The sequence below is a fragment of the Ranitomeya variabilis genome, chromosome 4 (assembly GCF_051348905.1).
Source record: "Ranitomeya variabilis isolate aRanVar5 chromosome 4, aRanVar5.hap1, whole genome shotgun sequence".
Lineage (NCBI taxonomy): Eukaryota > Metazoa > Chordata > Amphibia > Anura > Dendrobatidae > Ranitomeya > Ranitomeya variabilis.
Genome location: NC_135235.1, coordinates 770,582,763 through 770,654,851, shown reverse-complemented (window position 1 = coordinate 770,654,851; position 72,089 = coordinate 770,582,763). Strand labels below are relative to the sequence as shown.

Sequence of the window (72,089 nt, the reverse complement as noted above, 5' to 3'; positions counted from 1 at the left end):
ATAGTGCCTGTGCCGGCTCCTTCTCACTTGCAAGCAATACAGCCAAGGCTCACAGGTTAAAACCCAGCGTTGGCGCCGGCACTTGGGAGCGGAGCGTGCAGCTCCATGTAATGCCGTGCGGCCGCACGCTCCGCTCTGGAGTGCCGGTGCCAGAGCTCAGAGCACCGGCACTCCAGAGCGGAGCGTACGGCCGCACAGCATTACATGGAGCTGCACGCTCCGCTCCCAAGTGCCGGCGCCAGCGCTGGGTTTTAACCTCGGCCGTATTTCTTTGCAAGTGAGAAGGAGCCCTTACGGACAGATCTGGAGCGGAGGGATGTGGAGGCCGCGGGAGCAGCCTCCCATAGGGTATGGGGCTGTAATGTTGTCCATCAGACAACAACATCAGACAACATACAAAAACACGCAGCCTCAGTGCCCTCATGTGCAGCAGCTGGTGGCCCCTCTGATTGGCCCAGCGGCTCCTGCATGAGGAAGAAGCCACACCTCTACCCAGCACCGCAGAGGAATTGATCGCCATTACGGTACCAAGTAAGCAATTCATACCGTAAAATGCACCTGTTACCCCTACCGTATGTATCCCATACAGCCTCCCATAGGGTAACAGCCCCATACAGTATCCCATACAGCCTCCCATAGGGTATGGGGCTGTTACCCTATGGCAGGCTGTGTGGGATACTGTATGGGGCTGTTACAGTATCCCATACAGCCTCCCATAGGATAACAGCCCCATACAGTATCCCATACAGCCTCCCATAGGGTAACAGCCCCATACAGTATCCCATACAGCCCCCATAGGGTAACAGCCCCATACAGTATCCCATACAGCCTCCCATAGGGTATGGGGCTGTAACCCTATGGGAGACTGTGATACAGAACCATAAGCAGTGCTTATACGCTATATTTTTGCCCCTAGACATGAGCGCTTCTGGTTCCAGTGGTAAAAGGAAGAGCTACACCGTGGAATATAAAAAAGCGATTGTCGAAGAATCTTGGGGCAAAAATGTAGTGGAGTTCTGCAAGGAGAAAATGTTGGATCACCGACTGGTCCAAAAATGGCGTGCAGACTACACTAACCTGAGTGAAAAAGTGGAGAGCGGAATGGCTAAAAAGCGCAAGATTGGATGTGGTCGGCAACCAATGTATACAGGGCTGGAAAGCCTGGTCTCTGAGTGGGTTGCAGACAGGAGAGCAAAGACATTGGTGGTGACCAGGGCTCTGATTCAGGAGTATGCCCTTGCAGTGGCACCACAGTTTAACATTTCCCCTGAACAATTCAAAGCATCACAGCACTGGGTGGATAGCTTTCTTGAACGCAATGACCTGTCTTTGAGAAGATCCACAACCCTCTTTGGGCTGGAAGATGCTGAGATTGTTAAACGTGCATTTGCCTACAAGAAGTTTGTGGATGACATTGACTTCTCTAAATACAGTCTTTGCAACATGATCGCCATGGATGAAACTGCCGTGTTCATGGGCCAAGCAGCTCAAACCACCATTGATCAACGAGGTGCCTCCTCAGTGTACGTTCCCTCCACCGCTTATGAAAGTGCACGTGTCACCTGCATTTTGGCGATTCGCCTGGATGGCACTAAAGTAACACCGCTACTCATTGCAAAGGGCAAGAAGGACAAGATTGAGCGGGTTTCTGGCATTTATGTGCTGGAAACTGAAAAAGCCTGGGCCACACAAACTGTTATTAGGAAGTGGCTTGATTTAATGCTGCCGCTTGTTATGCGAGGGAACAAAAGAGGGATGCTGATCTGGGATGCTGATCTGGGATGCAGCCAGCACACACCGTGCCAAAACCATGAAAAACTTCCTTCATGAGCGGAGAATCGACCAAATCATGATTCCTGCAGGGATGACGGCTTATCTCCAGACTCTGGATATCGCCATTAACAAGCCGTTCAAGGACTATCTGCGTACGGAAATCCATGACTACATTGAAAACCGAATGGAGAGAAATGTACGTGGGAACTTTGTGAAGCCCAGACTGCCAGAGATTGTGAACTGGGTTAAGAATTCATGGGGTAAGATCACTGACACCTGCGTTGCAAATGCACTACGAGCTGGCTACCTGGACAAGACCTGCTCATTTCAGGACAGTGCCGTTGCTACCCATGAGAGATATGGGCCAATGATTCAACAGCAAATGGAGTCCCGAGAGTCGCAAGAAAATCCACAGGAACCTCAGAGTGTGGATGTTTATGATGATGTTCCTGAAGTTGATGACATGGTTGACATGGAATAAATCTGTTTTATCTTCCAGTATAACATATTCAGACTGTTTGTTCTTACCGTTTTTCATTGTTTTACATGTTATACATGGAAATACCGTCATGATACGGTTGTAACAAGACATTCATGGCATTTGCTTTTATAAAACTGTTTTGTGGTGAATACCATACTGTTCAGGTTGTTAATAAATGTTAATTTTATGGTAAAAACAAAAAACAAACCTTTTTTTCCTAATGTAAGACACCCACCCCGAAAGTAAGACATAGTGGGACTTTTGAGTGGTAAAAGAAAGTAGGACGCTGTCTTACTATCGGGGAAACACGGTAGTTGGACAAGCCCTTCTCATTCCTCATGTTTGGTCCTGCTAAAATATAAACACTTATTCAAACCTCCCATGGTGGCGCCGTTTCAGTGGTGTTGGCGCTTGTGTTCTTGGGGCTCTTTTGAGGTTTTTACATCATGTGAGCCCTGTGCCTAATCAGTGCTGACGTCACTGTCCCCACCTTCGGACAAATCAAGCATCATGAGGCAGAGAGCAGCCGCGGCCCTGGCTTCCTGCTCATGGTCAATACGTCCGAAGGAAGGAGCAGTGAAGCTGCCGCTGATCGGGTGCAGGGCTCGTGTGATGTAACAACCTCACATAAGCCCCGGGACAGTGAGTCTCGACACCGCTGAAGTGGAGCCGGCCGCCAGCGGAGTGTGAGTGTTTTTATTTTAATGAGGCCAAACATGAGGAATGAGTTCACTGAGAAAAAAAAAAGATATATATACCGTATTTTTTGGATTATAAAATGCACCTAGGTTTTAGAGTAGGACATTAGGAAGAGAAATTGAAACAACAAATGTGGTCAATTCTGTACTTAATATCCCCTATCCTGGTATGCATGTTCCCCTCATCCCTACCATGGCAGGAATGATCGCCTTCATCCCTATACTAGTATGCATGGCCACATCCTTTTCCTGGTGTGCAGGGCCCCATTTTGTCCTGGTATGATTGGCCCTATCCCGATCATGGTATGCATGGCCCAATCCTTATAATTGGCCCCCACCCCCAACCTGGTATGCATGGCCTCATCGGAAAACATTAAAAAAAAACATTACACTTACCTACCCGGCGCTCCCTCACAGCGTTCTGCTCTGGTGCCAGCAGCCGCTTTATGCTTGTAAGCCGCACATGGCAGAGCACAGCTGCCGGAGTACTCGTCTGGATTGTGCGCACAGAGAGCAGTGAGTATTCATTGCACTTCAGTAGTGCGCAGTGTCAGCCACCGGCTTCCTGCTGCTGCCGGAGGTCATGTGTGCTACTTAAAAGAAATGAATATTCATTGGATTCATTCATCAGGAGACTATTTAATATTGAACTATATTCAAGCAGGACTAGACGAAGAAAACCCTAACATCAGGTATCATGTTATCCGAAACAGTCAGAAAACTTTCCACATATTTGGCAGACCCCAGACCTCAAACTATATACTTAGTAAGTTTATAAGCCACTCCAGTGTCAGGAATAGATAGTATGTGACAATACAGTATATACCGCTCAGGGAACACTTAACTTTCAGAGATAATCTCCATATTCATACTAAATAATGGCACAGATCTTCCAGACATTATGATTGTACAATTTGTCTGCACTATTAATTAACAGCTGTTACAATACCAAACTAGGGCAGTCCCTATAGGAGGAAAACACAAGAATTATACTGTATTGTCACATACTATCTATTCCTGACACTGGAGTGGCTTATAAACTTACAAAGTATATAGTTTGAGGTCTGGGATCTGCCAATATGTGGCTGGTTTTCTGACTGTTTCGGATAACATGATACATGATTTTAGTTTTTTTTGTCTAGTCCCGCTTGAATATAGGTCAATATTAAATAGTCTCCTAATGAGTCGCCTTTGGTGAGGACTATGAAACCCGTAGAAATGAGAGGCTTGGAGAGTGAGTGTATATACGTCACCTCACCCTATATACTGAACTGTGGGGTACATGTTTTTTCTATTAGTCACCTACTGACTAACCTCCAGAGGGTAAATTATGGGTATAGTTTTACATTTGGAATTAATAAAGTTTAGTTTTATCCTTTTTTTCAGCAAACATGAGGAATGACAAGACACAACCCATTTAAGAAGATTACATTTTGGTTAAAACTATTACAACATTATGAACAAAAAAAAAAAGGCTTCTTCCCTATGTGACGTCTCTGATGTTTATTAACAGTTGATTTCCAAGTAAAATATTTTCCACATTAAGAAAATCAAAAGGGCTTCTCCTCTGTGTGACTGCTCTGATGTCTAACAAGAAACGCTTTCCATTTAAAACATTTCCCACATTCTGAACAGGAAAAAGGCTTCTCCCCTGTGTGAGTTCTACGGTGATTAACCAAATCTGATTTCTGGTTAAAACATTTCCCACATTCTGAACATGAAAAAAATTTCTCCCCTGTGTGAGTTCTCTGGTGACTAACAAGATTCCCTTTCTGGCTAAAACATTTCCCACATTCTGAACATGAAAAAGGCTTCTCCCCCGTGTGAGTTCTTTGGTGTCTAACCAAATGTGATTTAATTGCAAAACATTTCCCACATTCTGAACAGGAATCAGGCTTCTTTCCTCTGTGGGTTCTGTGGGTTATTTGGTGTTTATCAAGATTCCCTTTCTGGCTAAAACATTTCCCACATTCTGAACATGAAAAAGGCTTCTCCCCCGTGTGAGTTCTTTGGTGTCTAACCAAATGTGATTTAATTGCAAAACATTTCTCACATTCTGAACAGGAAAATGGCTTCTCCCCTGTGTGATTTCTTTGGTGTGTAACAAGTTTCACTTTGTGGGTAAAACATTTCCCACATTCTGAAAAGGAAAACTTCTTCTTCCCTGTGCGAGTTCTCTGGTGACTAACAAGACTCCCTTGGTAGGTAAAACATTTCCCACATCCTGAACATGAAAAAGGCTTCTCCCCTGTGTGAGTTCTATGGTGTCTAACAAGATTCTCTTTGAGGGTAAAACATTTCCCACATTCTGTACAGGAAAAAGGCTTCTCTCCTGTGTGAATTCTTTGGTGTGTAACAAAATGTGATTTGTTGTTAAAACATTTCCCACATTCTGAACATGAAAATGACTTTTTTGCTTTAGGAGCAGTTTGTTTTTTAATGCCTCTTTTGTGACTTTGATTTTCCTTAGTATTCAGTAATGAATCAGAAGACAGGACCTGTTTCATAGGATCAGATGACAGATCTTTGCTGTGAATGGATGATGATATATCTGGAGTAACAGCAATCACTTCAGTTGTATCTTGTAGGATCTCAAGATCATCAGATTTAAAAATTGAAGATGTCAACTGTCCCTCTGATTTCCTGGTACAGTCATCTGCTAAGATAAAAAAATATGTTTTAATAAAATATCCTTGAGTTTTATATTTTTGAACATTTCTACTTAAACTGTCCATCAAAATGGCAAGCTATGTAAAAAAACTTTAATTACACTATGTGACAATTTTTTTTCCTGGGTAGAAAGTGTGTTTTTCTAACTCGTTATGCCTAAAACAAATAGAAAATAGATGTTGTTCACCAAAACTTTGCTTCTGTGATCTGGACAATGAAAATGTCTGTTTTTGGTAAAAATCTCGATTCACATTCAATACTGAATAGTCTTCTAGAATATTCTTAAACTTGCTAGGATTGTGTAGAAGCTTCTACACTTTTTCAGAATTAGCTAGAAGTTTCTAGAACATTCTTTGACTGTTCAATAGTAGTCACACAAGTATAAAAGCACAGGTGACTCGAACCAACATTTCGGTTTATGTTATTGCTGAGTAAGAGAATAACAGATCGTAGTTAAAGAGCAATTATTTTTTTAGATGACAACAAGAGGTTGTTTCCGTCCAGTAGATGCATTTTGCTACATGTGGGAACAATTTATAATGACACGAGCGAGTAAGCGTTCCATGAAAGCAGTTGTAAGATGTGCGAGGCCTGCAAGGCATATTTTGGCATTCCTGTCGGGGATCAAGACAAGTCCACCTCATTTCACATGTGAATATTGGAAGAAAACTATTGAAGGTAAGGTGAACAATTGCTGCTCATTTAGATGGCAGTGCTTTTTTTTTTTTAGAATTTCAATGATTTAGATCTAGCACAGCTTAAGGAGTTTCAATTGACAACATTTTCACATATGTCAATGCACTATAGTAAAATATGTATTAAGTAATGTATAAAATTTCATGCTTTTAAATTTATATAATTATATGCTATGTTACAGGTTGGTACAGGGGAGAAAAGAGAGCCATAAAGTTTGCTATCCCGCGAATTTGGCAGCAACCGACCGACCACTCAAGAAACTTCTACTTCTGCATGGTGGATCCTGCCAAACGTCGCACAGGCAAGAATGTGCCTCAAATCGTTTATCCAGACATTCCTTCTTCCATTGCCCCAGTACCACACTTCCCCGAGATGCCTATTGCAACTCCCCCGAAGAGGGATCAGTCATATTCAGGAAAAAGCAGCAAGTCGGACAGCGAGGAAGATATTGGAGATCAAGGTTACATTTTCACAGATGAGGTTGAGGAGAGAAGGCCATAACTAACCAAAAAGAGGTCAACGATCTGATCAGAGACCTTCGTCTTACCAAGTCCAATGCTGAGCTTCTGACATCCAGCCTCAAGCAGTGGAACTTGTTGGATGAAAGCGTGCAATCCACAGATCAAAGAAAGCATCACCAAACATTTTCCAACTTCTTCTGTTGAGAAGATGGGTTGTGCTTCTGCAACAATGTGGCCGGTCTTTTTGAGGCTATAGGTATCACCTGTAACCTGATTGACTGGCTCCTATTCATAGACAGTTCATCCTGGAGCCTCAAAGATGTGCTGCTTCACAACGGAAACAACTACCCGTCTCTCCCTATGGCTCACTCTGTGTACCTTAAAGAGGACGACACCAGTATCAAAATGTTGCTGAATGACTTGAAGTAAGACAACTATGGATGGGAGGTCATCGGAGACTTCAAAATGGTGTCATTCCTGATGGGTCTTCAAGATGGATTCGCAAAATTTCCTTTGCCTCTGGGACAGCCGTGACACTAAGGCGCACTATCACAGAAATTACCCCCCAAAAATATTCAAAGCCAGACTTCATAAAATATATATTAATTTTATTTAAAATAATAATACCAGACCACAGTTACACACACATATTTTTTATCAGAAATATATTAAATATCAAATAAAAAAATATAAAATTGATAGACAAGAAAACATTATTTTACATTTAATATACACAATAATTAAAATCAAAACCAAATGTGGCAGGGGACAGGGAATGACAGACTGCAAGGTACTGGGATCTGTGTGTACAAAATCCTGTTATCAGAATGTGCAAATGCACCGGCAGTAAAACAATGCTATAGCTGAATATTAGCATTCAAATACATACACACATGTGTATATACACCCATATGCACACACATGTAAGCATGTACATAAATATAAATAAGTGAAAAGCAAAGTGCTACCAAGGTATAAAAAACTGATGCAGAAAAATATATGATTGAACTGATATGTGAAATAATTAATTTATTAACAAAGCAAATCCCAGTGAATAAAATGAATAATGTGCAAAATCTATAATAAATCTTCAGATATATGTGCAAAAAGTATTCCCAATTAATAGGGCTGCGATATATATGAAAAAAATCCAAACCAGTGCACAGGAAGATCAATCTAAAGTGAAGTCAAACAACTGAAGTGCACAAAAAATGGAAAATTGCTACTGCCGTTTGTAATAAAAGTAGATTTGTACCAACCAGTCTGAAATTAGAACTGTCCCCCGCACACACCACTCCAACGCGCGTTTCGCTGCCGCTTCGTCAGGGAAGCACTATCACAGAAAGTCTGCTGTGGCCAGTCCTGAGTTCTCTGTGGGGAAGAGCAAAGTCAAGTGGGAGCCACTCATAGAATCTCTGAAGGTGCTGATGCCATCACTGCACATCAAGTTAGGCCTCATTAAGCAAATTGTCACGGCCCTTGACAAGGAGTTAGCAGCTTTCAAGTACCTCCAAGGTCCCTTTCCAAAGCTGTCTGAGGCAAAGATCAAGTCTGGTATCTTCGTCCGACTGCAAATCGAAATATCACAGAATGGGACGAGTTCGCCAAGCTGCTGAACAGGATGGAGAAAACGGCTTGGAACAGTTCGTTGCAGTGGTTCATGGCTTCCTGGGTAATCACAAGGCTGAAAACTATGTGTAGTTGGTTCAGACTCTCAAAGAATTACACCATAGTGGGATGTAGAATGTCTCTCAAAGTCCATATCCTTGATGCTCATCTTCACAACGTCCAGGAGAACATGAGAACTCAGAGGAGCAAGGTGAGCGCATTTATCAAGATATATTGGAATTTGAACGTCATTACCAAGGACAGTATAGCGAAAACATGATGGGGACTACATTTGGAGGCTTCTTTGAGAAAGCGATTTGCAGTACACTCGCAGATCTAGAACACCTACTCATTTCTGAACCTTTTTGAGAGATTTTTGACTGTCTTTGTCTATTTACCATGCAAGTGTTGTTTTCTATCAGAACGCATGACCAAAAATATAATTTCCTTTTTATGTCAAAATAAATACGCAATTTTTCTGGGCTGTGGTCATAAAATCTAAGTTTGTGCTGAATGTAGTCGTTTTCCATAGTCTTTAAACATAAGCAGTTGAAATATTACACTTGGAAGCCAGGAACAAAAATTGTGTTACATGGTGACTGTTCACAGTCTAATAGAAACCCTTGTTGGATGAACCAGTAGTGTGTGGTGTTCAACTGTTTGTTCATTCTGCCTCCCAAATATCGAATAAAAAGAAATAAATCAATGTTATGTAAGCGAAAATAATGCTAATTCTCATCTCACAAAAAACAAGTCCCCACTCAGGTCCATCATCTGTCAATGGAAAAACAGAGGTTCCCACAGTACTAGTGGCTCAAAGGCTGTAGCAGTTTCTATAAACCAATCCTGCAAAATCCGCTCACTTCTGAGTCTTGCAGTGTGCTCAAACAACATTTAAGATCCCTGTATTTACCAATATTATAGTGAGAAGAATCCACTTAATCTGCGGTGTGTGTCTCCTGGAGCACAATCTGGGCACTATGTGCTGGGTAATAAAATGGCAAATGTGTAATTTTCTCTCTACAACATTCACTGCATGTTAATTTCCGGAAAGTGGCTGTGGAGTCAAAATATTCATTCGTCATATACACATGGTCAAAATTGTTGGTACCCCTTGTTTAATGACAGAAAAACCCACAATGGTCTCAGAAATAACTTGAATCTGACAAAAGTAATAAGAAATAAATAATCTATGAAAATGAACAAATGAAAGTCAGACATTGCTTTTCAACCATACTTCTACAGAATTTTTTAAAAATAAAACTCATGAAATAGGCCTGGACAGAAATGATGGAATCCTTCACTTAAGAAATGATGGAATCCTTCACTTAATATTTTACTGCACATCCTTTTGAGGCAATCACTGCAAACAAACAATTCCTGTAACTGTCAATGAGACTTCTGCAACTCTCGACAGGTATTTTGGCCCACTCCAGTTGTCTCGTGTCTGAAGGTTGCCTTTTCCAGAATGCATGTTTTAGCTCTTTCCAAAGATGCTCAATAGGATTTAGGTCAGGGCTCATGGAAGGACACTTCAGAATAGTCCAATGTTTTCCTCTTAGCCATTCTTGGGTGCTTTTAGCTGCGTGTTTTGGGTCATTATCCTGTTGCACGACACATGATCTGCGACTGAGACCAAGCTTTCTGACACTGGGCAACACATTTCTCTTTAGAATTCCTTGATAGTCTTGAGATTTCATTGTACCCTGCACAGATTCTAGACACACTGTGCCAGATGCAGCAAAGCACTCCCGAAACATAACAGAGCCTCCTCCATGTTTCACAGTAGGAACAATGTTCTTTTCTTGATATGCTTCATTTTTCCATCTGTGAACATAGAGCTGATGTGCCTTGCCAAAAAGTTCAAATTTTGTCTCATCTGTCCACAGGACATTATCCCAGAAGCTTTGGGGCTTGTCAACATGTAGCTTGGCAAATTCCAGTCTGGCTTTTTAAAGATTTTTTTTTCAACAATGGTGTCCTCCTAGGTCATCTCCCTTGAAGTCCACTTTGGCTCATACAACGACGGATGGTGCGATTTGACACTGATGTTCCTTGAGCTTGAAGTTCACGTTTAATCTGTTTAGAAGTATTTCTGGGCTCTTTTGTTACCATTTGTATTATCCGTCTCTTTGATTTGCCATCTATTTTCCTCCTGCGGCCATGTCAACGGAGGTTGCTACAGTCCCATGGATATTACATTTCTGAATAATATGTGCAACTGTAGTCACAGGAACATCAAGCTGCTTGGAGAAGTTCTTATAACTTTTACCTTTAACAGGTTTGTCTATAATTTTCTTTCTAATCTCCTGAGACAACTCTTTCCTTCCCTAAAGGTACCTTCACACTCAGCAACTTTACAACGAGAACGACAACGATCCGTGACGTTGCAGCGTCCTGGATAGCGATCTCATTGTGTTTGACACGCAGCAGCGAAATGGATCCCGCTGTGATATCGCTGGTCGGAGCTAGAAGTCCAGAACTTTATTTGGTCGTCAGGTCGGCATGTATCGTCGTGTTTGACAGCAAAAGCAACGATGCCAGCGATGTTTTACATGGAGCTAACGACCTGTGAGAACAATAAGTGAGTCACCGTTACATCACAGGATCGCTCCTGCATCGTTCTGGAGCTGCTGTGTTTGACATCTCTACAACGACCTAAACAGCAACGCTGCAGTGATCGGCTCGTTGTCTATATCGCTGCAGCGTCGCGGAGTGTGATGGTACCTTAACTCTGGTTTATGTTGAGTGTGATAAACACCATGTCACCAAACAGCACAGTGAGTATCTGAGAACAAAAACCACTGATACATACTATTTAAACGAGTCTGGTTACATACCTTTTCAAGGGACTAGATCAATATGATCAAGGACACTCCAAACTAAAAAATTCCTGCACAAAAACACGGAGTAAATGTCCAAAAAGAATTAATTCATAAAAATAAGAAAATTTATTGAAAACATATTACAAGAAAATCACAAAAAAATCATGATAAAAACAACTTATCAATGACAAGACACAGAGAGCTTCTGTGTGAAGGACACAAAAACAGTGGCACTGAGAAAAAGCAGGCTGGGCAAACAGAGGTCATAAATCTCCACCTCAATAAACTTCAATGCAATAGCAGAAAAGTGCATAGTGCAAATAAGGTGCAAACATTATACCAATTATCCAAAAAAGTAGAGGGCTTAATATGGCTTAATGTGGGAGAGTATACATCACTCTAAATAAACCCAATAGCCAAATATCACTGCCCTAGGGAAAAAAGCAATACTCAAAGAAAGTCCTGCTTACCCATGTCGCCTGTCAGCGTGTGTCCAGGGCAGCCCTGATGCACGTTCAGTAGGCTGCCTCCCGAAGAAGCCCACGCGAAATGCGCGTGACAATGAGTTTTATTTTATTTTTTTATTCTGTGGAAGAATGATTGAAAAGCAATGCCTGACTTTCATTTGTTCATTTTCAAAGATCTTTTATTTCTTATTACTTTTGTTAGAATCAAGTTATTTCTGTCACCATTGTGGGTTTTTCTGCCATTAAAAGAGGGGTACAAACAATTTTCATGTATAGATTACAACCCTCCGCGAATTAATTTATAAAATGGAATCACTTTATGGGGATTTCAACTATTCTGGTTTTCTGTCATTTAGTCATATTAGGGCTTCTGCATATGATGTGTCCAATCTCATCTGGGATCTGTTCCTGCTGTCCAGCTGGAGTAATCTGCTCCTGCTTCAGCCAATTGGAAAGTACCACACCCTACTAAAGCTCAAAGCACATGGCCGGAATCTGCCAGAAACAGCGTTGTTCTCCTCTGGTTCAGTCCTCTGTGCTCAGCTTGTGGCTTGTGTATTTGTTTCCTGTTGTGACTGTGGCCCGTTTACTGACTACTCTTGTTTCTTCTGATTATGTCCTTCTGGTTCTGACCCAGCTACTTGACTATTCTTCTTGCCATCTAACACCACAGAATAGCCGGTAACACCATGGTCCAAGCCTAGGGGTCCCAGTGTAAGTCCAGATCCATGTAATGGTGGTGAAGGGTGATGAGCAAGGCAATCCTTGGGATATGGAGAGCAGAGAAGATAGTGCCAAGCATGTTCATGGTGGAGATCTTTTCAGCTGCCAGTTGACCATGAACAGTGCTCCCAATACATTGTGTCTGCAAACTATTCCAGCTAGATCTGCATTCAAACAGCTAAACGGCGCTCCTTCCCTTCTGAACACGGCCATGTGCCCAGAGAGTAGTGTACAATCGTATGTAGGGTATTGTGAGAAGTTGGAAAATAATTTGTAAGATCCATTTGTTTTCTATTATCCTTTGTGAATAATTCCAAAGTTATCACCACATAAAGTGACACACGTCAGATTGTAAATATGGGGCCTGATTAAGAACACAAAACTGGCTGCGGGAAGAGGATAAATCAGAGGATTCTGGACACTACTGTAATCAGAAACTGACTATAGACAATAACATCTACTGAAATGCTCAAACTGAACAGTCTCCATCAGTAATAAATGAGGAGCTAGTGGTGAAACCTCTCTGGGGTAATTAGAGCACGGGGCTCGGTGACTTCACAATCTAAACTATCGGAAGCTCCAAGATTTTCTGTCAGATGAGTTTCAAGAAGAAATATTACACATTTATAGAGAACTGTGTATAATAGTGCAGAGCGGAGATGTCTTATAGGGAACCTGTCAGCAGGATTGTGCTCAGTGACTACAGTCACTGTCAGGTCGGTGCCGTTATACTGATTACACTGATACCTGGTGATGAAATCCGTCTTGTGGTTGTTGTTTAATCTGTATTTGTAGTTTTCAGGTAATAAAATTCTCATGCTCTGGCGTGGGACTGTGGGCGGGACTTTGTGGTGCTCTGATTACATATTCATCTGTATTGGCTTATAACAGGTCATAAGGTCAATGGTGGCGCCTGCGCAGTAGCATCTATAAGTTAGATATAGATGCTACTGGACAGGCGCCGCTGGTGTCATTTTGCTGGATGTAATTATTTTTTTCTAAGCCTCCCAATAACCGCAATATTATAGGCATTGTCAACAATAATATCAACACTATTATATGCATTATGTAAAAATGGCGGACAGGTCAGTGAGGGACCAGTGACCTGTCATAGGTCAATAAAGGTGCATATGTAATCCGAGCACCACATAAAGCCCCGCCCAAGAGCACGAGAATCTCATTAACTGAAAACTACAAACAAAGATTAAACAACAGTAAACCAGAGTTGCATTCATTTATGATGGACCATTGGAGCTACTATGAATCCTGACCAGAAGATTAGAGAAAATAATACTTCTCCCCATTTCAGGAGAGATTGTGCAGTAATATAAATTTCTTAGGATCAAAAACAATGTAATTTATGACGTGGAGTGAATCCATGAAACCAGGGCTCGAGTCATGCCAACATATTTACTGCTCAAAAAAAAAAACGGGAACACTTAAACAACAGAATCTAACTCCAAGTAAATCAAACTTCTGTGAAATCAAACTGTCCACTTAGGAAGCAACACTGACAATCAATTTCACATGCTGTTGTGCAAATGGAATAGACAACAGACGGAAATTATTGGCAATTATCAGGACACCCTCAATACAGGAGTGGTTCTGCAGGTGGGGACAAGAGACCACATCTCAGGACCAATGCTTTCTGGCTGATATTTTGGTCACTTTTGAATGTTGGTTGTGCTTTCACACTCGTGGTAGCATGAGACGGATTCAACAACCCACACAAGTGGCTCAGGTAGTGCAGCTCATCCAGGATGGCACATCAATGCGAGCTGTGGCAAGAAGGTTTGCTGTGTCTGTCATCGTAGTGTCCAGAGTATGGAGGCGCTACCAGGAGACAGGCCAGAACACCAGTAGACATGGAGGGGGCCGCAGGAGGGCAACAACCCAGCACCAGGACCGCTACCTTAGCCTTTGTGCAAGGAGGAACAGGAGGAGAGCTGCCAGAGCCCAGCAAAATGACCTCCAGCAAGCCACAAATGTGCATATGTCTGCACAAAAGGTTAGAAACCGACGCCATGAAGATGGTCTGAGTGCTCGATGTCCACAGATGGGGGTTGTGCTCACAGCCCAACACCAAGCAGGACGCTTGGCATTTGCCACATAACACCAGGATTGGCAAATTCGCCACTGGCACCCTGTGCTCTTCACAGATGAAAGCAGGTTCACATTGAGCACATGTGACAGAGCCTGGAGACGTCATGGAGAGCGATCTGCTGCCTGCAACATCCTTCAGCATGACAAGTTTGGCAGTGGGTCAGTAATGGTGTTGGGTGGCATCTCTTTGGAGGGCCGCACAGCCCTCCATGTGCTCGCCAGAGGTAGCCTGACTGCCATTAGGTACCGAGATGAGATCCTCAGACCCCTTGTGAGACCATATGCTGGTGCGGATGGCCCTGGGTTCCTCCTAATGCAGGACAATGCCAGAACTAATGTGGCTGGAGTGTGGCAGCAGTTCCTGCAAGATGAAAGCATTGAAGCTATGGACTGGCCCGCCGGTTCTCCAGACCTGAATCCGACTGAACACATCTGGGACATCATGTCTTGCACCATCTACCAATGTCACATTGCACCACAGACTGTCCAGGAGTTGACAGATGCTTTAGTCCAGGTCTGGGAGGAGGTCCCTCAGGAGACCAGTCACCGCCTCGTCAGGAGCATGTCCAGGCGTTGTAGGGAGGTCATACAGGCACGTGGCGGCCACACACACACAACTGAGCATGATTTCCTTGTCTTGAGACATTTCAAGTGAAGGTGGATCAGTCTGTAACTTCATTTTCCACTTTGATTTTGAGTATCATTCCAAATCCAGACCTCCGTAGGATATTCATTTTGATTTACATTGATCATTTTTATGTTTTATTGTTCTCAACACATTCCACTATGTAATGAATAAAGATTTACAACTGGAATATTTCATTCATTGATATCTAGGATGTGAGATTTTAGTGTTCCCTATATTTTTTTGAGCAGTGTATATTACAGCCATCAGCCATGCACAGCTCAGAGATATATCATGGCACCGGTGTGATGGGTTTTATGTAGATTATCACAATCCTCCTGGAAGTTAGTCGGTTTTAATACAAATTGAAAAGTCAGGATAAAGGGAAACTCTGTTATTGTCCAGAAATTCACACTTGGCCTCACTGCACATTTAATGTTGCCCATCATAAAAGTGAAGTTTGGCCAGAAAGACTGGACCTGGTCTTGTAGGGACCATATGATCACATTCAGCAGCACAGAAGGGAGAAAAGGGAGATTCCTCCGATAAGATCTCAGGGTTCTAGGAAGCCAACAGCATCATTACCCTCCGCTTTCTCTTACAGGCCCATCATAATATTTTTCTTCAAATGATGTCTATCTTGTCAGAACATTCTACGTACGCTGTCATTTGGCTAAACTATATCTGAACTAATTATCTTTCCTCCATCTCGCATATCTTCCCTACCTGATCTATCTATCAAAATAAATGAAATCACACACTTTCCCCTATCCCGGTAATCCGCTGCCTTGGAGTAGCCCTTGACACTGTCCTGTCGTTCAAACCGCACATCCAAGCTCTCGCTACCTCCTGTCGCCTCCAGCTCAAAAATATTTCCAAATTCCGTCCTTTCCTCAACCCTCACTCTACCAAAATGCTTGTGCATGCCCTTATTATCTCCCGCCTCGACTATTGCTATGTCCTCCTCTGTGGCCTACCTTCTAACACTCTCGCACCTCTCCAGTCAGTCCTTAACTCTGCTGCCGACTAATTAATCTCTATCCTATCTACAGTCCTACATCCCCTCTTTGCAAATCCCTTCACTGGCTCCCAATTTTCCAGCATATCCAGTTTCAACTATTAAACACTGACCTACAAAGCCATCCATAACCTTTCTCCTCCAAAATAATCTCTCAATATCTTCCCTCACGTAATCTCCGGTCCTCCCAAGACCTCCTTCACTCCACCACGCTTATTTGCTCCTCACCCAATCGCCTCCTAGACTTCTCCCGAATATCCCCCATCATTTGGAATTCTGTGCCCCAACACGTCTGGTTTTCCACCACATTTGGATCTGTCAAAAGGAACCTGAAAACCCACCTCTTCAGGAAAGCTTACAACCTGCAATGACCACACAGCCACCTCAACACCATCGGAGCTACTGCAACACTCGACCAACTGTCTTCTTCACCATAATCCTGTAGAATGTAAGCCCGCAAGGGCTGTTTACTGTGAGTGATATTTGCATTTTGATGTAACCCCGTCTCATGTACAGCACCATGGAATTAATGGTGCTATATAAATAATAATAATAATTTGGCTTTGTAGGTCACAGTTCTGGGCAGGTAACAGCGTCTCCTAAACCCAGGGGGTAGGTGGATCTACCAGGTTGTAAGTTCTATAGAAAAGGGCTTTCAATGACCAAAGTCATTTGAACAGTTTTGGGTGGAGGAGAATGTTGTGGTCTAGAGGCAAAATGGTGATCATGGTAATACGGCCGGACTACACCACTGATAAAGCAGCCACAGCCGGTGATGAGAAGAATCTGTGACTTCTCTGCATTTAGTGGTCACTACTCACCTGGGTAGCCATATGTGGGAATCTCCTCTTTACACCACTCATCCCCCCTCACATATGTCTCTGTAGTATTAATATGGGTCAGATCTTCACCCTGAAACAAATATTATAAAAGTCACCGACAGATGGAGAAGTCCCATCTATGACCAGCTCTAATCCTGCCATCTCCACCGTTCTCATTACACAAGTATAAAACATATAATACTGGTGGATAAAACAAGACTGAGCACAAGACCTTCACCGGCGTCTACACATCATAGGGGAGATCTCCTGACACCTTCTCTCCATCTACCTGATGATCCTGAGGAGCACTGGGATCTTCTTGGTTACAGTCCTGTGGAAGAAGAGGACGGGGACACCTCTCTGGTGTTGTCCTCTTACTGGATAGATCTGGAGGAAACACATACAGGGGGTGAATTCATTCTTTACATACAGATAATTATAGGCCGTGTGTATTTAGTCCTGTCTATTACCTGGAGATGTGAGGGGCTGGGGAACCTCCATTATGACGTTCTTGTACAGATCTCTGTGTCCTTCTAAATACTCCCACTCCTCCATGGAGAAATAGACAGCGACATCCTGACACCTTATAAGAACCTGACACATACAATGATACCGTCATCCCCCGATCCCTTCATAGTGTTACTGTATAATGTCCCAGCATTCCCAGCAGTGTCACCTCTCCAGTCAGCAGCTCAGTCATCTTGTAGATGAGTTCTAGGATCTTCTGGTCATTGATGTCCTCATGGATCAGGAGGTGAGGTGGAGGCCCCGTGATTGGGCTCAGGGGTCTTCCCCATCCCTCAGACACAGGGTCCTGACAGCGATCACTAGAGGTCTTCTTCACCACTGTGTAATCCTGGTAATGGAGACACATTAATAAATCTCACTACAGACATTTCCAGAGTCCTCACCTCTCCAGTTCTGTCCATCTGTTATTCCCATAGATAAGAATGATGTAATGTGACGTCATCAGAATCTCTCACCTCTCCAGTAAGCCAGAAGAGGATCTCTAGGGTGAGGTGTAATATCCTCTCCGCCATCTTGTCTCTGTCCATATCCAGCTTTCATGGGTAAATAAGAAAAATTCTCTTTTGTAGAAGATCTTCACTGAGAGGATCCGATATTGTAGAGACCTGAATGAGAAGATGAGCCGATGTAACATCATAAGAATCCTGTGTAATAATACAATTACTGGAGATAATAAGGGAAACATATGAGGAGATTTATTATTTTACAGTATTTAGTTTCCTTCTTTACATCTACTAATAAATCCTATATATTTAGGCCACAGACAACAAGCAGTTTCCTCCTCGGAGTCGGCAGCTGAATACGTTCCTCATAGACTCATCTTCCATATCGCTAATTCTCGTCTCATTTACCGACCCTGGAATCGGCATTAGTAATACTGCAGGAGATATTCATTACACGCGACATGAGAAATAACTACTTCATGATGAGGACGACATCTTCATCTTCTACTACGGCTCTAGAAACAGATTAGTCCAGAGTTGAGGACACGTAATCTCTGGTCCTCCCAAGATCTCCTTCTCTCCTCCACACTTATTCGGTCCTCACCCAACCGCCTCCAAGACTTCTCTCGAATATCCCTCATCTTCTGGAATTCTGTGCCCCAACACGTCCGACTATACACCACATTCGGATCCTTCAGACGGAACCTGAAAACCCAGCTCTTCAGGAAAGCCTACAGCCTGCACTGACCCAGCTGCCTCCTCACCACTAACGGAGATACTGCCTCACCAACACCGAAGCTGCTGCAACCCCCAACCTACTGTCTCCTTCCCCACCATCCTGTAGAATGTAAGCCCGCAGGGGCAGGGTTCTCGCTCCGCTATATCAGTCTGGAATTGTTAGTTTACTGTAAGTGATATCTGTAATTTGTATGTAACCCCTCCTCATGTACATCACCATGGAATCAATGGTGCCATATAAATAAATAATAATAATAGTATAGGGGCACTGGACTATGGGATGGAGGATATGTATGATGAGTATATGTGCACTGGACTATGGGATGGAGGACAATCATTATAATTTGTTATAACTAATCACAGTTAGTTACTATGCCTGGGCAATGCCGGGCTCTTCAGCTAGTATATATATATATATATATATTTGGCAGAGTCATATCTCCTGACTCTGCAGATTCCATGCTGTCATTGTAGGCCCAGACCAGATGTTATGGAGATGAATGAGGGAGACCAAAGTACAAAAATAGACTTTCCTTTACTTAACAAGAACTTGCTGAGAAGTATATACATCAGATAGCAGCAACACTTTATGAACGCTTCTTCTGCATTGTGCAGAGTTAGGAACTTTCCGGTTACATGTGGCAGTACATAACTTCTGTTATAAGCCACAATAGTGCAGCAAACCTGAGCTAATGACCTCTTCCTGCTCTTTGTCTCCACAATGCTCCCTGCAAGGCATCTGAATTCTTACTGCCATTATATCTTTGCTTACCTTCAGAACGTACTGAAATGTAATCTGATGTCTCCCTCCTGGCACCATAACAATTCAGGAGGACGGCAATCATATAGACCAAAGGTCTGTACTTCTCACTTTCTATCTGACTCATCACAAGGAATTTGTTCTCCTGTGTGCCCATGTAGCTCAGTATGAGGTCTCCACACAGTATGACGGCCTCACAGCGCGTCACACAGTATTATGGCTAGAGATGAGCCAATATTTCAATGTTCTGTTCAACTCACGATCGCCGAATTCTGCAATATTCGCCAATTAATCGTTTATTAAATCACCAAATATAGCCGAACATGCACAGCACAAAAGGCGGTGTTTCCCAAGTTGTGTGACAGTGTGGTAATCACCGGCATAGCGCTTCTCATCAGCAGTAAAATCATCCCCGCCGGTCAGAGAGCCGCGGTTCCCATAATGTCAGAAGACAGCGTGACCGCTCATCTGGGATCGGAGGTATAAAGTTTACTACCAGTAACTGGTGTCAGCTGATGGGACTACAGCTCCCATCATCCGACACCTACAGCCGCTAATAACAGTGAGAGCCGGAGCGGCTGATGGGTGTATTCACCAGCCGCTACTGCGCTGTAAATACGGTAAGTAATAAAAAAATAAACTGCGTGGGTTCCCCTGTATTTTTGATAACCATCCAGGTAAAACTCACAGATGGGGGCAGCAACCCTCAGCTGTCAGCTTCAGCAAGGTTGGTTATCAAGAATAGAGGGGTCCCCCCAAAAGCCGGCAACTCATGTGCCGTGTTCAGTAAAGTCACAGCGTGACAGGTTACATAGATATATAGAAGAAAAGCCGGTAATTCACCAGCCGCAATAGTGTAAAATCACAGCGTGACAGGTTAGAATAGAACAGATAGAACAGATATATACACATAGAATACATAGATATATAGAGGTCAGTGACACACACATATATATATTACATAGATAGACAGATAGATGAAAAGCCGGTAATTCAGCAGCTGCGGTAGTGTAAAATCACGGGAGGAGCCGACAGGATAGAAGAGATGGATTACATACAGTAAATACAAATAGAATAGGTAGATATACAGATGTCTTTGACATATACAATTAGTACAGTGTGTGTGCAGCTTACTGTACACGATTTTAATAAAAGATTATTTTTCTGAAAAAAATGGCGTGGGCTCCCATGTAATTTTTGTAACCAGAAGAGGGAAGCCGATGGCTGGGGGGGCCGATGTTTATAGCCTTGGAAGGGGGTAATACCCATGGAGCTTCCAAGGCTATTAATATCAGCTCACAACTGTATACTTAACATTTAGTGGGTATTAAAATGGGGGACCCCCCAAAAAAAGTGAAGTAAGGTCCCCCCTTTCTGACATTAGACGTACTATCCTATCAAGGTGGCCTGAGCCCGTATGACCACCGACGGGATAGTACGCCATCACTGGTCAGCCGCACTCAAAAGGGGGAGCGCGGCTGATCGTGGCCGGGTTTCAGCTGATTATCACAGCTGACATCCGGCACTATGTACCAGAAGCGGTCACGGACCGCTCCCGGCACATTAACCCCCGGAACACTGCGATCAAACATGATTGCAGCGCTCCGGTGTCATAGGAAAGCATCGCGCAGGGATGAGGCTCCCTACGGGCTTCCCTGAGACCCTCGGAACAACGCAATGTGATCTCGTTGTTCCGAGCATCTCCTCCGTCCTCTTCCCTGCAGGCTCCGGATCCAAGATGGCTGCGGAGGTCCTTCCGGGTCCTGCAGGGAGGTGGCTTGCAAAAGCCTGCTGAGAACAGGCACCAGCAAGCATCCAGCACTGCCTGTCAGATCGCTGATCTGACACAGTGCTCTGCAGAGCAGTGCTCTGCAAAGTGTTCCAATTTATTGTTCCAATAAATAAATTTCTTTATGTAAATAAAAAAAAACAATAAAAGTACACATATTTAGTATCGCCGCGTCCGTAACGACCCGTCCTATAAAACTGTCCCACTAGTTAATCCCTTCAGTGAACATCGTAAAAAAATAAATAAAAATCGAGGCAAAGAAACAACGCTTTATCATTATACCACCAAACAAAAAGTGGAATAACACGTGATCAAAAAGACGGATATAAATAAACATGGTACTGCTGAAAACGTCATCTTGTCCCGCAAGAAACGAGCCACCATACAGCATCATCAGTGAAAAAAAAAAAAAGTTATAGCCCTCAGAATAAAGCGATGCAAAAATAATTATTTTTTATATAAAATAGTTTTTATGGTATAAAAGCGCCAAAACATAAAAAAGATATAAATGAGATATCACCGAAGAATATGAATATAAATATATATATATATATATATATATATATATATATATATATATATATATATATATATATATATATATATATACACACACGGTATTTATTCTATAAAACAGTTTTTATCGTATAAAAACGCCAAAACATAAAAAAATGATATAAATGAGGTATCGCTGTAATCGTACTGACCCGAAGAATAAAACTGCTTTATCAATTTTACCAAACGCGGAATGGTATAAACGCCCCCCCCCAAAAGAAATTCATGAATTGCTGGTTTTTGTTCATTCTGCCTCACAAAACTTGGAATAAAAAGCGATCAAAAAATGTCATGTGATCAAAAATTGTACCCATAAAAACGTCAACTCATCCCGCAAAAAACAAGACCTCACATGACTCTGTGGGCCAAAATATGGAAAAATTATAGCTCTCAAAATGTGGTGACGCAAAAACGATTTTTTGCAATAAAAAGCGTCTTTTAGCGTGTGACAGCTGCCAAACATAAAACCCCGCTATAAATAGTAAATCAAACCCCCTTCATCACCCCCTTAGTTAGGCAAAACTAAAAGAAAAAAAATGTATTTATTTCCATTTTCCCATTAGGGTTAGGGTTGGGGCTAAAGTAAAGGTTATGGTTGGGGCTATAGTTAGGGTTGGGGCTAAAGTTAGGGTTGGAGCTAAAGTTAGGGTTGGAGCTAAAGTTAGGGTTAGGGTTTGGGCTAGAGTTGGGGTTAGGGTTTGGATTACGTTTACGGTTGGGTTAGGGGTATGTCAGGGTTAGGGTTGTGATTAGGGTTAGAGGTGTGTTGGGGTTAAGGGTGTGGTTTGGGTTATGGTTAGGGTTGGGATTAAGGGTGTGTTGGGGTTAGGGGTGTGGTTAGGGTTGGGAATAGGGTTAAGGGTGTGTTGGGGTTAGGGTTGGAGTTAGAATTGGGGGGTTTCCACTGTTTAGGCGGCACATCAGGGGCTCTGCAAACACAACGTGATGCCCACAGACCATTCCATCAAAGTCTGCATTACAAAACGCCACTTCTTCCCTTCCGAGCCATGACGTGCGCCTAAACAGTGGTTTACCCCCACATATGTGGCATCAGTGTATTTAGGACAAATTGGACAACAACGTTTGCAGTCCAATTTCTCCTGTTACCCTTGGGAAAATAAAAATTTGGGGCTAAAAAATCATTTTTGTGGGAAAAAAAATTGATTTTTTTATTTTCACGGCTCTGCGTTATAAACTGTAGTGAAACACTTGGGGGTTCAAAGTTCTCATAACATCTAGATAAGTTCCTTTTGGGGTCTAGTTTCCAATATAGGGTCACTTGTGGGGGTTTCTACTGTTTAGGTACATCAGGGGCTCTGAAAACGCAAGGTGTTATGACCTGGTGGTTACGGAGTAGCACTGAGATGACATGGTGGGTAAAACCAATCATGGACAAGCTCCGAGGAGGTGGCAGCTCCACCGACAACAATCACAGTTATGACCTGGTGATTACGGAGCAGCACAGAAATGACCTGGTGGGTAAAATGTACAAGCTCTGAGGAGGTGGTAGCTTTACTGACCGCAATCCCTACTCCTAACACCAACACTAGAAATAGCCATGGGACGTTCCTATCTCTGCCTAGACGCCTCGACACAGCCTAAGAACTAACTACCCCTGAAGATGGAAACGGAAAACTATCTCGCCTCAGAGAAACCCCCAAAAGGAAAGATAGCCCCCCACAAATATTAACGGTGAGTGGAGAGGGAAATGACAAACTCAGAAAAGAAAATAGATTTCAGCAAAGGAGGCCAATACTATCTAAAAAGACAGAGATAGAAAAGGATACTGTGCTGTCAGTATAAAAACTAAAATCCACGCAGAGTTTACAAAAATAACCTCCACACCGACTCACGGTGTGGAGGGGCAAATCTGCACCCCAGAGCTTCCAACTAGCCTGAATATTTCATAATGACAAGCTGGACAAAAGAGACATAACTTAAACCTGAACAGAAGGTCAAAAGCAGGGATACACCCAAGAACTAGCAGAACTTATCTTAAGCTGAAATGGACTGGCCAACAGAGTACTTCCAGGAGAGGACTGAATCCAACAGGAAAACATTGACAGCTGGCATCGACTACAGACTAGAGCCCAGTTAAATAACAAGGCCAGGGAACCGATTAGTGAAGGCAGCTGCTAAGTTCCACTCGAAACCACCAGAGGGAGCCCAAGAGCAGAACTCCCAAAAATACCATTCATAGCCACAGGATGGAGCCCAAGAACGGAATTCACAACAGCAAGGTGACGCCCGCAGACCATTCCATAAAAGTCTGCATTCCAAAATGGTGCTCCTTCCCTTCCGAGCTCTGCCATGCACCCAAACGGTGGTTTCCCCTCACATATGGGGTATCAGCATACTCAGGACAAATTGTACAACAACTTTTGGAGTCCAATTTATCTGGATACCTTTGGAAAAATAAAAAATTGGGGGCGAAAAATCATTTTTGTGGAAAAAAAAATATTTTTTAATTTTCATGGATCTATATTAACTTTAGTGAAACAATTGGGGGTTCAAAGTGCACACCACACATCTAGATAAGTTACTTAGGGGGTCTACTTTCCAAAATGGGGTCGATTGTGGGGGTTTCCACTGTTTAGGCACATCAGGGGCTCCCCAACACAACATGGTGTCCCATCTCAATTCTATCCAATTTTGCATTGAAAAGTCAAATGGCGCTCCTTCCCTTCCGAGCCCTGCCATGCACCCAAACAGTGGTTTATCTCCACATATGGAGTATTGGCGTACTTAGAACAAATTGTGCGACAACTTTTGCAGTCCAATTTCTCCTATTACCCTTGGTAAAATAAAACAAATTGGATCTGAAGTAATTGTTTGTGAAAAAAAGTTAAATGTTCATTTTTTTTTTTTTTTAAGCATTCCAAAAATTCCTGTGAAACACCTGAAGGGTTAATAAACTTTTTAAATGTGATTTTGAGCACCTTGAGGGGTGAAATTTTTAGAATGGTGTCACTTTTTGGTATTTTCTGTTGTGATTTTGCTTTTTGCTCCCTCTAGTGGTCATTAGTGATTTGACTCTGGAGCGTCTGTCTTTTTCTATATCCTCACCTGGGCCGTTAGTTCAGGGGCGTTGCTATATAAGCTCCCTGGACCTTCAGTTCAATGCCTGGCATCGTTGTAATCAGAGCTAATCTGTTGTGCTCTTGTCCTCTGATCCTGGTTCCTGTTTTCCAAGCTAAGTCTGCTTCTTTGCTTTTTGCTTGGTATTTTTGTCCAGCTTGTTCCTATCTGTATCCTGACCTTTGCTAGAAGCTCTAGGGGGCTGGTGTTCTCCCCCCGGACCGTTAGACGGTTCAGGGGTTCTTGAATCTCCAGCGTGGATTTTTATAGGGTTTTTGTTGACCAGATAAGTTATCTTGCTATATTCTGCTATTAGTAAGCTGGCCTCTCTTTGCTGAACCTAGTTCATTTCTGTGTTTGTCATTTCCTCTTACCTCACCGTTATTATTTGTGGGGGGCTTGTATCTTGCTTTGGGGTCCCTTTCTCTGGAGGCAAGAGAGGTCTTTGTTTTCTTCTCCTAGGGGTAGTTAGATTCTCCGGCTGGCGCGTGTCATCTAGCGATCACCGTAGGCATGATCCCCGGCTACTTCTAGTGTTGGCGTTAGGAGTAGCTATTTGGTCAACCCAGTTACCACAGCCCTATGAGCTGGATTTTTGTATCTTGCAGACTTACACGTTCCTCTGAGACCCTGTCCACTGGGGTCATAACAGTATGCCAGGCCAGTATTAAATGTTTAATGCATTGCAGAAGTGGGATTATAAGAAAGAAAATTTTTAGTTTTTTTTTTCCCTCTCTCATTTTTTTTTTTCTTTTCCCCTTTACCTCAGAGTGGCTTAAGCTTGCTGCAGACATGAATGTCCAGACCTTGATTACAAGTGTGGACCAGCTTGCCGCTCGTGTGCAGGGTATACAAGATTATGTTACCAGAAATCCTAGGTCTGAACCCAAGATTCCGATTCCTGAACTGTTTTCAGGAGACCGATTTAAGTTTAGGAATTTCAGGAATAATTGTAAATTATTTTTGTCCCTGAAACCTTGTTCGTCTGGAGACTCTGCTCAACAAGTAAAAATTGTTATTTCATTCTTACGGGGTGACCCTCAGGATTGGGCTTTTTCGTTGGCGCCAGGAGATCCGGCATTGGCTGATATTGATGCGTTTTTTCTGGCGCTCGGTTTACTTTATGAGGAACCCAATCTTGAGATTCAGGCAGAGAAAGCCTTGCTGGCTATGTCTCAGGGCCAGGACGAGGCTGAGGTGTATTGCCAAAAATTTCGGAAATGGTCCGTGCTGACACATTGGAACGAGTGTGCACTGGCCGCTAATTTTAGAAATGGCCTTTCTGAGGCCATTAAGAATGTTATGGTGGGTTTTCCCATTCCCACAGGTCTGAATGATACCATGTCCCTGGCTATTCAAATTGACCGGCGGTTGCGGGAGCGCAAAACCGCAAATTCCCTCATGTTGTTGTCTGAACAGACACCTGATGTGATGCAATGTGATAGAAAAACCGCAAATTCCCTCATGGTGTTGTCTGAACGGACACCTGATTTGATGCAATGTGATAGAATCCTGACTAGAAATGAGAGGAAAATTCATAGACGCCGGAATGGCTTGTGCTACTACTGTGGTGATTCTACACATGTTATCTCAGCATGCTCTAAACGTATATCTAAGGTTGTTAGTCCTGTCACCGTTGGTAATTTGCATCCTAAGTTTATTCTGTCTGTAACTTTGATTTGCTCACTGTCATCTTATCCTGTCATGGCGTTTGTAGATTCAGGTGCTGCCCTGAGTCTTATGGATCTCTCATTTGCTAAGCGCTGTGGTTTTATTCTTGAACCATTAGAAAATCCTATCCCTCTTAGGGGTATTGATGCTACGCCATTGGCAGAAAATAAGCCGCAGTATTGGACACAGGTTACCATGTGCATGACTCCTGAACACCGCGAGGTGATACGTTTTCTCGTTCTACATAAAATGCATGATTTGGTTGTTTTGGGGCTGCCATGGTTACAGACCCATAATCCAGTCCTTGACTGGAAGGCTATGTCAGTGTCTAGTTGGGGCTGTCGTGGTATTCATGAGGATTCCCTGCCTGTGTCTATTGCTTCTTCTACGCCTTCGGAAGTTCCGGAGTACTTGTCTGATTATCAGGATGTCTTTAGCGAGTCCAGGTCCAGTGCATTGCCTCCTCATAGGGACTGTGACTGTGCAATAGATTTGATTCCAGGCAGTAAGTTTCCTAAGGGAAGACTGTTTAATCTGTCGATACCTGAACATACCGCTATGCGTTCATATATCAAGGAGTCTCTGGAGAAAGGACACATCCGTCCGTCTTCTTCCCCTCTTGGTGCGGGATTCTTTTTTGTGGCTAAAAAGGACGGATCTTTGAGGCCTTGTATTGACTATCGGCTTTTAAATAAGATCACTGTCAAATTTCAGTATCCTTTGCCGCTGTTGTCTGACTTGTTTGCCCGGATTAAAGGTGCCAAGTGGTTTACCAAGATAGACCTTCGTGGTGCGTACAACCTTGTGCGCATTAAGCAAGGGGATGAATGGAAAACCGCATTCAATACGCCCGAAGGTCATTTTGAGTACTTGGTGATGCCTTTTGGGCTCTCTAATGCCCCTTCAGTTTTTCAGTCCTTTATGCATGACATTTTCCGGAACTATCTGGATAAATTTCTGATCGTTTATCTGGATGATATTCTGTTTTTTTCTGATAATTGGGACTCGCATGTGGAGCAGGTCAGGATGGTCTTTAAAATTTTGCGTGAAAATTCTTTGTTTGTCAAGGGCTCAAAGTGTCTTTTTGGTGTACAGAAGGTTCCCTTTTTGGGGTTCATTTTTTCCCCTTCTGCTGTGGAGATGGACCCAGTCAAGGTCCGAGCTATTCTTGATTGGACTCAGCCCTCGTCAGTTAAGAGTCTTCAGAAGTTCTTGGGTTTCGCTAACTTCTACCGTCGTTTTATCGCTAACTTTTCTAGCATTGTGAAACCTTTGACGGATATGACCAAGAAGGGCTCCGATGTGGTTAATTGGGCTCCTGCTGCTGTGGAGGCTTTCCAGGAGTTGAAACGTCGGTTTACTTCGGCGCCTGTTTTGTGCCAGCCTGATGTCTCGCTTCCCTTTCAAGTTGAGGTGGATGCTTCAGAGATTGAGGCAGGGGCCGTTTTGTCGCAGAGAGGCCCTGGTTGCTCTGTTATGAGACCTTGCGCCTTTTTCTCTAGGAAGTTTTCGCCTGCGGAGCGAAATTATGATGTGGGCAATCGGGAGTTGTTGGCCATGAAATGGGCATTTGAGGAGTGGCGTCATTGGCTCGAGGGTGCTAAGCATCGTGTGGTGGTCTTGACTGATCACAAAAATCTGATGTATCTCGAGTCTGCTAAACGCCTGAATCCTAGACAGGCCCGCTGGTCATTGTTTTTCTCCCGTTTTGACTTTTTTGTCTCGTATTTACCAGGTTCAAAGAATGTGAAGGCCGATGCTCTTTCCAGGAGCTTTGTGCCTGATGCTCCTGGAGTCGCTGAACCTGTTGGTATTCTTAAGGATGGTATTATCTTGTCAGCTATTTCTCCAGATCTGCGACGTGTGTTGCAGAGATTTCAGGCTGATAGGCCTGATTCTTGTCCACCTGACAGACTGTTTGTGCCTGATAAGTGGACCAGCAGAGTCATTTCCGAGGTTCATTCCTCGGTGTTGGCAGGTCACCCAGGAATTTTTGGCACCAGAGATCTGGTGGCCAGATCCTTTTGGTGGCCTTCCTTTGTCTAGGGATGTGCGGTCATTTGTACAGTCCTGTGGGACTTGTGCTCGAGCTAAGCCTTGCTGTTCTCGTGCCAGCGGGTTGCTCTTGCCCTTGCCTGTCCCTAAGAGACCTTGGACACATATCTCCATGGATTTCATTTCTGATCTTCCGGTGTCTCAGGGCATGTCTGTTATCTGGGTGATATGTGATCGCTTCTCCAAGATGGTCCATTTGGTTCCTTTGCCTAAGCTGCCTTCCTCTTCCGATCTGGTTCCTGTGTTTTTCCAGAACGTGGTTCGTTTGCACGGCATCCCTGAGAATATTGTGTCAGACAGAGGATCCCAGTTCGTTTCCAGATTCTGGCGATCCTTTTGTAGTAGGATGGGCATTGTCGTTTTCGTCTGCTTTCCATCCTCAGACTAATGGACAGACGGAGCGAACTAATCAGACTTTGGAGGCTTATTTGAGGTGTTTTGTCTCTGCTGATCAGGACGATTGGGTGACCTTCTTGCCGTTAGCTGAGTTTGCCCTTAATAATCGGGCTAGTTCCGCCACCTTGGTTTCGCCGTTTTTCTGCAACTCTGGTTTCCACCCTCGTTTTTCTTCGGGTCATGTGGAACCTTCTGACTGCCCTGGGGTGGATTCTGTGGTGGATAGGTTGCAGCGGATCTGGAATCTTGTGGTGGACAACTTGAAGTTGTCACAGGAGAGGGCTCAGCGCTTTGCCAACCGCCGCCGCGGTGTGGGTCCCCGACTACGTGTTGGGGATTTGGTGTGGCTTTCTTCCCGCTTTGTTCCTATGAAGGTTTCCTCTCCCAAATTTAAACCTCGTTTTATTGGTCCTTACAAGATAATGGAAATTCTTAATCCTGTATCCTTTCGCCTGGATTTACCTGTGTCGTTTGCTATCCACAACGTGTTTCATAGGTCCTTGTTGCGGCGGTACGTTGTGCCTGTGGTTCCTTCTGCTGAGCCTCCTGCTCCGGTGTTGGTTGAGGGCGAGTTGGAGTACGTGGTGGAGAAGATCTTGGATTCTCGTCTCTCCAGGCGGAGGCTTCAGTACCTGGTCAAGTGGAAGGGCTATGGTCAGGAAGATAATTCCTGGGTGGTCGCCTCTGATGTTCATGTGGCCGATTTAGTTCGTGCCTTTCACGCCGCTCATCCTGATCGCCCTGGTGGTCGTGGTGAGGGTTCGGTGACCCCTCACTAAGGGGGGGTACTGTTGTGATTTTGCTTTTTGCTCCCTCTAGTGGTCATTAGTGATTTGACTCTGGAGCGTCTGTCTTTTTCTATATCCTCACCTGGGCCGTTAGTTCAGGGGCGTTGCTATATAAGCTCCCTGGACCTTCAGTTCAATGCCTGGCATCGTTGTAATCAGAGCTAATCTGTTGTGCTCTTGTCCTCTGATCCTGGTTCCTGTTTTCCAAGCTAAGTCTGCTTCTTTGCTTTTTGCTTTTGTTTTGTTTGGTATTTTGTCCAGCTTGTTCCTATCTGTATCCTGACCTTTGCTGGAAGCTCTAGGGGGCTGGTGTTCTCCCCCCGGACCGTTAGACGGTTCGGGGGTTCTTGAATCTCCAGCGTGGATTTTTATAGGGTTTTTGTTGACCAGATAAGTTATCTTGATATATTCTGCTATTAGTAAGCTGGCCTCTCTTTGCTGAACCTAGTTCATTTCTGTGTTTGTCATTTCCTCTTACCTCACCGTTATTATTTGTGGGGGGCTTGTATCTTGCTTTGGGGTCCCTTTCTCTGGAGGCAAGAGAGGTCTTTGTTTTCTTCTCCTAGGGGTAGTTAGATTCTCCGGCTGGCGCGTGTCATCTAGCGATCACCGTAGGCATGATCCCCGGCTACTTCTAGTGTTGGCGTTAGGAGTAGCTATTTGGTCAACCCAGTTACCACAGCCCTATGAGCTGGATTTTTGTATCTTGCAGACTTACACGTTCCTCTGAGACCCTGTCCACTGGGGTCATAACAATTTTCTATCATATAGGCCCTTCAAAGTGACTTCAAATGTGATGTGGTCCCTAAAAAAAAAAAATGGTGTTGTAAAAATGAGAGATCGCTGGTTAATTTTTTAACCCTTATAACTCCTTAAAAGAAAAAATTTTGGTTCCAAAATTGTGCTGATGTAAAGTATACATGTGGGAAATGTTACTTAGGCTACGTTCACATTTGCGTCTTTGGACGCAGCGTCGTCGCCGCAGAACAACGCATGCGTCGTGCGGCCCTATCTTTAACATTGGGGCCGCATGGACATGCGTTGTCATGCGTTGCGTTTTGCAACGCATGTGTCGTTTGGGCGCACCTGGCAGGGCGCGGCAAACGCAACATGTTGCATTTTTTGGGCGTCGTCTCCTTTTTAAAAAACGCATGCGTCGTGTATGCGTCGTCAATGCGCCTAAATCCCCATTGAGGTGTATTGACAACGCAGAAGACGCAAGTACTTGCGTCGCAGTGCGTTGTACGACGCATGCGTTTTTTAATTAAAAAATAGGAAAAGTGTCTAGACACTGACAAAAGTCACTATATATATATATATATATATATATATATATATATATATATATATATATAAAGGGGTTGGCATTGTCTTTCACTTGGCATCAAGACACAAGGCTACAGAGACGAGCAATCTGCTGTAAGTATATAATTTCTCATTGCATTTTTCTTCTGTGTTTTATTTCTTGATTTTGAATGCAATTTGTGCAATGTTTGGTCTGTGCTTTTGTACGGTTATGCCACTGTGGGTTTTTAGTGAAAATTTGTGTTTTTAAATCTTGTTCTGACGTATTTCTGGTGTATATGATGGCGTTTCTGGTCTCCGGCCTTGCTGGTTTTTGGATTGGTCTTAATAGATTTTGGGTTGTTCTGGTGTCATACGGTTGTTCAATTTATTTTTTTTAAGGATTTATTCTTGTTTAACCCCTTCACCCCCAAGGGTGGTTTGCACGTTAATGACCGGGCCAATTTTTACAATTCTGACCACTGTCCCTTTATGAGGCTATAACTCTGGAACGCTTTGACGGATCTTGGCGATTCTGACATTGTTTTCTCGTGACATATTGTACTTCATGTTAGTGGTAAAATTTATTCGATATAACTTGCGTTTATTTGTGAAAAAAATGGAAATTTGGCGAAAATTTTGAAAATTTTGCAATTTTCCAACTTTGAATTTTTATGCCCTTAAATCACAGACATATGTCACGCAAAATACTTAATAAGTAACATTTCCCACATGTCTACTTTACATCAGTACAATTTTGGAACCAAAATTTTTTTTTGTGACGGAGTTATAAGGGTTAAAAGTTGACCAGCAATTTCTCATTTTTACAACACCATTTTTTTTTAGGGACCACATCTCATTTGAAGTCATTTTGAGGGGTCTATATGATAGAAAATACCCAAGTGTGACACCATTCTAAAAACTGCACCCCTCAAGGTGCTCAAAACCACATTCAAGAAGTTTATTAACCCTTCAGGTGTTTCACAGGAATTTTTGGAATGTTTAAATAAAAATGAACATTTAACTTTTTTTCACACAAAATTTATTTCAGCTCCAATTTGTTTTATTTTACCAAGGGTAACAGGAGAAAATGGACCCCCAAAGTTGTTGTACAATTTGTCCTGAGTACGCTGATACCCCATATGTGGGGGTAAACCACTGTTTGGGCGTATGGCAGAGCTCGGAAGGAAAGGAGCGCCATTTGACTTTTCAATGCAAAATTGACTGGAATTGAGATGGGACGCCATGTTGCGTTTGGAGAGCCCCTGATGTGCCTAAACACTGAAACCCCCTACAAGTGACACCATTTTGGAAAGTAGACCCCCTAAGGAACTTATCTTGATGTGTGGTGAGCACTTTGACCCACCAAGTGCTTCACAGAAGTTTATAATGCAGAGCCGTAAAAATAAAAAATCATATTGTTTCACAAAAATGATCTTTTCGCCCCCAATTTTTTATTTTCCCAAGGGTAAGAGAAGAAATTGGACCCCAAAAAATGTTGTGCAATTTGTCCTGAGTACGATGATACCCCATATGTGGGTGTAAACCATTGTTTGGGCGCATGGCAGAGCTTGGAAGGGAAGGAGCGCCATTTGACTTTTCAATGCAAAATTGACTGGAATTGAGATGGGACGCCATGTTGCGTTTGGAGAGCCCCTGATGTGCCTAAACATTGAAACTCCCTACAAGTGACACCATTTTGGAAAGTAGACCCCCTAAGGAACTTATCTAGATGTGTGGTGAGCACTTTGACCCACCAAGTGCTTCACAGAAGTTTATAATGCAGAGCCGTAAAAATAAAAAATCATATTTTTTCACAAAAATGATCTTTTCGCCCCCAATTTTTTATTTTCCCAAGGGTAAGAGAAGAAATTGGACCCCAAAAAATGTTGGCCAATTTGTCCTGAGTACGATGATACCCCATATGTGGGTGTAAACCATTGTTTGGGCGCATGGCAGAGCTTGGAAGGGAAGGAGCGCCATTTGACTTTTCAATGCAAAATTGACTGGAATTGAGATGGGACGCCATGTTGCGTTTGGAGAGCCCCTGATGTGCCTAAACATTGAAACTCCCTACAAGTGACACCATTTTGGAAAGTAGACCCCCTAAGGAACTTATCTAGATGTGTGGTGAGCACTTTGACCCACCAAGTGCTTCACAGAAGTTTATAATGCAGAGCCGTAAAAATAAAAAATCATATTTTTTCACAAAAATGATCTTTTCGCCCCCAATTTTTTATTTTCCCAAGGGTAAGAGAAGAAATTGGACCCCAAAAAATGTTGTGCAATTTGTCCTGAGTACGATGATACCCCATATGTGGGTGTAAACCATTGTTTGGGCGCATGGCAGAGCTTGGAAGGGAAGGAGCGCCATTTGACTTTTCAATGCAAAATTGACTGGAATTGAGATGGGACGCCATGTTGCGTTTGGAGAGCCCCTGATGTGCCTAAACATTGAAACTCCCTACAAGTGACACCATTTTGGAAAGTAGACCCCCTAAGGAACTTATCTAGATGTGTGGTGAGCACTTTGACCCACCAAGTGCTTCACAGAAGTTTATAATGCAGAGCCGTAAAAATAAAAAATCATATTTTTTCACAAAAATGATCTTTTCGCCCCCAATTTTTTATTTTCCCAAGGGTAAGAGAAGAAATTGGACCCCAAAAAATGTTGGCCAATTTGTCCTGAGTACGCTGATACCCCATATGTGGGTGTAAACCATTGTTTGGGCGCATGGCAGAGCTTGGAAGGGAAGGAGCGCCATTTGACTTTTCAATGCAAAATTGACTGGAATTGAGATGGGACGCCATGTTGCGTTTGGAGAGCCCCTGATGTGCCTAAACATTGAAACTCCCTACAAGTGACACCATTTTGGAAAGTAGACCCCCTAAGGATCTTATCTAGATGTGTTTTGAGAGCTTTGAACCCCCAAGTGTTTCACTACAGATTATAACGCAGAGCCGTGAAAATAATTTTTATTTTTTTTCTCAAAAATGATTTTTTTAGCACCCAGCTTTGTATTTTTACAAGGGTAACAGAATAAATTGGACCCCAAAATTTGTTTTCCAATTTGTCCTGAGTACGCTGATACCCCATATGTGGGGGGGAACCACTGTTTGGGCGCATGACAGAGCTCGGAAGGGAAGGAGCGCCATTTGGAATGCAGACTTAAATGGATTGGTCAGCAGCCGTCACGTTGCATTTGCAGAGCCCCTGATGTACCCAAACAGTACAAACCCCCCACAAGTGACCCCATATTGGAAACTAGACCTCCCAAGGAACTTATCTAGATGTGTTGTGAGAACTTTGAACCCCCAAGTGTTTCACTACAGTTTATAACGCAGAGCCGTGAAAATAAAACATCTTTTTTTTCCCACAAAAATGATTTTTAGCCCCCCAAATTTTTATTTTCCTAAGGATAACAAGAGAACTTGGACCCCAGAAGTTGTTGTTCAATTTGTCCCGAGTACGCTGATAACACATATGTTGGGGTAAACCCCTTTTTGGGCGCACGGGAGAGCTCGGAAGGGAAGGAGCACTGTTTTACTTTTTCAACGCAGAATTGGCTGGAATTGAGATTGGACGCCATGTCGCGCTTGGAGAGCCCCTGATGTGCCTGGACAGTGGAAACTCCCCAATTCTACCTGAAACCCTAACCCAAACACACCCCTAACCCTAATCCCAACGGTAACCCTAACCACACCCCTAGCCCTGACACACCCATAATTCTAATCCCAACCCTAATCCAAACGTAAATGTAATCCAAACCCTAACCCTAACTTTACCTCCAACCCTAGCCCTAACCCTAACCCTACCCCTCACCCTAACCCTAAACGTGACTGAAATACGTGTCACTAAAATACGTGTCACTAAAATACGTGGCACTGAAATACGTGGCACTGAAATACGTGGCACTGAAACACGTGGCACTGAAACACGTGGCACTGAAACACGTGGCACTAAAACACGTGGCACTGAAATACGTGGCCCTAAAATACGTGGCACTGAAATACGTGGCACTGAAATATGTGGCACTGAAATACGTGGCACTGAAATACGTGGCACTGAAACACGTGGCACTGAAATACGTGATACGTGGCACTGAAATATGTGGCACTGAAATACGTGGCACTTAAATACGTGGCACTGAAATATGTGATACGTGGCACTGAAATACGTGGCACTGAAATACGTGGCACTGAAATACGTGGCACTGAAATACGTGGCACTGAAATACGTGGCACTGAAATACGTGGCACTGAAATATGTGATACGTGGCACTTAAATACGTGGCACTGAAACACGTGGCACTGAAACACGTGGCACTGAAATACGTGGCACTGAAATACGTGGCACTGAAATACGTGGCACTGAAATACGTGGCACTGAAATACGTGGCACTGAAATACGTGGTACTAAAATATGTGGCACTGAAATACGTGATACGTGGCACTGAAATACGTGGCACTGAAACACGTGGCACTGAAATACGTGGCACAGAAATACGTGGCACTGAAATATGTGGCACTGAAATACGTGGTACTAAAATATGTGGCACTGAAATACGTGATACGTGGCACTGAAATACGTGGCACTGAAACACGTGGCACTGAAATACGTGGCACAGAAATACGTGGCACTGAAATACGTGGCACTGAAATACGTGGCACTGAAATACGTGGCACTGAAATACGTGGCACTATGACTGTCAGAAAATGTTCATTAAACGGTTAGGGGTGAGGTTAGGGGTAGAGTTAGGGTTAGGGTTTGGATCTCTATCACCTTGATGGTGGTGGGTGGCTTTTCAGTGTGTTTTCTGTTTTTTTTCGATAAAAATGCATGCGTTTTTAACGCAAACAAACGCATGTGCTTAAAAACGCAAGAAAATACTGCAGGTTGTATTTCTGAAAATGAACGCATGCAGAAAAAAACCGCATGCGTTTGAAAACGCGACCAAACGCGTACAAAAAAACCGCATGCGTTTTCAATGTCAAATATAGGGAAAAAACGCATGCGGTTTTTTGTGCAAAAAACGCTGCAGACAAAAACGCAAGTGTGAAACCAGCGACGCTTTTTATAGCAAAAAAGTTTTTGCGTCTCCACATTTTGAGACCTATAATTTTTCCACATTTTGCTCCACAGAGTCATGTGAGGTCTTGTTTTTTGCGGGACGAGTTGACGTTTTTATTGGTAACATTTTCGGACACGTGACCATTTTTGATCGCTTTTTATTCCGATTTTTGTGAGGCAGAATGACCAAAAACCTGCTATTCATGAATTTCTTTTGGGAGAGGCGTTTATACCGTTCCGCGTTTGGTAAAATTGATAAAGCAGTTTTATTCGTCGGGTCAGTACGATTACAGCGATATCTCATTTATATCATTTTTTTATGTTTTGGCGCTTTTATACGATAAAAACTAAAATATAGAAAAAATAATTATTTTGGTATCGCTTTATTCTCAGGACTATAACTTTTTTATTTTTTTGCTGATGATGCTGTATGGCGGCTTTTTTTTTGCGGGACAAGATGACGTTTTCAGCGGTACCATGGATATTTATATCAGTCTTTTTGATCGTGTGTTATTCCACTTTTTGTTCGGCGGTATGGTAATAAAGCGTTGTTTTTTGCCTCGTTTTTTTTTTTTTTTTCTTACGGTGTTTACTGAAGGGGTTAACTAGTGGGGCAGTTTTATAGGTTGGGTCGTTACGGACGCGGCGATACTAAATATGTGTACTTTTATTGTTTTGTTTTTTTTATTTAGATAAAGAAATGTATTTATGGGAATAATATATTTTTTTTATTATTATTTATTTAGGAATTTTTTTTTTATTTTTTTTTACACATGTGGAAAAATTTTTTTTTTACTTTTTTACTTTGTCCCAGGGGGGGACATCACAGATCATTGATCTGGCAGTGTGCACAGCACTCTGCCAGATCTGCGATCTGCTGTGCAGGGCTGCAGGCTTACCAAGCGTCTGCTCTGAGCAGACACTCGGTAAGCCACCTCCCTCCCTGCAGGACCCGGATGCCGCGGCCATCTTGGATCCGGGACCTGCGGCGAGGAGGGAGGTAGGAGACCCTCAGAGCAACGCGATCACATCGCGTTGCTCCGGGGGTCTCAGGGAAGCCCGCAGGGAGCCCCCTCCCTGCGCGATGCTTCCCTATACCGCCGGTACACTGCGATCATGTTTGATCGCGGTGTGCCGGGGGTTAATGTGCCGGGGGCGGTCCGTGACCGCTCCTGGCACATAGTGCCGGATGTCAGCTGCGATATGCAGCTGACACCCGGCCGCGATCGGCCGCGCTCCCCCCGTGAGCGCCGCTGATCGATGATGACGTACTATCCCGTCGGCGGTCATACGGGCCCACCCCACCTCGACGGGATAGTACGTCAAATGTCGGGAAGGGGTTAATTTCTGGTGTATGTCTTGGTTTGTATTTCTTGGGGTAACCGTATGGCGTGTTCTTGGCTCATGTCTTGCTGTGTGTTATATGCTGTTGGGATTGCCTTTTCTTTACCGTTTTCTTTTTTTTTTTCCCTGAGTGTCTTTTCTTGGTAGTGGGGGGCTACATTTATGATGTTTCAGGAAATTTGGATTGGGTTGTTCCGTGCGGCTATATGCCATTTTATTTGCCATTGTATTTTTATGTTTTTATATATTTTATTAAATTTTTTTTATCTGTTTCTGATGTATTTCTGGCGTTTCTAACCGTATGGCATATATCTCCTTCCTTGACTGTTTGGATTGTAAAGTATGGAGATAATATATTGTTTTTTTGGGGGTGGGCCTGTTATTTTTTCTTTTTCATGGTTTATTTTGTATTTGACTATGGTTTATCTTGTATTGGGTTGCTAGATAATTCTACAGCGGCTGTACCATAATTTTTATTGCTTTATATAGAATGGTTTTTATTATCTGTTTCTGATGTTTTTCTGTGGTTATATGTCACAAGATGGTGTTGTTTTGGATCATGTCTTGTTGTAATTGTAAAGTATGGCGTTTATAGTTTGATATTTTTTTGGCCATTGTTAATATCTATTTTTTTTTGGTGTAAACAATAAAGGTATATGTGTCAAATTTTTTTGATTTGTACATAGGGGGCTCTTGTAGCTGAATGCTTTTTTTGTCTATTCCGGATGACACCTTTTGCTATACTCTGCCTTGTGTCGTATCTGCTTTGGAATTTTATTGCAATGTATGGCGTTGTGGTATCGCTTGTTGAGTTTGCATTGACCTATGAGTGAACAGTCCGTTGTGGTAGTAATGGTATGAGGGTTTTTTCTTTGCTCTTTTATTGTATGTGGCAGTGTTTGCTTTTAATTTGATATTTTTTTCAATTTTTCCTTGCAGAATTATCTTGCAAGAATGGCGACGGAGTCACCAGCGAGCCAATCGGCGCAGGGGAGTTCGGTGAGTAATTATGTCCAGTTGCTTACTATTCGCTGTCATTTGTAGACTTGGCACTAATTATTTTCTAAAACAATTTTTACAGGCTTCTTCAAGTGAGGAGGAAGGGACCCAGCAGGAGCAGCGACCTCGGGGCCAAGCTGTGGCGGAAAGCCGGTGAGTAAGTATTTTTCAAAAGACATTTTTTTAACAATTATTTTTTTTTATTTCTTTTCTTATTGGGGGTGGGGGGTGGGGGGGTGGAAGGGGTGGCGGTTGTTGTTAATTTTTCCAAATCTTCATAACCTTAATGTTTTTGTTTTGTTTTGCTATTATTCTAGGTTTCACAACGGGACCGCGAGGAGAGCATCAATGTGGACCTCCTAATATCGAGCATAGAGGAGCGTGGCCCGTTGTGGGACAGCCGTGACCTCCGGCACGCGGACCAGGTGGTGTTGAGGCGTATGTGGATTGAGGTGGCAAAAACGCTGTGGGATGGCTTTGACAGCGCTTCATCCACGGACAAAGACAACTTTGGTGAGTATTGCTGATACGCCGCTATGACCCATCAGGCCAGGATAACACAACCGTGTGTGATGAACGCCTTCAACTTTGCATTGCACATGGTTGTGTTATCATTTTGAAATGCCAAATATGTAACCATTTTTGTTGTTTGCATTCACAGTCAAAAAGTTGAAGACCAGATGGCGATCCATGAAGGACCATTTCAATAAGGGCCTACGTAATCAGGAGAAGCAAGCTCGCAGTGGTGCTGCTGCGGCCAGGTCTGCGACCTACAAGTACAATAGGGCGTTGCAGTTCCTGGGACTGGTCCTTGGCCGCCGACAGTAAGTATTTAACATCTGGTACTGCACAATATGCATATCCACATACCATATTGCACAGCCACATCGTACATTGCCCAGCCACGTATTACATTGCGCATCCACATAGTATATTGCCAGGCCACTTATTGTGCAGCCAAATAGCACATGTTCTAGCCACGTATCCACATAGTATATTGCCCAGGCACATAGTGTATTGGCCATCCACGTAGTCAGCGTAGTATATTGGCCACCCACGTTACTTTTTCACTAGTGGGATGGTATATTGCCCATCCATTTTTGTTACTTTTTTGGTTAACCGTGTGAGTCCTTAAAGTCGATGACAGGTTCCGTTCAGAGCCAGGGTAGGTCTGATCGCAGGAATTGTGATGACGTCTCGATATGACCCTAACGTCATGGCAGTTCCTGCGATCAGCGTCAACAATGGCAGTCGTCTGAAAAGCCACACTAGGTGAAGCATTGTGATGGGGTGTACGGCAGAGCAAGAAGGGACAACAGGCCAAGGGATGATTCCACAGATTTATTATCAAGAACGCTGGAACAACACATGCAGGTAGATCTACAGAGTCCACAATTAGTCCAACGGAACAGTTTCAGGGGGCACCTCCTTGTGCCAGCTAACAAAACAATAGTCCACACGAGTCCAAGGGATCTCAAAACAATCCCACGAATGACGAGATATGTCCTCAGCTCAAGTCTCGTCCCATTCACTTCCGCAGTCACCGATGGACGTGGGGTCTTGCCTCAGCTAAGAATCCCCACTCCTTCTCATTCCAGCATCAACTCACATCTGCTCTCAAAAAATAAGAATGGATTGTCTGAGCTCCTGGGATCCGTCCATGAAGGGGGTAGGGGTCACACCTTCTATTCAATGGCTGAGTCCACCAGAAGATTCTATTCTGGTCGGCTCCACTTAGTCTATGTTGTATGTACATTTGACTAGCCACCTGCTGTGAGGAAGAATGGCTATTCTGCACTAGTGGTGTTTACAAAGCTTAATTACATTATAGCTTAGGGCTGCAAGTATTGGGGGAAGGAGACATTGTTACAGGTGACTCCCAGCACAAGAAAATACAATACATAAATTACAGCTAATAGAAACCAGAGAACAGTTACATACATCAAATGGCATATTATTCAAATGCAGGACAGGGCAAAAGTACATATCATGACAATCCCTTCCCCTCCCAATTTGTGTACGTACTAGGGACCTCTACAGGTCGCTGGTTAAGTACACACAGGCAGAGCGTAACTTACATGTGGCTTCATGCAGCCACGAATTGGCATCGTAGCTCTCCCACATCATTGCCCAGGAGAACATCTGCAGGCAGACCACCCATCACCCCAACCACACATCGCCTGACCCCAAAACCAAAGTTCAGATCCACAGTGGCTGTTGGAATAGTCTTCCATTGTCCACCAGCCAGTTCAATGACAATCCCAGGTCCTCTATGAATTGCCTCAGGCCGAACCACTCGGGGATCAGCCAGTGTGAGGAAAGCCCCTGAGTCACAAAATCCAATAAGTCTCTGTCCATCCAGCACGACCTCCTGCAAGTGCTTACCTCGATGAGCGGAAGTCATCATAGCTGCAGGTCGCACACCAAAAACTCCTAGCGGTGCAACATGGGTGGGTGAGGCACTAGGCCAGTCCTCACGTAGTGGTGACACGTCTTCCTCCATGGCACTTGGCTGTACTTTATTAATAATACGACTGGGTACAGGATCAATCCTCATTTGAACGGCTGGGCAGGAGGCTTGCAGATGCCCCGGCTGCCCACATCGATAGCATCTGTGCTGGGTCTCACTCCATCCAAGGCGTCCTCTTGGGCGAGGGGTAAGGGAACCTGGAGGCCGGCTCCCACCTGAAGGTGCTGTAGGGGTTTGAGGACGACTCCTGTCATGTTCCCAATGGCAGGGAATTTAGCAACTGAACATGGGCAAAAACAGGACGAGCTCTAGGGTGATGGAACCTGAGCTGACCGCGATCCTGAACCTCAACACACAACTAACAGTAGCCAGGGAGCGTTCCTGGAGGGACACTAGACGCCTCGCGCCAGCCGGAGATCTAGCTTCCCCTATCAGAAGAATCAAAGACCTCTCTTGCCTCCAGAGAAATATTCCCACAGAAATAGCAGCCCCCCACATATAATGACGGTGAAATGAGAGGAAGGCACAAACGTAGTTATGAAAACAGATTCAGCAAAAATGAGGCCCGCTAAAGCTATATAGCAGAGGATACAAAAGGTGAACTGCGCGGTCAGCTTAAAACCCTTCAAAATACCATCCTGAAATTACTTGAACTCATGTGCCAACTCATGGCACATGAGTGGTAATTTCAGCCCACTAGAGCAACCAGCAGCAGAGAATTACATATCTGCAAGCTGGACTAAAAACATGAACGCAAACATGAAACAGGGAAATCCAGACTTAGCTTGTCTTGAAGGCTTCAGCAGTAGGTAGCAAAGGTAACAGAGACACACTGATACATTGATAGCCGGCAAGGGAATGACAGGAAAGCCAGGTTAAATAGGAAACACCCAGCCTCAGATGGACAGGTGGAAACCAGAGGCCGCAACCCACCAAAGTCACCCAGTACCAGTTGTAACCACCAGAGGGAGCCCAAAAACAGAATTCACAACAGTACCCCCCCCTTGAGGAGGGGTCACCGAACCCTCACGAGAACCCTCAGGGCGATCAGGATGAGCTCTATGGAAGGCGCGGACCAAATCAGTCGCATGAACGTCAGAGGCGACCACTCAGGAATTATCCTCCTGACCATAACCCTTCCACTTAACCAAATACTGGAGTCTACGTCTGGAAACACGAGAATCCAAGATCTTTTCAACAACATACTCCAATTCTCCCTCCACCAGCACCGGAGCAGGAGGCCCAACCGAAGGAACAACGGGCACCTCATACCTCCGCAATAACGACCGATGGAACACATTATGAATAGCAAACGATGCTGGGAGATCCAAACGAAAAGACACAGGGTTAAGAATCTCCAAGATCTTATAAGGACCGATGAACCGAGGCTTGAACTTAGGAAAAGAGACCTTCATAGGGACAAAACGAGAAGACAACCACACCAAGTCCCCAACAAGAAGTCGGGGACCCACGCGGCGACGGCAATTAGCAAACTGCTGAACCTTCTCCTGAGACAACTTCAAATTGTCCACCACCTGATTCCAAATCTGATGTAGCCTGTCCACCACCACGTCCACTCCAGGACAATCCGAAGGCTCCACCTGACCAGAGGAAAAACGAGGATGAAACCCCGAATTACAAAAGAAAGGAGAAACCAAAGTAGCAGAACTAGCCCGATTATTAAGGGCAAATTCGGCCAGTGGCAAAAAGGCAACCCAGTCATCTTGATCAGCAGAAACAAAACACCTTAAATAAGTCTCCAAGGTCTGATTAGTTCGCTCCGTCTGGCCATTCGTCTGAGGATGGAATGCAGACGAGAAAGACAAATCAATGCCCATCTTAGCACAAAACGTCCGCCAAAATCTAGACACAAACTGGGATCCCCTGTCAGAAACGATATTCTCCGGAATCCCATGCAAACGAACCACGTTCTGAAAAAACAAAGGGACCAACTCAGAGGAGGAAGGCAACTTAGGTAAGGGTACCAAATGAACCATCTTAGAAAAGCGGTCACACACAACCCAGATAACGGACATTTTCTGTGAGACAGGGAGATCTGAAATAAAATCCATGGAAATGTGCGTCCAAGGCCTCTTCGGGATAGGCAAGGACAACAACAACCCACTGGCCCGAGAACAGCAAGGCTTAGCCCGAGCACACACTTCACAAGACTGCACAAAGGTACGCACATCCCTTGACAAAGAAGGCCACCAAAAAGACCTGGCCACCAAGTCTCTAGTACCAAATATTCCAGGATGACCAGCCAACACAGAAGAATGGACCTCGGAGATGACTCTACTGGTCCAATCATCCGGAACAAACAGTCTTTCTGGTGGACAACGATCAGGTTTATAAGCCTGAAACTCCTGCAATGCACGTCGCAAGTCTGGGGAGACGGCGGACAATATTACCCCATCCCTAAGGATACCAGTAGGCCCAGAGTCTCCAGGAGAGTCAGGCACAAAACTCCTGGAAAGAGCATCTGCCTTCACATTCTTTGAACCTGGCAGGTATGAAACCACAAAATTGAAACGAGAAAAAAACAACGACCAACGGGCCTGTCTAGGATTCAGACGCCTGGCAGACTCAAGGTAAATCAAATTTTTGTGATCAGTCAAGACCACCACACGATGTCTAGCACCCTCAAGCCAATGACGCCACTCCTCAAATGCCCACTTCATGGCCAAAAGCTCCCGATTACCCACATCATAATTGCGCTCGGCGGGCGAGAATTTTCTAGAAAAGAACGCACATGGCTTCATCACCGAGCCATCGGAACTTCTCTGCGACAAAACCGCCCCCGCTCCAATCTCGGAAGCATCAACCTCAACCTGAAAAGGACGTGAAACATCTGGTTGACATAACACAGGAGCAGAAGAAAACCGGCGCTTAAGTTCCTGAAAGGCCTCCACAGCCGTAGGAGACCAATTAGCAACATCAGCACCCTTTTTAGTCAAATCAGTCAAAGGTTTAACAACACTGGAAAAATTAGTAATGAACCGACGATAAAAATTAGCAAAACCCAAGAACTTCTGAAGACTCTTAACAGATGTAGGCTGTGTCCAGTCACAAATAGCCTGAACCTTGACGGGATCCATCTCAATAGTAGAAGGAGAAAAAATGTACCCCAAGAAAGAAATCTTCTGGACTCCGAAGAGACATTTTGAGCCCTTCACAAACAGAGAATTGGCCCGCAGAACTTGAAACACCTTCCTGACCTGTAGAACATGAGACTCCCAGTCATCAGAAAACACCAAAATATCATCCAAGTACACAATCATAAACTTATCCAGATATTCACGGAAAATATTGTGCATAAAGGACTGAAAGACTGAAGGAGCATTAGAAAGTCCAAAAGGCATTACCAAATACTCAAAATGGCCCTCAGGCGTATTAAATGCGGTTTTCCACTCATCACCCTGCTTTATCCGCACAAGATTATACGCACCGCGAAGATCTATCTTAGTGAACCACCTAGCCCCCTTAATGCGAGCAAACAAGTCAGTCAATAATGGCAATGGATATTGATATTTGACTGTAATCTTATTCAGAAGGCGATAATCTATACAAGGCCTCAGGGAACCATCTTTTTTAGCCACGAAAAAAAAACCTGCTCCCAGAGGGGACGAAGATGGACGAATATGTCCCTTTTCCAAAGACTCCTTAATATAATTCCGCATAGCAGTATGCTCTGGCACTGACAGATTAAATAAACGACCCTTAGGGAACTTACTACCAGGAATTAATTCTATAGCACAGTCACAATCCCTATGAGGAGGGAGCGAATTAAGCTTAGGCTCCTCAAAAACATCCTGATAGTCAGACAAAAACGCAGGGACCTCAGAAGGAGTAGATGAAGCGATTGAAATCAGAGGTGCATCATCATGAACCCCCTGACATCCCCAGCTTAACACAGACATTGTTTTCCAATCCAGGACTGGATTATGAGTTTGTAACCATGGCAGACCAAGCACAAGTACATCATGTAAATTATACAGTACAAGGAAGCGAATCACCTCCTGATGAACAGGAGTCATGCACATGGTCACTTGTGTCCAGTACTGCGGTTTATTCTTCGCCAATGGTGTAGAGTCAATACCCTTCAAAGGAATAGGAACTTCCAGAGGCTCCAGACTAAAACCGCAGCGTCTGGCAAATGACCAATCCATAAGACTCAGGGCAGCGCCCGAATCCACATAGGCATCAACGGAAATGGATGACAGTGAACAAATCAGAGTTACAGACAAAATGAACTTAGACTGCAGAGTACTAATGGCAAAAGATTTATCAACCTTTTTTGTGCGTTTAGAGCATGCTGATATAACATGAGCTGAATCACCACAATAAAAACACAATCCATTTTTCCGCCTATAATTTTGCCGTTCACTTCTGGACTGAATTCTATCACATTGCATAGTCTCAGGTGCCTGTTCAGTTGCGCTCCCGTAAACGCCGATCAATCTGAATGGCCATAGTCATAGACTCATTCAGACCTGTAGGCGCAGGGAACCCCACCATAATATCCTTAATGGCCTCAGAAAGACCATCTCTGAAGTTTGCAGCCAGGGCGCACTCATTCCACTGAGTAAGCACCGACCATTTCCGAAATTTTTGACAATAAACCTCCGCTTCATCATGCCCCTGAGAGAGGGCTAATAAAGCCTTTTCAGCCTGAATCTCCAGGTTAGGTTCCTCATAGAGCAATCCCAGTGCCAGAAAGAACGCATCCACACTGAGCAATGCAGGATCCCCTGGTGCCAATGCAAATGCCCAATTCTGAGGGTCGCCCCGCAGGAAAGATATCACAATCTTAACCTGCTGAGCAGGGTCTCCAGAGGAGCGAGATTTCAAAGAAAGAAACAGTTTGCAATTGTTCCTGAAATTCAGGAAGGTAGATCTATCTCCAGAAAAAAACTCTGGAATAGGAATTCTAGGTTCAGACATAGGAGTGTGAACAACGAAATCCTGTATGTTTTGAACTTTAGCAGCGAGATTATTCAGGCTGGAAGCCAAACTCTGGACATCCATGATTAAACAGCTAAGGTCAGAGCCATTCAAGGGTTAAGAGGAGGTAAGAAGCAGCTAGACAGCAATTAAGGGCTAGGCAGCAAAACTCTGAGGGGAAAAGAAAAAAAAAAAAAAAAAATCCCCTCCACACTTCTATTTCTCCTGCTTCAGCCCAAACAATTAACACTTTGTGGGCCGGCTATACTGTCATGTTCCCAATGGCAGGGAATTTAGCAACTGAACATGGGCAAAAACAGGACGAGCTCTAGGGTGATGGAACCTGAGCTGACCGCGATCCTGAACCTCAACACACAACTAACAGTAGCCAGGGAGCGTTCCTGGAGGGACACTAGACGCCTCGCGCCAGCCGGAGATCTAGCTTCCCCTATCAGAAGAATCAAAGACCTCTCTTGCCTCCAGAGAAATATTCCCACAGAAATAGCAGCCCCCCACATATAATGACGGTGAAATGAGAGGAAGGCACAAACGTAGTTATGAAAACAGATTCAGCAAAAATGAGGCCCGCTAAAGCTATATAGCAGAGGATACAAAAGGTGAACTGCGCGGTCAGCTTAAAACCCTTCAAAATACCATCCTGAAATTACTTGAACTCATGTGCCAACTCATGGCACATGAGTGGTAATTTCAGCCCACTAGAGCAACCAGCAGCAGAGAATTACATATCTGCAAGCTGGACTAAAAACATGAAAGCAAACATGAAACAGGGAAATGCAGACTTAGCTTGTCTTGAAGGCTTCAGAAGTAGGTAGCAAAGGTAACAGAGACACACTGATACATTGATAGCCGGCAAGGGAATGACAGGAAAGCCAGGTTAAATAGGAAACACCCAGCCTCAGATGGACAGGTGGAAACCAGAGACCGCAACCCACCAAAGTCACCCAGTACCAGTTGTAACCACCAGAGGGAGCCCAAAAACAGAATTCACAACAGACTCCTCCATGGGCTGGCTGGGCATGAGGCCTGCAGATGCCCCGGATGCCCACAACCATAACACCTGCACTCTGCTACTTACTCTCCTCGTCGTATTCCAGAAAATGCAGTAGAAGCAACTGGAGGCACATTTACACGGGTATCAGCATGAGGTGGTGGCTTAGAGGAACGGGGAACAATGGGGACAGAAGAACTGGGGGCCACCGGTGTTGTGGAGCTGGTAGGTGTCTCTCGATCCTCTAACAGAACCCTCCACTGAGGCTTGATGGTGAGAGCCTCATCAGCGAGAGATGCAGCTTCTTCCACTGTCGCTGGTCTCCTCTCACGCACCCATTCCCGGATCTCAGCAGGGCACTTGAAGTAAAACTGCTCTTTTAGGATAACCTGGAGGAAGGTCTCCCAGGTTAAGGCCTCCTCTGCCTCCAGCCAGCGATGACATATTTGTTTGAGTCTATGAGCATATATCTTAAAAGACACTTCTCCATCACAGGCTAAAGTACGGAACTGAGTCCTGTAAGTGTCTGGCGTCACAGCATAATGTTCTAGAATAGTCTGTTTAATCTCCGCATACGCACAGTTCCCCCGAGGGTCCATAGCTCTATAGGCTTCGGCAGCTCCACCCTCTAAGAGCCCCACCAGATGTCGGACTCGCTCCCTTTCCGGGACTTCCATTAATCGACACTGATGCTCAAAGTCCTGGAAGAAGCCATCGATGTCGCCTGCAGCCTCATTAAACGGCTTGAAGTCTTTGCGGGACACTCTGGGGAGTTCCCTCATGGTGGGTGCTGGGGTTATAGTCTGTCTGGAGCTTCTAGCTGCTTCCAAAGCGATCTGCCTCTCCAGCAATGCCATCTCCTGAGCTCTGTCCTCCGCTCTGTGAATGGCATCCCTCTCCTCAGCTCTGTGAATGGCCTCCCTCTCCTGAGCTCTGTGAATGGCCTCCCTCTCCTCGGCTCTGTGAATGGCCTCCCTCTCCTCGGCTCTGTGAATGGCCTCCCTCTCCTCGGCTCTGTGAATGGCCTCTCTCTTATCGTTTATGGTGGCCTCCTCTCCCAGCAATGCCAACTCCTCCTCGTACCACACAACCCACTGACTCTTTTGGGTATTTACCTCCGGCTGCAGTCTTTCCTCCATTCCTTCTGCTCTGATCCCGCTGCTTGCCACCAGTTTGTGACGGGGTGTACGGCAGAGCAAGAAGGGACAACAGGCCAAGGGATGATTCCACAGATTTATTATCAAGAACGCTGGAACACATGCAGGTAGAGCTACAGAGTCCACAATTAGTCCAACGGAACAGGTTCAGGGGGCACCTCCTGATAATCCTTGTGCCAGCTAACAAAACAACAGTCCACACGAGTCCAAGGGATCTCAAAACAATCCCACGAATGACGAGATATGTCCTCAGCTCAAGTCTCGTCCCGTTCACTTCCGCAGTCACCGATGGACGTGGGGTCTTGCCTCAGCTAAGAATCCCCACTCCTTCTCATTCCAGCATCAACTCACATCTGCTCTCAAAAAATAAGAATGGATTGTCTGAGCTCCTGGGATCCGCCCATGAAGGGGGTAGGGGTCACACCTTCTATTCAATGGCTGAGTCCACCAGAAGATTCTATTCTGGTCGGCTCCACTTAGTCTATGTTGTATGTACATTTGACTAGCCACCTGCTGTGAGGAAGAATGGCTATTCTGCACTAGTGGTGTTTACAAAGCTTAATTACATTATAGCTTAGGGCTGCAAGTATTGGGGGAAGGAGACATTGTTACAGGTGACTCCCAGCACAAGAAAATACAATACATAAATTACAGCTAATAGAAACCAGAGAACAGTTACATACATCAAATGGCATATTATTCAAATGCAGGACAGGGCAAAAGTACATATCATGACAAGCATAGCTGGGTTTTTTTTAATTTCTAATCAAGTTTGTAACTTTAAACTGTTAAATATTGATGCGGCATAGGCAGCGTCAATACTAAAGAGTTTATGACACCAATGTTTTTTTTATAAAAACAAACTAAAGCCAGCTGTGTGTTTCCCGATGACAGTGTTGATTTTGCGGGCAAAAGCCTTTGGCAGCGGGAAGGAGCGCTCATTTTCTTCTGCAGTAGGCCCGTCGATGATTGGTCTCGTCAGCCATAACAGGCAGCTTGCGATAACAATCAGCGATTAACGGACAGACAGACTGAGAGATAGAGGATTGTAATCTATTGTTGTGTGATGTAATGTTAACTTTATTATTACAGGAGTTGGCGTATGTGATATGTTATTTTTTGAAGACTAATCTTTCCCTTTTCTTTTTACAGAACACACAGCAGCACCCTCGAGTCTGTTTGCCCATCTGGAGCGGTCCTTCATGAATCGCCATCTGACCCGTCACAGCCATCCCACAGCGAGAGCAGGCTTGTACCACTTTCTGGTGAACCGGTAGCCGGTCCATCAGGTGTTCCCCTGGCCGAGGCCTCTGCCGCTCCTTCGTTTGGCTATTCCCGCCAGCGTCAGCAGGCCTCGGACAGGCCGCTAATGCCCGAATTTTTGCATTTGGGCACGGTCTTCCAGAATTGTTTCAAGGCGCTGGGCGATATAATGGACACTGCTCTGTCCAATATCGACCGGCGCCTTGAAACAATGGAATCCGAGCTCTCAAGGCCGGCAAAACATTTTTTTAGTGCCATTGCGAAGGGTATGGTGGAACACCTTACGCCGGAACTCCAGATTTCGGTGATGCAAGCCTGCAACACTGCCTATGTGAGGGCTCTGCAGCAGGCTCGGAGAATGCAGTCAGCGACTACAATGCCTGTAGTACCATTGCTGGCTAGCATGACTCCAACCCCTGCTGCAGAGCCACTCCAGCCACTCCACCGAGGTCCGCGTGCCCAGGGACGCCACCACAGACACCATCACACCGAGCCGCCGAGTCCTGCTCCTGCTAGGCCCTCAACCTCCCGTACCCGTCATGCTGGGGAAGCCGCCGAGGGAGAAGCGAGGAGGAAGACAAAGAGAAAGAGAACATCTACTGCAGCTCTGGCTGCTCCAACACAGACACCAACATCGCGGCAGGGGTCTAGCCGCAGCAGGAGCAGCCAGAGCCATTCAAGATCAAGCAGACTGGTTTTGCCTCCTCCCTCCCCTACAGAGGTTGCTGTGTCTTCCCCAGTTGATGTTGAGGGCTTTGATTTGCCCTCCAGTCTACTAGACTACGGATCCTCGTTATCCTCCTCTTCCTCCTCCACTCGCCATTCACAAGCAGGGACCTACCAATCTCCTTTTATTGCATCTATTGATACCCCATAGTTTGCTTCCCCCCTTTTCTTTCTGTTGTCCCCAAATAAATTTTTTTTTTTCTGATAATACTTGTATTTATTGTTAACTATACTTATCGGCAACTCACACCGTGCGCCGTCTACACACGTTTAGTGTTTTAAACACCTCGTTTGACACTATTTTATCATTTGTTAATTTTTTTGAGGTGTCTCTCTATCTATGAGGTGTTTACAAACACTAACAGGATTAGATTGTATACTTACAAGAAAGGTATAGTAAAGGTACCTTGACACATAACGATTTTGTAATGATATCGTTGCAACGTCACACTTTTTGGTGACGTAGCAACGATTCCGCTAACGATCTCGTTAGCGTGTGACAGCGACCAACAATCAGGCCCCTGGTTGGAGATCGTTGGGCGTAGGGAATGATCAGGACCATGTTTTGGTCGCTGATCACCCGCTGTCATCGGTGGATCGGCGTGTGTGACGCCGATCCAGCGATGTGTTCACTTGAAAACAGGGTAAATAAGGGTTACTAAGTTTAGTAACCCGATATTTACCCTGGTTACAAGTAAACACATCGCTGGATCTGCGTCACACACGCCGATCCACCGATGACAACGGGTGATCACCGACCCAAAAATGGTCCTGATCCTTCACCAATGATCTCCCAGCAGGGTCCTGATCGTTGGTCACTGTCACACATAACAAGATCGTTAGCGGTATCGTTGCTACGTCACCCAAAAACGTGATGTTGCAACGATCTCGTTAAAAAAATCGTTATGTGTGATGGTACCTTAAGGTCTTGGCTCTAGTGAGGTGGTTGCAATGTTCACGTGGCCAAGTGACAACACTATTTGAATCAGGATGTATTTGTGCATCCTGAATTCAATAGTTTTGACTCGCAAGAGTGGAGCGAACAAGATCAACTCCCTCCTTGCCAGGCTAAACACTTTCCAAGTAATTGCATATGGACCCGGCTCCGTGTGTGCGGTTGATCTCCTTTTTCCGGCAACGCTGCCGCATGTTCCAAGGCTGTGTGAGTGGCACAACACATGAACAAATGCAGGACAGGGCAAAAGCCTATTTGTTGGCCTCGCTATGCACGTGTACTGCCTGTCACACTGCCGCGACACATGCTGCTGCGGTGGGTGAAAAAAGTTGATCAGCCAGCGCGCTCAATGAAGCAGTGTTCCCTATGCAACTAGTCTGGAAGCTTAACAGTTTGCCAAGGAGGGAGCCGATGAAGTTCGCTCAACTATCGAACACACAGCCATGTCAACAACAGTGTGTTTTTGATGAGTAAATATGGGAGCTGGTGATCACTTCCGAAAATTTTCGGCGTTTTTTTACCAAGTTTGACAGGAGTTGGTAGGCAAATTGAGTTTTGAGAAGTGTAAAATTTTTTTTTTATTAAAACACAACATTTGAAAAAAAGGGATAGCAAGTTGTAGGGCACATTAAAGTAAGTTTAGTCAAAAGACAAACATTTAGAAAATATAAGTAGATGGCCAATTTAAAATAACATAACATTAGGCACCTACTGTTGAACTTTATTGGACATAATAGTGTAAAATTCTTGTCTTGTCATGATACCCTTTTTTTGTTTAGCACTAAAGGTATTAGTTTTAATTTGAAAGCTGAATAATAAAGTATGACAGTACAAAACATAAGCACTACACCATTGTATCTTGCCATGACACACGGCCAACATCAGATACAAAATAGGAAGCAAATCGATCCCTCATCTCATCAATTTCAACAGTTGTCCTCAGAGGATGATCTTGGTAATCGGGCAATGGGTTTCGTATGGGTTCATCAAGTTCCACGTTCAGTCTTTCTTTGGCCATAATAAAATTGTGAAGAACCACACAAGCCTTCACCACCTCATCCACTGTCTCAATTTTAAGATTAATGGCGGATCCTAAAATACGCCATTTGGAGACCAGGAAGCTAAAGGCGCACTCCACAGTTCGGCTACGTTCACATTCGCGTCTTTGGACGCAGCGTCGTCGCCACAACGCACGACGCAATGAAAACGTATGGTTTTTTGACGCATGCGTTCAACGCATGCGTCAGAAAGCGCTGCGTTTTTTGATAAAACCTTTGCGTTTTTATCAAAAACGCAGCGTTTTCAGACGCATGCGTTTTCCTAAAGTGATGTCATTCTTCAAAAAAAAAAAACCCAAATAGTGTCAAGACACTAGATAAAGACCACCCATGGCTAGAAGATGGTGGGTGTAATGAATTGTCTATATATACACTGGCAGAGATGAATTCCTCACATTTTGCTTGTGTTTCCAGCATCATGATGGAGCGTCCCATGGAGAGTATCTACACGGATATGGAGGTGGATTTTGCCTTGGCTAATGACTATGCTATTGCCTATTACCAGCAAAGGAAAAGGGATAAACAGAAGGAGTCATCGGCGCTTTTGGCTACATCCTATCGTGGAAGTCCGGGAGAGCCGTGGAGCCTACCATTGCTTGTTTGGCGAGCTGAAAGACAACCTGGAAAAATATTTTGAGTATACCAGGATGTCTCAAGACAGCTTCCGCTATCTGCTGCGTCTGGTAGAAGGAGCCATTACCAGGCAGGACACACAGCTCCGGAGATCAATTTCTGCAGAGGAACGGCTGCTGGTGACTCTGCGGTACGTAGCTCTGAACGAATGTGATATGTTCTTCCCTTTTTTTTTTTTTTTACTTTTTTTTTTTTATTTGTTTGGGGTTGGGTATGGTCAATGTAATTTTAATTATTACAATGTACTTTAATGTAATTTCTTTATTTTCCTTCTTGGCAGTTTCCTGGCTACTGGAGAGACCTTGAGATCCCTGCATTTCCAATTCAGGATTGGAGTCTCCACACTTTCGGGAATTATTGCCGACACATGCCGCGCTTTGTGGGACAATCTCCGGGATGAATTTTTACCCCTCCCTACCACAGAAATATGGGAGGACAACGCCAAGAAATTTGAACAACAGTGTTCTTTCCCTAACTGTATTGGAGCGGTGGATGGGAAGCACATTAGGATTACAAAGCCTGCAAGAAGTGGATCTCTGTTTTTCAATTATAAAAAATACTTTTCCACCATGCTCATGGCAATTGTAGGTGCGGACTGCAGGTTTCTGGCCATGGACATTAAAGCGTTTGGCCGTGCGAATGACTCACGGACATTTAAGGACTCTGACATGGGCCAAAGGTTATATGGGAACCATTTTAATTTCCCCCAGCCACGACCTCTTCCCAACACCGAAGGCCCGGCCATGCCATTTGTTGTGGTTGGGGATGAGGCTTTTCAAATTTGTGCCAACCTACTGAAACCCTACTCCAGTCGGGGCTTGGACCACACCAAAAGTATTTTTAATTACAGACTGTCCAGGGCCAGAATTATTAAGTATTTTGTGTGACATATCTCTGTGATTTAAGAGCATGAAAATTAAAATTTGAAAAATAGCGAAATTTTCCAAAGTTTGGCCAAATTTCCGTTTTTTTTACAAATAAACGCAGGTAGTATCAAATAACTTTTACCACTATCATGAAGTACAATATGTCATGAGAAAACAATGTCAGAATCACTGGGATCCATTGAAGCGGTGGTCAGAATTGTAAAAATTGGCCAGGTTATTAACGTGCAAACCACCTTTGGGGGTAAAGGGGTTAATAACCAGCAAAGCCTATGCAGACAGCTGCGGGTTGATATTAATAACCTAAGAAGGGGCCATGGATACTGCCCCCCAGGCTAAAAACATCAGCTCTCAGCCACCCCGGTAAAGCCACATCTCTAAGATGGACCAATTCTGGCACTTAGCCTCTCTCTTCCTACTTGCCCTTTAGCGGTGGCAAGTGGGGCAATAGTTGGGGGGCTTTGGTGCCACCTTTGTATTGTCCGGTGACATTAAGCCCCGAGGTTAGTAATGGAGAGGCGTCAATAAGACGCCCCCATTCCTAACCCCATAGTGACCGACACCAAGAAAAAAAAAAGTCCTTTAATTGAAAGAATGACACAGAATCCTTTAATAATCTTATTTAAACCATACTTATGACCTCGCCTAATTTCACTGAAGCCCTCGATCTCCTGTAATAAACCAGAAATAATAAAACAACAATATCCCTCACCTCTTCATCTTCCTGTCCCACGCTGTAATCCATGTCTGGGGGACAAATAGTTCCCAACCTGGTTGTGACCGTCCAGACTGAAGACGCAACATGTTGCATTCCCATGCAGTCGGCGGGCACGTCAAAACCGCATCCACATACAACGCATACCCAATGTTAATGATAGGTATGCAGGACGCATGCGGAAGTAGGTGGAGCTTAAGGGAGGAAGTACGCAGCCATACGCAGACGAACCAAGCGCAAGTGTGAAACCGGCCTTACCCTTTGATGGTATTTGGATGTTGCTTTCCTTGCCTCCTCATCATGGTTACCGTATTCCTGTGGGATGCCGAGGTACTTGTAGCATGTCTGTACATCTGCTATGTGCCCTGCTGGTAATTCCACTTCAGTCTTGACTACCTTGCCTCTCTTTATTACCAACCGGCCGCACTTCTCCAGTTCGAAGGACATCCCGATGTCTTCACTGTAGATCCTTGTCAGATGGATTAGTAATTGATATCTTGTTTGTTTTTCACATACAGCTTAATGGCATCCATGTAGAGGAGGTGGCTGAAGGTGCTTCCACTCTTGAACTTGTATCCATAGCCAGACTCTGTAATTATCTGACTGAGGGGATTCAAACCTATGCAGAACAACAATGGGGACAGTGCACCACCTTGGTATATGCTGCATTTGATGGTCACTTGTGCTATTTGTCTTAAGTTGACTTCCAATGTTGTTCTTCATAGCCCCAGTGAGATTCTGAGGAAGGTTCTTAATTTCCTGTTGACATTGTACAGAGCCAAGCATTCACAGATCCATGTGTGTGGCATTGAGTCATAGGCTTTCCTGTAGTCAAACCAGGCTGTGCTGAGATTGGTCTGTCTGGATCTTGAGCGGCTGCTCTATCTACTATGAGCTGGTGCTTAGAGCCTCTGGTGTCAGTCCCAATGCCTTTCTGAGCTGGATTCATGTACTGGTTCATATGGTTCTGTAGCTTGGTGGCTATGATGCTTGACAGAAGTTTCCATGTTGTTGTAAGGCAGGTTATTGGGTGGTAGTTGGATTTAACTGTTCCTTTGTGAGGATCCTTCATGATCAGCACTGTTCTTCCTTGTGTTGGCCAAGCTGGGTGGTGGCCTGCTTCTAGCAGTTGGTTCATCTGCTTTGCCATGCATTCATGCACTGCTGCGAATTCCCTTAGCCCGTAGGTGATGATCATGTCTGTTCCAGGTGCTGTCCAGCACTTCATGTTCTTGATCCGTGGTTGGATGTCTGCTTCTGTAATGGTGACTGGTTCTTACTCTAGGTGGTTGCTGTGTTTCATTCTCAAACATTGCAGCCACATTGCACTGGTGTTGTTTTTTTTCCTTCTCCCATATGTTCCTCCAGTATTGTTCAGTCATTGCTATTGGTGGAGTTGCTGCCTTTGTGCTGTTTCTCTGTAGTTGGGAGTACACTTTGGATGGTTCTTTGGAGAACAGGGCATTTATCTTCTTGGCCTCAGCTTCTCTAATGTATCTGCCTAGTCTTGTAGTGAGTCCTGTGAGCCTTTGTTTAGCGGTCTCTTCAGTTGGGGTCAGGCCTTTGTACTTGGCCAGCTTGGTCTTATTCTTGATCTTTACACACTTCTGTATTTCTGATAGTTGGCCGACTTCCCTTCATGGCACCTTGATCTTTGTCTACAGTCTTCTTTTCCAAGGGGAGCACGTACTTATGTTGTTCTTGCTGGTTGTATAGCCAAGCATTTCCATTTCAATTGCTGAGGCAGTAGCAAAGATCAGGTTATTAGTTTGAGTTATGGTGGTGGTAGGTATTAATGCAAGAGCTGCTCTATTGGCATCCTCTAGCACACTGTTTGGTGGTCTTTCTTTGCTGAGTCTTGGCAGTCGATCTCTGTTATTGATGGTATTTAGTTTATCTAAGATCTTCTGTTTCAGACCAGCTGCAGTGCTCTCTAGTTGCAGGGTTGGATCAGGATCTTCAGGGGGTTGCACATATTGTTCTTCCAGGTCTTCATGTGGGGTGGATCTGCAGTGCAGTAGATCCATCTCAAGTTGTGATAATTGCTTTCTCTTTATGATATTGAAACGTTGGGTGACTAGTTGTTCTCAGTTAGTGGACATGCAGGTCTTGTATCCATCCAGAGTTTACTCATACGCTTCATATATCCTCTCTCATTTGGTCTGCTGTTATAGTAGCATTTCATTTGTAACATTTGGTCCATTAGCCAATTTATCATGAGATTGTCCTGGTTCCTTGACATCTGACGCAGACCTTGTTAATCCAGGTGATGTCCTCTCTTTGTTCAAGACACTCATGTTTATTGAGGTAGGCGCCATAGTGTTATGGACCACTACTGGTATATTATGTCCAACAGGGCAGAGCCAGGATTTGAACCCCAGTCTCCCACATTGGCGGCTGTGATTTTACTAAACGCGGCACATGTATTGTCGGCTTCTATTATGTCTTTTACCGAATGTTACCGACTTTTTCCGATCTTAAGAAAAATGCTCGTGTTACCGATCATGAATCCGAATGTACCATATTCGTGCCGAGTTTATGTTTGGCGATTGTTTTCTGAACATATTCGCTCATCTCTAATTATGGCCACCACAACCTGCTACACAAAATAAAACCCCCACTCAGTATAGAGAAATTTACAGTACTGTGGGAACATTAGAAAGTAGGGGGATGCCAGTCCTGTGGAAACATTATCCTGTGTCTGTGGGAAGCCACTATTGTGGGAACAAAATACTGTGTGTGGGGGTATGGCGGTACTGTGAGAACATTATACTGTGTGGGGGTATGGAGGTACTGTGAGAACATTATACTGTGTGGGGGTATGGCGGTACTATGAGAACATTATACTGTGTGTGGGGGTATGGCGGTACTATGAGAACATTATACTGTGTGTGGGGGTATGGCGGTACTATGAGAACATTATACTGTGTGTGGGGGTATGGTGGTACTATGAGAACATTATACTGTGTGTGGGGGTATGGTGGTACTATGAGAACATTATACTGTGTGGGGGTATGGTGGTACTATGAGAACATTATACTGTGTGGGGGTATGGCGGTACTATGAGAACATTATACTGTGTGTGGGGGTATGGCGGTAGTGTGAAAATCCCTTTTTTACGAGAGATGCCAGTACTGTGGAAACATTATACTGTGTGAGCGCCATCATATATATTACATAAGGGGTGTAATAAGGAGAGTCATAAAAAAGCCTCCTCAGGGCTGTGCTGCATTTGTACAGACTGCTATCTGCCGTCCAGACGGGACCATGTGACACCAATGGGAAGAGGGAGGGTTTCCGGAGGGAAGAGTCTAGAGGGTGCACCTGGTCAGGAGACCTTGATGGCGCAGTTACTGAGATTATAAAGGCCGGAGCCCCAAAGGCAGAACAGATTTGGCGCCAACAAAGGAAAGGGGTGCGGGGAAGAATCTGAGGTACCAGCTCCTGGTAAAGTGCCCGAGGCAGCTGGGTGTGGGGCAGAACCCTGCTTACAGGGCATAATGGGGGCATTACACTGTGTGGGGCCAAGAAAGGGGCCTGTACTAGGAGAACACTCCGCTCCTCACTTCCTGTCCTCCATAGTTGGCTCGTATGTATCTATTACAGGAAACAGAACAACAACGTTATGGTTCTTATAAAGAGTCTCCTCCGTGCAGAAGGGGTTAATGTCCCCGGCTGCGCTCAGTACTGGGGAATCTCCACATACCTCCACCTGCAGAGCCGCACTCCACAGATATGGCTGCTCTGTGCGCACAGGACCTGTGATGAGGTCACAGGGGGAGGAGTCAGGGCTCACGTGGTAGTGATGGGCGGTCCGGCTCTTTTATATACAGTTAGGCTACGTTCACACGATCCGTTTTTTGCTGCGGATCCGTAGCGGAATTGCAGCTACGGATCCGCAGCCGTTTTCCATGCAGGGTACAGTACAATGTTACCCTATGGAAAACAAAACCCGCTGTGCCGACGATCCTTTTTTTCGCAGGAAAATCCGCGCGGATTTGCCAACGGAAAAAAGAAGTACCATGTCAATTCTTTCAGCGGATTCCGCTGCGGGTTTCCAACAGCACCAATAGGAAACTGCAGTTGGAAACCCGCAGTGGAATCCGCAGAAGAAAAAGGACACAAATCCGCCGAGAGAAGCACCGCCGTTTTCCACTGCGGATTTCCCCGAAAAAGGACCGGAAAAATCCGCAGTGAAAAACGGATCGTGTGAACGTAGCCTAAGGGTATGTTTCCACGTTCAGGAAACGCTGCGTTTTTGACGCTGCGTTTTTCTGCTGCGTCAAAACCGCAGCGTCCAGATGTTACAGCATAGTGGATGGGATTTTATGAAATCCAGACTCCACTATGCGTTTAAAAACGCATGCGTTTTTGCCGCAAAAACGCATGCGTTGTGCGTTTTTTCAAAACGCTGCATGTTGCTACTATGAGCAAAACACGCAGGTACACCGCAGGTGACCTGCCAGTGACCTCAGGTGCAGTTTTGGTCAGGATTTTACTTGCATAAAATCCTGACCAAAGACTGATGCAATCCTGAACGTGGAAACATACCCTAAGGCTACGTTCACATTTGCGGCTAGCGCCGCAGCGTCGGGTGCCGCAGCGGCGCCGCATGCATCATGCACCCCTATATTTAACATGGGGGCGCATGGACATGCGGTGCACTTGCTTTTTGCGCCGCATGCGTCCCTGCGGCGCCCGCGTCGGGGCGCAGAGGACGCAGCAAGTTGCATTTTTGCTGCGTCCAAAATCAATGGAAAAAAGGACGCATGCGGCGCAAAAAGCAGCGTTGTGCATGTGTTCACATTTGCGCTGTGCGTTGCGGCGGCGACGCTGCGGCGCACACCGAAAATGTGAACGTAGCCTAATACATTCTCCTCAGTCCTGGTTCCCGCCCTTTCCCTGTACACTGAGGCCTCATTACTCCCCTGTATAAGGCTCTAGTGAAGCAGGACACACTGTGTTTAGCGTTGTGCTGTTTCCTCAGATTGTCGGCTCTTGTGAACAGGCCCCTGCTCCTCGGCTGTAGTCCTCACCTGTATTACTGTGTAATATTTGCCGTTTTTTGTACACGTCCTTTCTGAATTAGTAAGTGCTGTGATACATGTGGGTGCTGTATAAGATTGTAATTCGTAAAAATAAAGGCGTGCTGCAAGCACTGTGCTAACACATACACTATATACACACACTGCACACACACATACACTTTATACACACACTGCACACACACATACACTTTATACACACACACTGTATACACACTGTCTATGGAGTGCCCCCACTGTCGCAGGGCCGTGAGAGGGGTACTCGGTACCGGGCCTCTCTGTCTCGGTTCTGGGGTTGTCACGGTGGCTAGGCCCGGTCCGTGACCCTACTAAGGGGCGTCCAATGAAAGTTGTAGATGGTGGTGTGCGGAGCAGGTCGCAATGAATAACAAGGACACAGGGTTGCAGTCTCTTTACCTCTTTACTGAAGGTTTCAAGATCCTCAATCCAGAGTACGGTTAACAGGGCTGTCTGAGACCGGCCGGTCCGATGGCACCTCCAGAGTTCCCTTTGCAGGTGGAAATCTGTGCCTTCCTTCTAGCGCTATGTGTTGTAGTACTTCCCTGCTCAGCACCACGGGATAGTCCTCACAACTGTTGTGTCTGTTTCTGATGTTATTTCCCACAATTTATATCTGTTCTGATGTTCTCTCTCCGTCCCCCAGATGATATGGATAGGACGCACCCGTATGACGGGTAGGCCTGGAGATCTTCCGGGACCCTAGAGTCTCCCCTCTCCCACTGTTGCCCCCTATGTCTGCTTAGGTGAGACAGCCCGCCTATAACTGACTGTCCTGCCTCTGTTTGAAGTAAGGCCTGGAGCTCAATACTTCCTCGGCGTTCCAGCCACCGGCTACGCGCCTCAGTAGGATGTTGCCTCGATCTTACAGCACGACTCCTACTGGCTTTTATCTCCTTGTTGCTTTGATCTCGTTTCTCACTCTCCACAATAAACCTCGCTTCTTGTGCTTTCTTGAGATACCGCCGCAATGTAGTGCAGGCGCGGTTCCTTAACGTTCTTTTCTGTTCGCTAGGCCTCTGTCAGGATCCCACCCCTGACAGGGACCCCTCTGAATCTTCACTTGCAACACCCTCTGCCACAGGATGTTGCCTGGTTCCAAACCAGTCAGCTTTCTGTCTAACTTTCTATCTAACCCCCAGTTTTACCAGATTGTGAGGAATGGCCTAATACATAGCACCCTTAGCTCCCCCTGGAGGCCAGACTATGAAGTGTAAACTTACCTGGAGCAGCCAGTGCCAGGCAGCAGCTGCCAAGGCAAACAGGATCATGGGGTGCATTAAAAGAGGTCTGGATACACATGATGAGAGCATTATACTGCCTCTGGACAAATCCCTAGTTAGACCGCACATGGAGTACTGTGTCCAGTTTTGGGCACCGGTGTTCAGGAAGGATATAATGGAACTAGAGAGAGTACAAAGGAGGGCAACAAAATTAATAAAGGGGATGGGAGAACTACAATACCCAGATAGATTACAGAAATTAGGATTATTTAGTCTAGAAAAAAGATGACTGAGGGGCGATCTAATAACCATGTATAAGTATATAAGGGGACAATACAAATATCTTGCTGAGGATCTGTTTATACCAAGGAAGGTGACTGGCACAAGGGGGCATTCTCTGCGTCTGGAGGAGAGAAGGTTTTTCCACCAACATAGAAGAGGATTCTTTACTGTTAGGGCAGTGAGAATCTGGAATTGCTTGCCTGAGGAGGTGGTGATGGCGAACTCAGTCGAGGGGTTCAAGAGAGGCCTGGATGTCTTCCTGGAGCAGAACAATATTGTATCATACAATTATTAGGTTCTGTAGAAGGAAGTAGATCTGGGGATTTATTATGATGGAATATAGGCTGAACTGGATGGACAAATGTCTTTTTTCGGCCTTACTAACTATGTTACTATGTTATTGGTGTCTGTGATACCTGGTCAGATGAACTCCTTCAGTGCCATCAGACGTACCATCACTCCCCTTAGTGGTGGAGCGTCAGTTTTGCCACGACCAGGACTCTGGGGCGCTGCATTCCCCCCCCCCCCCCCGGTTAAATCCAGTACTCCCGGACTGGGAAGAAAACAACAATACATGTCAGCAAAAAGACATAGAAATTTTGAAATGCAATAAACAAGTAATAAGTAAGAATAACAGTGCTTCCCTTTATGGGAGGTGAGGACTCTTGAACGTTACAAAGATGGTTAAATATCTTAAATAACACACTATAAATAACTTCTATTACCCAGCCGGGTATTCTACTAAATGCAAATTCTGAACAATAATTTAACTTTGCCTCTAAGGACGTGTGAGCTAAATCCACTAAAGGCCTATGTAAGAGTCATGTCGGTCTGGTAGTCGGGGGCAGGTATATCTCGCCCAGGTATTTGTCCTATGTGAATTAGGCCGCTCAGTATCTTCAGGATACCGAGGGGTTAATAAGTGCAGGAATAAAGGCTGACCAGCTGGAGGTTTCAGGTGTCAGCCTGGGGCACACAGAATGCCTGTCTGTGTGAGACAAATGTGAGTAAGAGCCGTGCTCATGACCTGTGTTATGTTTGCTGGGTGGGAGTAGCCCCCCCAGTTGTTAGATAGGAACGTGTTTGTTTAGTAAGTGCCGGACAGGCAAGGATTTATTTTTATGATTTGTTTTCTGTATTTGCTTTCACTTTAATAAACCTGACCTGAGGTCAGTCTACCTGGAAACCTGCTGTCGCCTCAGAGTTTAATGCACAAACCACGTGACCTTTGACCCCAGCAAAGGCGATCCCGGAGTGTTTTGTTACATTGTGGTGGAGAACGCGGGCATCGCGTGGCACAGGCGACAGTATGGAAGACGTGGTGAAAGCCCTGGTACAGTCCACTGCCGTACAGCAGCAGGCTACTGCCGCACAGCATGAAGCTAATCGCTTGATGGCCGCACAGCTGAAGGAGTTAATGGACGTGACGACTGCAGACCGCCAGCTTCTCCAACAGGTGGCGCAGCGCTTGGTGAGCATGCCTGAGGCTAACCCAGAAGCAGAGTCCAGGAGAATCCATGTGAGTCGGTACTGGCAAAATCTGACCGCAGAAGATGACGTCGAGGCGTACCTGACAACGTTTGAGCGGACAGCGTTGAGAGAGAAGTGGCCGAAGGAACGATGGGCCGATCTAATTGCTCCGTTTCTCTCCGGTGAGGCCCAAAAAGCTTACCATGACTTGGACCCGGAAGTCGCTCAGGACTTTGAGAGGCTGAAAGCTGAGGTCCTGGCCCGGCTGGGTGTGACGACGGCTGTCCGTGCACAGAGGGTACATCAGTGGACCTATCAGCCAGATAAACCGCCGCGGTCGCAGATGTTCGACCTGATCTACTTGATAAAGAAATGGCTGCAACCCGAGGTACTGACAACTCCGGAGATAATCCAGCGGATCGTTCTGGACAAGTACCTGAGAGTACTACCACCGGCGCTGAAAAAGTGGGTGAGCCAAGGAAATCCCGTGACAGCGGATCAATTGGTGGACTTGGTGGAGCGTTATTCCGTGGCGGAAGGACTTCCTGATGATACCGCTACTACCCGAACTGTGCCTCCTCCTCGTGGAACCGGTAAGACTGTTCCAGGGACTGCGGGGGAAGGAAAATTGCCAAAAACTGTGGGGGAGGAACACTGGACTGCTCGCACCCCGAGATCAAGGGTGTCGGACTCTGGTTTCAATAGGGGGCCTGTTAGGTGTTTCCGTTGCCATGAGAAGGGCCATGTTTCTGCGAACTGTCCTGTCACCAATGAACCCATGTTGTGCGACGTTACGGACTCTAAGAAACGCATGTCTTTGGTTACACGGCTAGTAAGTGTGAATGCGGGTCAAAATGATACAGCGAAACACCTGCGTGAATTGTCTGTAGATGGGAAAAATGTTGTGGCATTGCTAGACTCTGGAAGTGTGGTGACTCTGGTGAAAGCCAGTCTGGTGGCACTTCCATCTGGTCCGTCTGATAAATTCTCTGTAACGTGTGTGCATGGTGACACCTGCTCATATCCTACAGCGGTCATATGTATCTCCACTCCCTATGGGTCTGTGCAACACAAAGTGGGACTCGTCCCCGCATTGTTACATGATATAATCCTGGGCAGGGATTTTCCTCATTTCTGGCAGTTGTGGGAGAATCAGTTGCTCCTTCACGGTAGCTGTAACCGTGAATCTTCCCCCATGCCATCGGGAGGTCCCGAGTTCCTAGACGAGACCCCACAGGAAGATGTTGCTGGAGAGGTTATTGAATCTAACCTTCAGTTCCCCTTCTCAGTTATGGCAGGGGAAACTGAGGAAACTCAGCGAGAGGTGGAGGCAGACAGCCATCCAGCACCCTGCCTACCCGATTTGGGAGTAAAGTTGGATGACTTCCACAGCGAACAAATGAAAGATCCTACCCTGACTCAGGCTAGGAAAAATGTAAAAGTGATAGATAGCGTACCCGTAGAACCTGACACTAGGTTAGCGTACCTGTACATGGTTCTTGAGAATGATTTACTCTACCAGGTAGAGAAAAAAGGGGAAGACACTGTGCAACAGTTAGTGGTACCCAAACCTTATCGGCGGAAGGTACTGGACCTGGCCCACGGACATATAATGGGGGGACACCTGTGGGTACAAAAAACCATAGAAAGGATATTGCATTGTTTTGTGTGGCCCAGAATACACAATGATGTGCGTAACTATTGTGAGTCCTGTCCAGAGTGCCAAATCTCGGCACCTAAACCTCGGTTCCGTAGCCCTTTGGTACCCCTCCCTGTTATTGGGGTCCCGTTTGAGAGAATTGGGATGGATTTGGTTGGGCCCCTTCCCCGGTCCGCACGTGGGCATCAACATATCCATGTCATCATGGACTATGCCACTCGTTATCCCGAAGCCATCCCTTTGCGTAACACTGCTACCAAAACGATCGCCAAAGAGTTGGTACAAGTGTTTAGTCGGTTGGGAATTCCAAAACAGATACTCACCGACCAGGGGACTCCCTTTATGTCAAGGGTGATGAAGGAGCTCTGCAGGCTCTTACAAATAGACCAGTTGCGTACGTCTGTCTATCACCCTCAAACAGATGGCCTGGTTGAGCGGTTCAATAAAACCTTAAAACAGATGCTCCGGAAGGCGATAGACAAAGATGGGAAGAACTGGGATTACTTGTTACCCTATTTGCTGTTTGCCATTAGGGAAGTTCCCCAGTCTTCCACAGGATTCTCGCCTTTCGAGCTATTGTACGCCTGTCGTCCCCGTGGACTGTTGGACGTCGCAAAAGAAACCTGGGAAGGTCAAGTCACTCCCTTTAAAACGGTGATAGACCATGTAACGCAAATGCAGGACCGGATTGCTGCTGTCATGCCCCTTGTTAGGGAACATATGTTACAGGCCCAGGGAGCCCAGAGGCAAAGTTATGATAGAGGCGCCAAGGTCCGTACGTTTGCACCCGGGGATAGGGTGTTGGTCCTAATCCCTACGGTGGATAGTAAATTTCTGGCAAAATGGCAGGGCCCCTTTGAGGTCATGGAACGAGTTGGAGAAGTGAACTATAAAGTGCACCAGCCTGGTAAGAGAAAACCAGAGCAGATTTATCATGTGAATCTGATAAAACCCTGGAAAGACCGCGCTGCCCTAACCGCGGATATGCCCCGTCCGGTTTGCTCACCGACCGTACCGGAGGTGCAGATTGCCGAGACTCTCTCTGAACGACAAAAATCTGAGGTTAAGCAGTTTTTGTTACAGAACCAACAGTTTTTCTTGGAAAAACCTGGCCAGACTAGGCTAGTGAAACATGAGATTGTCACAGAGCCTGGTGTTACAGTTCATGTAAAGCCATACCGGATTCCGGAAGCACGCCGTGAAGCCGTCTCCCGGGAGGTGAAGGCCATGTTGGACTTAGGAGTCATTGAAGAGTCGCACAGCGCCTGGTCCAGTCCAATCATGTTGATACCTAAGCCGGATGGCTCTATATGGTTTTGCAATGACTTTCGGAAACTGAATGCGGTTTCTAAATTTGATGCCTACCCTATGCCCCGGGTCGATGAGTTGATCGATCGGCTGGGTAAAGCCCGATATATTACGACCCTGGATCTAACAAAGGGGTACTGGCAGATCCCTCTGGCCGAGGCGGCCAGAGAGAAGACGGCATTTGCTACACCGGAAGGGCTGTTCCAGTATATCTACATGCCGTTTGGACTTCACGGAGCCCCAGCAACGTTCCAGAGATTGATGGATCGAGTCTTGAGGCCCCACAGGCAGTACGCCTCTGCCTACCTAGATGACATCATAATTTACAGCGTGGACTGGGAAGCTCACCTCCGGAAGGTACAGGCGGTGATTGATGACCTGAGAGATGCAGGCTTAACGGCGAATCCTAAGAAATGTCACATCGGCCTTGAAGAAGCCCGATACTTGGGCTACGTGATTGGCAGAGGAGTGGTTAAACCCCAGATCGACAAAATACAGGCAATTCAGGGCTGGCCGCAACCAGTGAACAAGAAACAAGTTCAAGCTTTCCTGGGCATTGCCGGCTATTATCGCCGGTTCATACCCAACTTTGCGGCCATGGCTACCCCCTTGATGGATCTTACCAAAGGGAAGGATTCCGTCATGGTAAAGTGGACTTCAGCGGCCGAAGAGGCCTTCCACGGTCTGAAACGGGCTTTGTGCTCTCAGCCCGTACTAGTGACTCCTGATTTCAGCAGCAAGTTTGTGGTGCAAACGGATGCTTCTGATACTGGTATCGGAGCTGTACTTTCCCAGGTAAGGGACGGAGTCGAACACCCGGTCCTCTACCTCAGTCGGAAACTGAATGTACATGAGCAGAGGTATGCCGTGATAGAAAAAGAGTGCCTAGCCATCAAATGGGCTCTCGACTCCCTCAAGTATTACCTGGCAGGTAGGAAGTTTAGGTTGGTCACGGACCATGCCCCTCTCAAGTGGATGCATCTCCACAAGGACCGTAATAGTCGGGTAACCCGGTGGTTCCTTGCTCTGCAGGCTTACTCGTTCACGGTGGAGCACCGCCCCGGGGTACAGATGGGGAACGCTGATGCCCTGTCCCGAGTACACTGTTTCGAGAGTATTCTTGCTCGACCTGAGTGGTCTGAGCAGGGGGGGAGGATATGTAAGAGTCATGTCGGTCTGGTAGTCGGGGGCAGGTATATCTCGCCCAGGTATTTGTCCTATGTGAATTAGGCCGCTCAGTATCTTCAGGATACCGAGGGGTTAATAAGTGCAGGAATAAAGGCTGACCAGCTGGAGGTTTCAGGTGTCAGCCTGGGGCACACAGAATGCCTGTCTGTGTGAGACAAATGTGAGTAAGAGCCGTGCTCATGACCTGTGTTATGTTTGCTGGGTGGGAGTAGCCCCCCCAGTTGTTAGATAGGAACGTGTTTGTTTAGTAAGTGACGGACAGGCAAGGATTTATTTTTATGATTTGTTTTCTGTATTTGCTTTCACTTTAATAAACCTGACCTGAGGTCAGTCTACCTGGAAACCTGCTGTCGCCTCAGAGTTTAATGCACAAACCACGTGACCTTTGACCCCAGCAAAGGCGATCCCGGAGTGTTTTGTTACACCTACTATAAAACTCCTAAAATATAAATTAACTTTTCTTCATTTTTCTCTTCTAAGTGCAATATTTTCTTTTTACTCTCTGATTTGTCTTATGCAGGACCGCCTGTCTCTCTGCCCAGGCCTACTGCCTCTCTTCTTAGTACAGGATCACTGAGCCATCTCTCTATGGCTCCTAGGAGGACTCACCATCTAACCCCTACGGGTTCACTTTCCTGTCCTCATTCTCTAGCACATTATTAAACATTTTCTATAATTAACTAACTGGCTACATATAACTTTTCTATGTAAAACATTATTTCCATTTACTCTCTTTTAAGGCAACATTGTATATTAAGTGCAACTGGTGAACATTCCCTTTAAGAGGGAACCAAGTCTCTTTGAGGTAGTGCAACTACTCATGTTGCAAGTTTGTGTAGGGCAGGAACTCTGATACTGTTTCCAGGAACAGTTTCTTCGCAAAGAGTTCTCTTTCTTGTAAAACCAGTAGAGGGCACCCTTAAGAGGGTGCGAACTATTTACAGTACAGTTCGTGAACCATTCACCGTCCATGATTCAGCAGTCTTTTTGAACAATGATGAATGAAAACAAAACACAAAAAGGCACAAATTGGGATCCCGGGTCAACTAAGGGATCCCTTTAAGAGTTAACCCTGGTCGGGTTATAGCAGCAGAACAAAAAACACGAAAAGAGGAACAGTTAACTATATACAGTTTGTAAAACTTTAGGACTTCATTCTGACTGATCAGGAGGTGGCCTCCTTCCAGGCCTCACCTGGCAAACGGCCCTCGGTGGTGTGGGAAGGCCCGATCCTCATCCAGGCAGCAGCAGCTCCCCTCTCTGGGCCACCCTCCTCAGCTGAGAGTGGGCGCGACCCATAGATACACGGTGGGTCGGGATATCCTGGTGCTCCGCAGTGGCGGGTCCCGCTACCTTTCCTGCAGTGGATTCGTCCTCCGGAATCCCAGCGGCAGCCTGGAGAGTGACGCACCACTGAACACCCCGGGCCGTCCAGCCGACCTCCCTCCTCCACCTGGTATAGGTCACCGCATCTCCGGGCTCCAAGTCGCGGCCCGCATCATACTTTCCACTGTAAGGCTCCACTTCCCTCCGGTCAACGCGGACCTGCAGCGGCTCTCCAATCTCTTGGATAACTCCCCTTCCTTCCCGGGATTTAAAGAAAACCACTACACCCCAGTGTGACGGTGGGACCTTCTCAGCACCTGTCAGGTCGATCTGGGCCGCAGGTTGAGGCCTATTCCTCCACGCTGTCATCAGGCACCGTAGGTGTTCTGCCTCCGGCAGGATTCTCAGGCCCTGCGTCTGCAGCTCACGCTCTGCCGCAGTCGGGATGGATAGGGCGGGGGACACTGGAGACAGGCGAACCTCCGTAGGCTGGCCCAGCCGGGAGGTAACACGGTCGTTGGCCTCCTGGCGGCATGCCAACCACCGGGCCTCAGCTGCAGCCACACACTCCTCAGATGGCGGCCAGTTGGATCTTCCCAGCGGTAGCTCCGTGAGGGCCAGTCCCTGCAGCGACGGCGAATCTGGGGCTGTGACGGGTAATGCAGACTCGTGCTGGGTCGGGTCGTCCCCATGCGGTGCTTCCGACGTCGCCATCTTTGCCTCCTCCTCGGTGTCTCCTTCCCGCGCTCTCTTTCGGGGGCGGCCCCGTCTCCATGGTCTCCACCCTCCATAGAGGATGAGGAGGCAGACCTCAGCAGCTGACCGGGCACGTCCTCAGGATACAGCAATACTTAGACTGGGCGGCCATTGTCTTTCGCGCTCTTCAGCTTGTCTACGCCCACTTCCATGCCCTTTTTCTTCTCCTGCACTCCTATTAGCGCTGTAATGGCGGCAGTTTTGGCGAGGATCTTTGGCAATACACAGTCTTTGCAATAAGTCACAGTCCAAGCACAATAAATCACAGTTCCAAGGCACACATGACCTGATTCTTCAGGCTTAAGTAGATCCTGTTCGTGACGCCAAGTTTTGGAGCGGCCCCCAGTCGCAGGGCTGTGGGGGGGGGGCACCCGGTACCGGGCCTCTCTGTCTCGGTTCTGGGGATGTCACGGTGGCTAGACCCGGTCCGTGACCCTGCTAAAGGGGCGTCCAATGAAAGTTGTAGATGGTGGTGTGTGGTGCAGGTCGCAATGAATAACGAGGACACAGGGTTGCAGTCTCTTTACCTCTTTACTGAAGGCTTCAAGATCCTCAATCCAGAGTACGGTTAACAGGGCTGTCTGAGACCGGCCGGTCCGATGGCACCTCCAGAGTTCCCTTTGCAGGTGGAAATCTGTGCCTTCCTTCTAGCGCCTGTGTGTTGTAGTACCTCCCTGCTGAGCACCACGGGATAGTCCTCACAACTGTTGTGTCTGTTTCTGATGTTATTTCCCACAACTTATATCTGTTCTGATGTTCTTCTCAGTCCCCCAGATTATATGGATAGGACGCACCCGTATGATGGGTAGGCCTGGAGTTCTTCCGGGACCCTAGTGACGCCCCTCTCCCACAGTTGCCCCCTATGTCTGCTTAGGTGATTTAGGTGAGACAGCCCGCCTATAATTAACTGTCCTGCCGTTGGTTTGAAGTAATGCTTGGAGCCCAATACTTCCTCGGCGTTCCAGCCACCAGCTACGCGCCTCAGTAGGATGTTGCCTCGATGTTACAGCACGACTCCTACTGGCTTTTATCCCCTTGTTGCTTTGATCTCGTTTCTCACTCTCCACAATAAACCTCGCTTCTTGTCCTTTCTTGAGATACCGCCGCGATGAAGTGCAGGCGCGGTCCCGTAATGTTCTCTCTGTTCGCTAGGCCTCTGTCAGGATCCCACCCCTGACAGGGACCCCCCTGAATCTTCCCCTGCAACACCCTCTGCCACAGGATGTTGCCTGGTTCCAACCCAGTCAGCTTTCTCACTAACTTCCTATCTAACCCCCAGTTTTACCAGATTGTGAGGAGTGGCCTAATACATAGTGCCCTTTGCTCCCCCTGGAGGCCGGAGTGTGAAGTGTATTGGTGTCTGTGATACCTGGTCAGATGAACTCCTTCAGTGCCATCAGACGTACCATCACTCCCCTTAGCGGCGGAGCATCAGTACTGCAACGACCAGGACTCTGGGGCGCTGCACTTACACACTGTCGACACACACACACACACACACTGTATACACACTGTACACACACACACTGTACAAACACACACACACTGTATACACACTACACACACACACTGTATACACACTACACACACACACTGTACACACACACACACACACTGTACACTATATACACATACTATATACACACACTGTACACACACATACTATATACACACATACTGTATATACACACATACTATATACACACACTGTATACACATACACTGTACAAACACAGACACATACACTGTATACACACACTGTATACACACACTGTATACACACACACTGTATACACACACACACTGTAAACATACACTATATACACACACTGTATACACATACACTGTATACACACTGTACACACACATACTATATACACACACTGTATACACACACACACACTGTAAACATTCACTATATACACACACTGTATACACATACACTGTATACACACTGTACACACACATACTATATACACACACTGTACACACACATACACTGTACAGACACACACACACTGTATACACACACTGTACACACACTGTACACACACCAAAATATGTAAGCAAAGCATACGGAATAGTAAACTCAGTTTATTTCAACACAACCTGGAACAGAAATGTATAAATGCTACTATACCATGGTATCAACTTCTCCTGCTGGTGGTGCACAGCACTACAAATCCCAGCAAGTCAAGCAGAATATGGATATACAACCCTAGTCACATACTAACTGTATTAACAGTCCCAGTGACTATACGTGAGGTAGTATTACACATAGCACAAGGTTACAGAGCTCCTCCATGACTGACACTGATGGCCTGGCCGTACTGTAGGTGATCAGTGTGTGATCCCCGGAGAGCAGCTGTGCAGTACTGAGCCGCAGTCACCACATAGAAGATGGAGCACCTTCATCACTCAGCAACTCTGGCCGCCATTGAGAGCAGCTGATCATCGGGGGCCAGGTGCCGCCCTCCCGTGATCAGATCACCTAAAGCAGAGGTGGGGAACCCCCGAGGGCCGCCAACAGTGCGTGTTTCAGGATTTTGTTAGTATTGCACCGGTGATAATATAATCGCCTGCACTGGTGATGATTCCAACCCCTGTGCAATGCTAAGGAAATGCTGAGAACATGCAGTGTTGGCGGCCCTCGGGGCCGGGGGTTCCCCACCCCTGACATAAAGTAATGCCAGGCCATCACCGCTAGTCATGGACAACCTCTGTAACTATCAATAGCACCACATGAGAAAACAACATAAAATACTTGTACATAGTACAACTACCACACAAAGTGCCAACAAATAAGTCCCAGGTGTAAGTGGGCTGTCCAATGAAGACAGGTCATTACTTCTCCACAGGATCCGTGATCTCTTGTTGATCACTGGGTGTTCACCCCATTACAATATAGCAGAAGCAGGGGTGGATTAAGGGTAGCCAGAGCCCCGGGCTGTTCAGACACTGTGGGCCCCCCCAGTCATGTGACGGGGGTCATGTGATACCTGAACCAGATTATTCCAGAAAAATGGCCGGGCCCTACTCTACTGTAACCTATTAAATATTTGTTAAAATCTGCAATACAATTTAGGGATATTTTGACCAATATTATCACATACAAGGAACAAATACCACCGCGCCATGTCAAGACCACATATTACCACCGCTTGGTGACCAAATAGCACATACAAGGGACAAATACCGCAACACCATGTCCAGACCACATATTACCACCACATAGTGACTGAATACTACAATACTGATCAGTAATAAAAAAACAACACAATACTATCACCATAAGTGCCAGTATTCACAGGAGATCTGTGCTTAGTATGCAGTGTCTGTGTAGAGGTAATACAGAGATCACTGGTGACATTGTACACAGGAGCTCTGTATATAATGTATAGGTAATACAGTGATCACTGGTGGTATTATACACAGGACCTCTGTATATAGTATAGTGTATAGTGTCAATGTATAGGTAACACTGACTCACTAGTGACGTCTCTAGGTGAAGTCCTTCATCTTTCATCCAGC

General features: G+C 45.4%; 1 protein-coding gene across 1 annotated transcript; it reads right to left on the bottom strand.

Annotated features, from left to right (window-relative positions):
- Window positions 1-17,600: 17,600 nt before the first annotated feature.
- LOC143768299 (oocyte zinc finger protein XlCOF29-like) lies at window positions 17,601-58,045 on the bottom strand. Its single transcript, XM_077256992.1, has 3 exons — window positions 57,989-58,045; window positions 17,953-18,102; window positions 17,601-17,825 (listed from the first exon to the last, which is right to left on the bottom strand). The coding sequence occupies exons 2-3, from the start codon at window positions 18,022-18,024 to the stop codon at window positions 17,601-17,603; spliced, it is 297 nt and encodes a 98-aa protein (XP_077113107.1). The 5' UTR covers window positions 18,025-18,102; window positions 57,989-58,045.
- Window positions 58,046-72,089: the final 14,044 nt, after the last annotated feature.

Excerpts from the sequence above, each read along its gene's own strand:
- LOC143768299 (XM_077256992.1), bottom strand. The coding sequence starts at position 18,024 with ATGGACAGAGACAAGATGGCGGAGAGGATATTACACCTCACCCTAGAG. Across the intron at positions 17,826-17,952 it reads TCTTCTGGCTTACTGGAGAG|GATTACACAGTGGTGAAGAA; the intron begins GTGAGAGATTCT and ends CTCCATTACCAG.